This window comes from Cyprinus carpio, chromosome A3 (assembly GCF_018340385.1).
Source record: "Cyprinus carpio isolate SPL01 chromosome A3, ASM1834038v1, whole genome shotgun sequence".
NCBI lineage: Eukaryota > Metazoa > Chordata > Actinopteri > Cypriniformes > Cyprinidae > Cyprinus > Cyprinus carpio.
Window position 1 is genome coordinate 25,500,798 of NC_056574.1, and position 71,439 is coordinate 25,572,236.

Here is a 71,439-nt window from a genome sequence, read left to right on the forward strand (position 1 = left end):
ATTATAATTTAAGTGTATTAGTTTATTTTACATTTATATAAATATTTTAATTATTTTAAAATAGTTTAAAGCAAAATATTTGAATGATACTTTATATTAAATACATTATTAGCATCTGTTTGTGCTTTTACTGTGTGTATTGATACTGATGCATGTAAAAATAAACAGTACTGTTGTCTAGGTAGGGAACTCTCCACGATTGTAGTCGCTGTGTGTGTGTGTGTGTGTGTGTGTGTGTGTGTGTGTGTGTGTGTGTGTGTGTGTGTGTGTGTGTGTGTGTGTGTAGGGGGAGGTACTGGTACAGTCAGTCGGTGCGCAGCAGTACGCAGAGGTGAAAGCTCAGCGTGACAGTGTGTGTGTGATCTCTCTCTCCTGCGTGAGAGAACATGGGACATATTTGGATATCCGAGAGCATTTACAGCACAAGCAATAATATCCAGCGGCTCAGATTATCGTTTAATCCCTCACCCTCCGCGCCTCGTCCCAGAACCGCCTGATAACGCGCAGAGATCCCGAGCCGAATCTTTGCTGTTCAGAGGAGAACAGAAGAGGAGCCATGATTTGTGCCAGACGCGCTAGCATCGGCTGCTCAAGCTAACTGAAGCGCGACTGTGGAAATCTTCCCTTTGTCAGCCTAAAGTTTCTTTCTCACATTTCAACAGGAATATATTGTTACTGTGAGGAGTTTATGCTGGACTTGAGAGTTATGGTATAAAGTCGACGTTATGCGCCTGTTGTTGACTCGCTAGGCTCACAGCTAACTGTTAGTAGCGCTAGCCGATGCTGTGTTACTCCTTCTGAACAACGGTTAGTCTTTAATGCGTTTTAATTAGTTTTACAATAACAAATATACAGTAACATTGTCATAAACGTGCAGGTGGTTACTAGATAAAATTGTAATGAGATTATTTCTTTGTGTTGACAGCTTTGGAGGCTCATGCTAACAGTGCACTAGCTCGATATCTCAATTGCTTTTCTATTATAGCAATAACTTGCCGTGATGAAATACATGTTTTGGTAAATGTTGTTCAGAAAGTTACGTGTGTTATTTTCATTTTGTATCATTAACGATGATTTGAGCTTGTGTGAAGGCATGTAAGTTAAACAAACTACCTGTTCAGTTTGCCAGCCGTTGAAGCATTTGTACATTGATATTGTTTTAAGACTGGGGGAGTGAATACGGCTGGGCATTTTAAAGATTAAAAACTCCTAGATCTGGACTGGAAGGGTGGGGAATAGTTTGGTTTTGGTGTGTCTTTGGATTTGGCCTTACGCCTTTTCAAAGATAGACCTGACTCAAGAGACTCGTAGACCCCTGTGGCTCTGGAGGAATCCGGGTCCATCTTTGGTATCAGAGAGGGACACACAGTTGTCTCTATTCTTTGCTCTAACTCTGGCTCTGATGTGAGCAGTCATGGGCACCCAGGGCAGCCCTGTGAAGAGCTACGACTACCTGCTCAAGTTCCTTCTGGTGGGAGACAGTGATGTGGGGAAAGGAGAAATCCTGGACAGCCTTCAAGACGGATCTGCTGAGTCTCCATATGCCTACAGCAGCGGTGAGTTAGTCAACACTTCCCACACATCTTCACGCAGAACGCGAGTAACACATCCTTCAGTCAGAATAATCTTACATCAGGGCCTTTGCTCTTGTGAGCCGTTCATATAATTGTGATGTTAACAGGTTTAATAAATAACAAGGTCAATATTATTCTTTTGAATATGGTGAGTCATTCTGCGGGTGCCATATTGTTGCTGTCAGTGACTTACAGAAGGTGGAAACACAGCTGATAATAGTTTATTATTCTGTTGATCTTTTACAGGATTGTGTAAGGTTTCCTTTTGCCCATTTAGATTGTTATATAAAACTTGCACTTTTACTGCTCAGAGGTTGCATAACATACACTTTATGTTTGTTAGAAGAGATCCGATAATCGGTTTGAACAATATTTTTTATTTTTAATCAGTGTTATGTAGGGCTGGGCGATTTTGAAAAAAAAAATTAAATCTCGATTTTTCCAGAATGTTTGACGGATTCTCAAATTTTTTATTTTTTTTTTACTATTATTAACTAGTCAGCTTGAAAATGTAACTACAACATGATTCAAGTTACTTTTTTTTTATTAACCCTCTAGTTAAAAAATATATATATTCCAAGTGCAGCACACATGAAGTTGTCAACATGATGTTAAACAAATAACTTGCTAAATATCTTTGCAGAGAAGATGCAAAAAATAAAAGTACATATTGTAGACTTGTCTTATACATATTGTGTTCAGAAAAAATACGAGGAAAATCTCAAAAGTCAAGGTAATTCAAATTCAAAATGACTGAAGGTATAACACCAGTAGACTTTTATTAACTATGAATGTTCTTTAAAAACAACAGCAGCTTTCAGCCTGTCACCATGATGCAAACATGAAATATCAGACATACAGTAGTAGTTCTTGACAGGTTTTTTTATTCGATTGCGCTGTTTATGGATGTGTTTGATTTGTGCTCGCGTCTCTTGCAGTGTCTCATGCATGAAACGCCATTCTAAAAACACTGCGCTCAAGTTAAAAGAAGTTCACTCCCATCTTCTTGCATGATTTACCTTTTCCACTGCCCACGTCGCATCTTTGTCAAAACAAAAGCACTGTGTGAATGACGCCTAGCACTAACTTTATGGTCCTTCACAGAGCACGTGCGCAAACATGTGGTTGGATCATTCTTTTCTTTTTACTAATTATCACCGGCATATTCTCAGAGTGTCTAATTCTAACATTTGGTAATATTTCTATTCAAAATCGAGATTCCTCAAAAAAATAAAATCGTGGCAAAACAATAAATTCAAATTAATCGATAAAATCGGGAAAATCGCCCAGCCCTAGTATTATGCAACTTAGGTTTAATTGGTAGTCACTCTTTTATTTATTAGTCAAGATTGTGCAAGGTGTTTTTGGGGAGTGTTCCAGTACAGAGGTCTCCCTCAGGATACAAAACACACAAAGTAAATATAACTAAGAAGTGTGTTTGTATGTCTGTTTTCATTGAACAGGTCAGTGCAGCACACTACAACGTCAAGACTGCTTTTAAGCACAAGCTCTTTTGATTTGATTTATTTCACAGCTTTCCTTTTGCTGTAACGAGATCATCCACGCTCTGTCATTAGGCTGAAGCCAGTGAGGTGATAGACCAATTATAGACCGATATGCCTTTCATATCCAAATGAGCCTTGTGTGTGCAAGCGTATAGGAGCTGGGTTGCTCTTGTTGTGTCCCTTTTCATACATAAAGGCTGCCGTTTATCTTGTCGGTTGAAGCTATTATTGAACAGTGTGTTTTATGGGTGTGAGAGATCTCATAGTGATGGCTCTTCTCTGAGAGCTCCTAGAGGAGCTTGCTGGTGCAGCTTCAAATGAGTAGCCTTCAACAGTCACTCAAAATCAACACAGATGGCTCCACGAGCTGTCCGCACATTCAGCGATGGTGGATTACACTGCAGGCATATATATTTCCCAGAGGGAGATGCTGTCCTGACGTGCTCAGATGGTTTAAATGTTGAAAGGCGTTTTTTAAATGAATTATACATAGATTGTGTAGAGAAACTGGCAGTGTGCAAGGTGGAATATTAAAGCCTGATGGATAGAAAAGTGTCCTTTTTTAATTTAAACTTAATCTCATTATATAAAACTGCTTTTAGCTCATGGACATGTGGTTGGTGTTAAGGGTCTAGACTGGCAACCTGATAGGTGGATTCAAATCCCATAAGAGATGATGCCCTTGAGCAAGGCATTTAACCCCAGTTTGTCTCAAGGGACTGTCCCTATAATAAGTGTATACTGTAACTTGCTTCAGATAAACGCATCAACTAAATTACAAATTTCATTTTTGATTTCTTGAGTTCAGAGAAGCCTTGATAAACTGCCTAATGCTGTTAAGTGGTTTTAGATTGTGGAATCTGTATTCATATAAATTGGGTCTTTGGTGTTTACTCTGATTGATTTGTCTTTGTGCTGGCTTTGAGTGAACATATGTAAATATTTAGAGTCTAAAGTTGCAGATGCAGACGTCTTGGCTGCTAGTGATCGACAGATAGATTTGGCAAGGTGATCTCATTCGAAAGAGGGTCACTAGAAGCTTTGAAACCTTTCATTACACCATTTCAAGCATTTTATATGCATTATATGTTCTGTAAAAAAAAAAAAAAATTTCGGCTTCATATTTGCCTAGACTGATATATCGCGACAGTTTCATATTGGATGTTAATATCGGCAATGATATATCGATCGGGCTCTAGGCACGATACCATTTTTTTCAGAACCGATCCCGATCCAATACTAAAAGTTCTGAGTATCGGATGATCCGATACCAGCACAGTTTTTTTAAATCATTGTTGAATTTCTGTACCTCAGTGTCTGTTGACCTGATCACTCTTTTGTGTGTTACACTATCTACAGGGTGGAGAGAGAGAGAAAATGCAAGCTCGTGGACAGGAGTGTGTTCGACCAAAGTCCCTTTCTTGGTTCGAAGCAGCAATGCGCAGACCGATCGCTGTATGACATCAAAGCACCGCGAGAGCTACAGAGAGCAGATGGCTCCACATACTTCCGAATGACTCTTGTGGTACTTTGGTGTCTGATCGGTCTGCATGCTGCTGCTTCAAATCGAACGCACCTCATCTCATAGCCGGTCCATTTTGGCTAGGGATGGGCGATACCTCTTATTTTATTTTCGTTCCGATACCGATATTTTCAAATCCAGTGTTGTCGATACCGATACCTCTAAACTAAACTTTCTTGATCTTTTAAATTATTAAAATAGTATAATCAGTAATTATACTCACTTAATATTAGATTTTTAAGCCATGTATTTTAACATTTCATAGGCCTTTTTTGTTATCACTGTCTGAAATATAATTGTATTTTAGCCCTGTACTGGGACAGTAATGTCAAAGGTGCAACTATACCCCTAAAAGGGTGCATATTAGTGCCATACAACTTTAAGGGTAGATAAGTTACAAAGGTGCACCTTTGAGGGTACCTCATTAAAAATAAACAAGGTATTACACAAGTACTAAAATGTATTATTAGGGTTAGGCGATATGTTTATAAAATTATCACAATACTTTTTTTTTAATATCAGACGGTATCGATAATTATCACGATAAATGTCAAATCTTTTAACGTTTAAAGGGTTAGTGTTTTACTTACCCTTGAAGCATCCTAGGTGTATTTGACGTTCTTCTTTCAGATGAATGCAGTCGGAGTTATATAAAAAAATTAGGGATGCACCGTTCTGATATTCATATCGGCTATTGGCTCTAATACTGCCATTTTTGTGGCATCGGGAATCGGTCAAGAGGGCCGATCCATATCCGAGATTGTGCGTATTATTCTGTGTTACTTCTGAAGCCATAAGATAGCTTAAAGGGTTACATTTTGTCATTAATCACTTACCCCCTATGTCGTTCCAAACCCATAAAAGCTTTGTTCATCTTCGGAACACAATTTAAGATGTTTTGGATCAAAACCGGGAGGCTTGTGACTGTCCCATTGACTGCCAAGTAGGCCTAAATTACACTGTCAATGTCCAGAAAAGTATGAAAGACATCGTCAGATTAGTCCATTTGCCATCGGTGGTTCAACTTTCTCCACTGTGGCTGTCAGTCATTCGTTCAGCCTTTAAACCCTGGTCGCATTCGGTTCTGACAGTCAGCTCGGTAAAGCTCTCTCCAAGATCATTCTGTATTCCCATTATCATATTTGATTTATAAATACATTTCTATGATTCTAAATTCTAAGATCTGATGTGTCTCGCGAGAACGTGACAATATCCTTGTGCAGACCTTTTAGATATATTTGCATTACACTGGCTTGTTGATCAGTAGTGGTATGCAAGATATTTTATGTTCACATCAGGCAAGTGGACGCATGATAAGCGGGAAAATTACACAGTTTAGTCTTTATCCAGTCATAAAAACGGAAATCACAGTTTAATTTGTCAAATTTTGAATGAATTAATCAAAAGTAGATCATTACACTTAAAATCATGATATGGACTAGTATCTGTAAATATTAAGCCGCAAAAGTCGATTTAAATATGAATCCTGCCTGTCTCTGTTAATGAACCGTGCCTGATGCTCGCGGTGATTTCAGGATCTGCCATCTTGCTAAATGAGGACATAAACACATGAACTGTAAAGGTATTCACGGCAACCCGTCAAAATAAAAGTCTGGTTTGATTTGAAGACATTGTCCTGTTACTATTTTTCAGTAGAATGTACATAGACTGCTACTGCTACTAAAATTAAACAAACATTATTTTTTAAGGAATAATCACACAGAATTTCTTCCATGTTTTAATTTTAATAGTAAATCCCCTTTTGTTTGCCAAAAAATAAAGTTTGCTTAATTTTCAATAATTAAAAAATAAATATAAATTAAATGAATGTTTTATGCCTTCATTTGATAACCAGAAAAATGTAAATACACAACAAAGAATTTCTAAAGGGAAAAAAAATAAGGCTACTTTATAATTAGATATGCAAAAACACAAAATTTGGTAACAATAAAAAAATATAAATAAAAATAAAACATTTCATAGGGGCCTGAATGTAATTTTTGTTAAACTTTTAACAAATTGATGTGAAAATGTATGTTTCATGATTTTAATTAATTAGACATGCTTTTTAATCAATAAAATTTAATTTAACTATTAAAAAGGAGTCAAGAAAAATGAAAGGGGTCATATGATGCTTTTTTAAAGATCATTATTTTGTGTATTTGGTGTAACAGAATATGTTGACATGCTTTAATGTTCAAAAAACACATTATTTTTCAAATACTGTACATTATTGTAGGTCCTCTATGCCCCGACTCTCTTAAATGCATAGTTTTCTACAAAGTCCCTCCTTCTGACAATCACAGTCTGCTCTGATTGGCCAACTGACCAAGTGCATTGTGATTGGCCGAACATCGCAAGCACTCGTCAGAAATGTAACGCCCCTTTCCATAAAGCTAATGCGGGCAGCTGTGGCCTAATGGTTAGAGAGTTGGACTTTTAACCCCAAGGTTGTATGTTCGAGTCTCAGTGCTTGCAGGAGTTGTAGGTGGGAGGGATTGAATGAACAGCACTCTCTTCCACCCTCAATACCCATGGCTGAAGTGCACTTGAGCAAGGCACTGAACCCCCAGTTGCTCCCCGGGCGCTGGATATATAGCTGCCCACTGCTCCGGGTGTGTGTTTATGGTGTGTTCACTTCTCACTGCTGTGTGTGTGCACTTGGATGGGTTAAATGCAGAGCACCAATTCCGAGTATGGGTTACCATACTTGACAAATGTCACGACTTTCACTTTCATAATCGTGAGCTTCAACTTTCAAAATAAATGTAAAGACAGTTAATAATGTCCTTAGTTTTACCATCAGTTCAAGCCCGAAAGGGAAACAGAGTCGAGTGACAGATGTGTTTGCAGTACACAAGCCACGGACGGTTAAGACAGCTGACTCCACTGTGTGACCCTGTGTCTCTCTCTCTCTCTCTCTCTCTCTCTCTCACACACACACACACACACAACGCGCAAAACTCCGCATGTGAACAGTCAACAGCAAATACTTAAACTAATAACAAAACATACTTACAGTAGCTGATTCAGAAGCGCCAGATTGTCGTGGCAAAGTCTGAATTACCTCCTCTCCTAGGTTCACGAATTGGTCGTCCATAAAATGCGTTGCTGTTCTGTTGTAAGTAATCTTAAATATTCCTAAATGCATCTACTTTCAGAAGGCCAAATAAAGTGCTTTTGCTTTTGCCTAGAAACACACAGCATCTGCCTGACGATTGCTTCAACACTAACTGTGGTTACTGAAACCATGCCTTCTTTCTTTGCATAACATTTGGGCGGCATTACGCAAATATTTCCACATAGTGACATAGATATGTGGGGGCGTGTTAGAACGAGCCGTTTTAGGGGGGTGTGGCAGAGTCTTAACTTTGATAAAGTATATCTTTTAAGAATAGACTTTATGCTTTGCAACTATACAGATGTTCTTTATGCACCAAGAGCTTGTAACACTCCAAAGAGAAAGGAAAAATTGAAATCGCATCATATGAACCCTTTAAAACAGAAAAAAAAACGGAATCCAGAAAATATTAAAATGGAAAGAAATTTTGAAAATATTTGGAGAAAAATAAAATGGATTTCTAGGGCCCTAACTATACCTCAGCCTTGCTGCGCCCCCCAGTTTGTGAAGCACTGCTTTATTCCTTTAAAACAGATACATGAAGTGTGTTTATTATTTATATATATATATATATATATATATATATATATATATATATATATATATATATATATATATATATATATATATATATATATATATATATATATATATATAATATTTTTTTATCCAAGTGGAAATCAGTTTACTAAATAATTTAAAATTGACTGACTGCTTCACTTCATAAAGTACTATTTTTCCCTTTATATTTTATCACTGAGAATTTCTTTTAAAAAAAGTCAAATAATCTTGTCTCGTTCTCGTGAATCCAGTCTCGTGTCTTGTCTCGTGGGATAAGTGTCTCGTCACACCCCTAATAAGTGAGGTTGTCTAGTTTAGCTAACAGAAAATACACAAACAAAACCAAATGAAACCCTGCGGCTCGTGATGATACATTGATGTGTAAAGACACAAAATGATCATTCTGTGCAAGAAACTGAACAGTATTTATAACGTTTTTTTTTTTTTTTTTACCTCTGATTCACACCATGTCTGAACTGTTAGAACTCTCCTGAGCGCGTTCTTAGCAGCAGGTGCGTGAGGCGTCGTCGTCTTTTTGCTTTACGGCGGATCGTAGACTTATAAGTGCATTACCGCCACATATCTCTCAAGTGGACCATTGACACTCTATCTACAATCTCAATTAGGAGTGTCAATGGTCCACTTGAAAGATAGGTAGCGGTATCTTTTTGTGTCTTTACACATCAATGTATCGTCACGAGCAACAGGGTTTAATTTGGTTTTGTTTGAGAATGTTTTTTTTGTTTTATTGTATATTTTAGCCGTAATTCCCATCCACTTCCATTATAAGACTGACAGACTGCAACGGTTTGTGTTAAAAATCTTCGTTTATGTTCTACTGAAGAAACAAAGTCACCTACATCTTGGATGCCCTTGGGGTAAGCAGATAAACATCAAATGTTCATTTTTGGGTGAACTATCCCTTTAACTGAGAGAAATGTTAATGGATCGTCGGAGAGTGTTTGTTTTTGCTTTGTAATAAGAGTTCGGCACAAACGCAATTCATTCAGTAAGTGAGTGTAACTGTTTTTACAGCTCCTAGACACAACCCTTCAAAAGGCTTATATAAATGCTGCAGAATAAGCCTGAAGTTATCAGAGGTGCAACAGAGCGTTCATATATATGTTTTCGATGCAGAGTGCAAATGGCTGTGCATTTATTTATGTTTGATGGGAGTGAAATAGGGCTGAACGATATGGACAAAATTTCATATCTCGATTTTCATGCCAGATATCTCGATATCGATACAATACGGCCGCCCCCCTCCCCACTCCCCCTTTCCCCACCCCTCTCGGGGTCAGGCAGCTTGGGGGGGTGGGGGGTTGTTCCTTGTTTTTGTTTTCCGTTGTTTTTATATATATATATATATATATATATATATATATATATATAAATACAGAATCTGAATTAAAATGTGTTTGATTTAAGCCTACATTTCAAAATTTTGTGTCAGAAAATGTATTGTTTTTAAGCCTTTCGCACGTATGATCACACAGGTGTAATCAGTGTAGGCTGGTCCCTGGAGCGTACGATCAAGTGCATCACATGAACAACTGCTAAATTCAAATGTTGAATTTAGGCAGAGACAGGCGCGCTCAGAACTCTCATATATCACAACTTTTAAGTGTTTTCAACCACATACTGTTTATTTTAGGTTTCAAACATATAAATTCACATAAGTACTAAAAAAACAATACATTTAGAGTTTGTAAAATACACACTGATGTCTATGGAAGAGGTAATAATAATCCTTTCCATTATAATTCGACACGTTTTATTCATATCAGATACACATTGTGTAAGTAACTTCAGTGTTTACTCTATTCTATTCCCAGTTCACCACCCACTTACTTTTAAGTATTTCGGGAGAAGTGGATGAATTCACGTGTTGTAAACATAGAGGTTGTAAATCCAACAGATCCGATTCTCTGAACTGCGTATGCGGCACAAACTAACACGGCGGCGCCCATCGCGCATACAGCTCAACTAACGCGATCGTAATAAAGGTGTTTAAACAACAATATACTTCCACTTGCATGTATTTGACAATCGGAATATCAGATATTTCATGCCATAGCTAACACATTTGTGAATATTCTAAATAATAAAGGAAAAATTACATAAAAGCAAATCATCATTCATTCAGCGCTGTTCCTGCTGCTGCGGTGTGTCACGTGACAAGCAATGACGCGTCACCATGGAAACGCCCCCCCCCCCTCTCACAATATAGTTCCCACGTCCCTGGTAGTGTGTGCGCGCTGGCTTTAGCGGTGCATTCAAGGGCACTCGTAAAACTGATGTTTGTTGTGACTGCCAGAGTTGTATGCAGGGCGAGCGCGGAGAGGGGAAATCTATATCGTCTATATCGTTGCTTTTTTCGATAGTAATATCTTGAAAGTTCATATCTAGATATAGATACGATAACGATATATCGTTCAGCACTAGAGTGAAATGAAACTGTCTGAAACCGAAGCTGTCTCTGCTGTCTGTCTCACCTCTTCCCCCTCCACTCCGCAGCGCACCACGCCCACTTTTTTAGCATTTTTTAAAACTGTGGTGAGAACTAACCAGTGCTGAAACAGGGTTTCATGACCCTTTAACTAGGCCTGTCCGAATACCATTTTTTGAGCTTCGATGCTTCGGTTATAATCAACATCACATATTTGAAGCTTTGGAGGGAGGGGTCAAGATTCACGATTTTTATTTGTCACATACATGGTTATATGGAGAGCATATGACCAGCAGTGAAATGTAAGTAAGTGTCCTGAATCAGGTTAGTGAAGTGGTGTCCAATGTCCAAAAGTGTTCCTTTGTCGTAAGTGATCAGTGCAGATGATATGTGTGTAAAAAGAGAGAGCAAAAGAAAGTACAACAGTAAATAAAAACACAATCTAAGTGGAGCGACCTGGACGGCATCCGAACTCAACGGCGCCATCTTGGTTCATACGGGTCTGAACATATTCTTCTCTCAACACTGAGTCTACACCTGCGCGACAAATTCCCAACAGTAAACTGCTGCTGCTTTCTATTTATGACGTACTAACACAAATTTCAAATGATTTTCAACGGTAGCTTTGTTGCTTCCAGTGTAGACAGACTTTAGCTGTTGCGGTTCGACGCGACAACTGTCACGTCCGGTGTAGACATGGTATAATATAGGCAGGAATCTCTGTGTGTCTGTCTGTCTGTTTGCATTTTTATGTCATGTCGAGAACCGTTCATCCAATCAACTTCACGCATTGCGGGTGTGTTACTGCAGACCCAAGGGTGTGCAGTGTCGCATTTTGGTGCAATATGGACACGTGACATGTTCAGAATTAATAAACTTTTAATAAACTACAGAACACCGCGTTTCACGCGGGCAGGGCTTATATGCTCCAAAAACAGACACCTTGCACTAGTGATACACACACAGGTCTGTTAAGAGCAATACTTTTAATATAGACAAATTATTATTAGGCTGAGCTACTCTATATTTTTTTAAGCAAATTAAGTGCACGTTTTTATCATGTGTAAAATTACTGATTAACATGGCGGATAAAAGCAGCTCGTTTTTTACACCAACAATATACAGTAGGCGTACTACTTACAGAACTCGTGTGATTTTTCAAACTTGATGTGCTGTTGTGGTAGGCCAGTTTCAAATCGCATATGTGGCACGCTGCCTTTGTCTTGTCCTCACTCAATTTAAAGTGCTCCCACACAGCTGAGGTCTTTAGCATTTTTGTCTTCTCTTCCAGATGAAATGAATTATGATGTTCATGACAGTCACTCATGGGCGTTTCATATTCAAGCATGAATGAGAACCGTTTCGCAGGTGATGCCAGGTCAGGTGTTAGAGAAAAAAAGAAAAAATGAATATTCAAATCGCAAATCGAATGCCAACCCACCGAACGAATATTTGAATATTCTCGTCCAGCCCTACCTTTAACACACTGAACAGTGATGATCAGGTCAACATACAGAGATATTGAAATTCTTCATTGCTTTGAGAAAAAAAAAAAAAAAAAAAAAAAAAAAACTGTGCTGGTATCGGCCAATACTCTGAATTGTTGATATTGGATCAGTTTTGGAAAAAAAAAAAAATTGTATCGTTGCATCCCTACTTTAGATGTTTGACAAGATGTTTGACATTTTTGATGTAAGACCCTCTCAGAAATTAGCTTTTTTTTTTAAAATAAATTCCCTTTAATGCAACGCTGCAGTGATTTTTTTTCAAGACTGCACGTGAAGTTAAAATAGTCCAACTTTTAAAAATGTAAGTCGAGATTCAGTTTTGTTCTGTGCTTAAACATTTATGAATAGAATTACCTTGCGTGTCATATGTACATTAATGTTCAAAAGTTTTGGGTTAATATGTTTTTTTTTTTTATGTTTTAATGAGGGAGAATAAATTATGACAGAATTTAAATTTCTGGTTGAACTAAGATTTTAAGACCAGTTAGGTTACCAGTCTATTTTGAAAATATGTAGCACTGTAGTGCAAAACCACTGCTATAGACCTCCCCCCGTTATAGTTATAGTTATAGTCAGAGTTTCCATTATTTCTTTAACCAGAATGAGGCCTGAAATCAGCTAAACCTCAGACAGAGTTACTCTGAATGTGTTATTTTGAGCAAAACCTTCAAATCCTCAAAAAGAGTTCATTATGACACTGCTCTCATTGTGTTTAATTTTAAGTGGAAAGCGAATATCTATACTTCTCTCTCTGATGAATGATAAAGTGGTGATCAGATATGGAGGTCAGAGTCATGTTGCGTGCTGTTTAAACACACAAACACAAGCTCCTGTTAAAATGCAGGGTCTCAGTGAAACCAGCTTTTCTACCTTTCTCAGCCTCAGGCATGTTTGTTTCATTGCTCTCATGTGCTCCCAGTCTTTGAAATTACTCTCAAACTCAGACGCACCCTGTTCAAACACCTCAGCATAGCTGGGCATATTGCAACTCACAGCATTTAAATATGTTATGAATAAACCAAACAATGAAACATAAAGACATCATGCTCTGAAAGCAAAGGCCTCCTGCTATGAAAAAAATCCAACATTGCTACATTCTCCAATTGAAAACATTATTTGTTTCCTCTGTCCGTGGATAATAGGCTGTTGAAATCAAATTAAACATGCCCGCACATGTCACTGTCCACTTGATCCTTCTCCTGTGTCCTCAAGTCCTGCTGGATCTTTCACTTCCAGGCTCTTCCTCAATACTAGCCGCTTCAGGCTGTCTTTGCTCAATGTGGCTGGGAAGTCTTGGCCTGAGGCCTGAGCTGGAATCTGAGACGATAATTACTCCATACTGCCCTTGCCAGGCCGCGTAGCCAAGCCATCTGCCCATAAAATCACCCAGAATGAAGGAGGAGGGATGCTAGAGGAAGGAAATGCAATGCGCTTTTGCTTGATGTGCTGCCCTGCTTAAGTTTCAGAGCAGCAGAGAATCAGACCCAGTGGTTCTTTTTAAGTGCGTGTTATTTTCCCTTATTACATTCTCTTGTAGATGTTTAATAATGGAAGACTGAAGAAGCCTATGGGCTCAGAAGCAGCCGACATTCGCCTGTCAGAAGATCTTACGCTGCCTGTCTAACTGAGCATGAGAGCAGACCCTCCTTCAGACATGTTCTGTTTCAGAGTCATCAAAGATTTAAGAAGTATCTTAAAAAAAGATGACGTCCCATCTTTCCCCTTCCTTTTCTCTATTTAAGGCCTCTGCCGTAGGGATGCACGATTTATCAAAATAGTGAAAAACTGAAAACTGCATATTGACCTGCTGTTGCCAAAATAAAAATGCTGCACAATAAATTGAAATAAAATTGAAATTGTGACTTGACAAAAGAGGACTTTGTTTTGCCTCTAATCGGAGAGGAACAAAGTTGATTTCCTTTTTAGAACTGATGTACCAGAGAAAGCAATGGCCAATTATGATGAATAAACTCTCCCCGACTACTCCAGGCTGGCGATGAGTCCATGTCCATGTTGTCAGCATTACGGATAATCAGATTTTTCAAGTGTGCAAAAAGATGATCTACTGAGACAAGCGCTCATGGCATGGTGAATATTACAGACACAGGCCTGTATGAAAAGAGATGCAGTGAGCCTTTGTTAGAGACAGAGCTGTCTATTAAAATGCAAAACCGGTTTGAATGCTGACCTGCTGTAAAGCGCCAGAAATTGCAGATATTGCCATTCAGTTGATGGAGCCCGTACTGTGTTCAGTTTTTCATTTTATGAATGATAAATGTAGATAAGCAGTCAAGGTAATCGCCTTATGGGAAGCATCCTGGTCACATTTCAGATATTATAGCATTAAGTAACAGCAGATTGGTTGCAGCTGTCAAGCTTTCCACTGAATGTGCACAGTCACTATCAAGATGATCATTTCAGCTTTAGTGCCTTCTAATGAAAGGAAGAATTGGCTAAGAATTAAATTAGCTAGTACACCAAATGCAATCATGGTGACGGCCGAAGCTTTTCGAGTTCCTGATCTTGTTTAGAGTGTTTTCTTTTTAGTAGACAAGCTTGTGTGATATCTGATGGCAGACAGACAGGTATGTGTCTTATCTAAGTGTTCTCTGTCTCTCATTCTGCAGGAATCGACTATAAGACCACCACAATCCTGTTGGATGGGCGGAGAGTGAAACTAGAGCTTTGGTAAGTGGATCACAACTCCTGTCTTGTTCTCAAGACTGAACAATGCATCACTCGCTACAAGCAAATGTAGTCGCTTGAATAAGGCTTCATTCCACAGACAGCAGGCTTTCCTTCTCATTGCAATGAAAATAAACAATGAAAATCTCATGGTGCAATAAAAAAGATATTGTAATATTTATAATGGTATTGTTATTAGTAGTATTGTTTTTATTAATACAAATATTTTATAATATTAACTAAATTATTTAAGACATTATTTGTAAAGGCTCAAATAAATTTTAGATTTATGTTCTGAAACTTTTCTAAATGTAAATCTTATAAAATTATGTTTCCGCTCTAGTTTGTTGAAATATAATAATTTAAAGAGTGGCTGTTATAACCTTACATGAGAGTTGTAAATAAACACACATTAAGACATTAACTCGTTAAGCAAAATATAATGAATGTACATTCCAATAACTTCTTTAAACATACTTTCTGATGTTCAGTCATATGTATTTTGTGCTATGAGTAGTAGTAAGGGATGGGATGGTCGCGTTCACTCGAACTCTGCGCTGCCAGTTGAACTGAACTTCCTGATAAAATGGACAGAATTTGAAAGTTTTGAAACTTGTTTCTTTTAAAAGAATCAAAAATTGTTCAGTATGAATATGTGTACCATTACACACAGCGCACACACACACACACACACACACACACACACACACACACACACACACACACACACACACACACACACATATATATATATATATATATATATATATATATATATATATATATATATATATGTGTGTGTGTGTGTGTGTGTAGATATATAAATTATTAAAATATTACATGCATATGTATAACTATATAAAATACAAAATTGCAAGAGCTCACAAATCATCAAGTAAACATTCCATTAACTGAAGGAGGCTAAGAAATCTCGAGCCCACTCTCTGTTATACAGCCATAAAAGCATTTAGCCACTTCCCCAGAGAGAAAGTAAAGTTTCCTAATCAGGAAGGCATTGGAGTATAAGACAGCAGAATTACACATTATGAAGACAAACAACAAGCTCATTAGCATTAACACACAGAGTGGTAAATGCCTGAGGAGCAATTCTCAAAACCCTTGAGGAAATTCCCATTGTCTACTGTAATGTGTTTGGCTATATAATGTAATGCTTTATAGTAATTGGGCTTCTTACTGCATATTCCTTGTAGAGTTTCTCCACAGGGCTTTAATCTCAGCCTACATCTATCTTTGCTAATGCACGTTTCAGAGATCCCAGGTATATCTGATGAGCTCTCTGATGTGATTCTGGAAGTACAGCACTAAACACCTTTCCCTTAGAGTGGGTTCAGTCCCACTTCTTCAGAAATGCAGCTGGCACTTTGGACTTTTTTATGCAGATTTATTTAACACTTTCCACCTCATTATGGCTAGCTTAGCTGTGTGAGAAAGTTCTCACAGATAGAGAGTGTAGGCAGCTGGAAAGGTTATTTGGGTGCGGACGTGTCACAGTGGAAAACTCGTTTTTCTAGCCTGTGGCACCAACACAAGTGCCTGAGTCATCTTGTATTTGGGTTAACTCTAAACTCAGTGTCCAAAACAGTGTCGATTTCAAGCTCCAAAATGTAGTGAGCCCCCTTTCTATTTACTGCCTACATAGGCAGCTGCCTTTTAAGGGAGCATTGTAACTGAAATAGAACCTCTTAAGTGACCGATTTGGAACGCTTTTCCATAGCCATTAACTCTCAGTGATACACACATAGTGCCGAAGCATGGAGCATTAGTTTGATGTTAGCATGTTGTAAATTTAATGCAATGCTCTTGCATAGGAAATGGATAGCACACAAATAACATATTTTTAAGTTTTTTTTGTTTTTTTTCATAATCATCTGCCATACTGGATGAATTTTTCACAGAGCTTGTCTCAGTGCATTCTGGTTTTTCCTTCTTTGCTAAGAAATTAATTGTGTCCAAAAGAAGGTAACCTAAAAGGCTGCATAATTTTGATGCCTGCCTTTTAGAAGGGCTTTCACATTATAAATGCTCTAATGATGCCTTAAAATATCATCTATGAAGAAAGCTCACAGTGTTTTGAAACAGAGCTCATGTGTCAAGCTTAACAGGGTGTTTGTCCTGACTTGTCTCTGTTTGCTTTTAGGGACACCTCGGGACAAGGCAGGTTCTGCACCATTTTCAGGTCGTACTCCAGGGGAGCGCAGGTAAAAGCTTCACCGTTTGTTCTTGCTTGGAGGATTAATGTTGTACTAAGTGCTTTGCTAAAGGGAAAAATAGACATGCATGACATATAGTTCACATAATCTACAAGGATGGACCAATATGTTTATATACAGTTGGGTTCAAACGTCTGAATCCAACAAGACAAAAAATGCACTAGTGGGCTTGGAGTGTGTTGAAATGATTTTGCAGAGTGCAGTTCATGTGGAAGTGTTGTTAACATCCCTCTTCACTGCATGAACAGGATACTGGCTAACAATACATGTTTGTTTGTCCTTTACAGGGGATCCTGTTGGTGTACGACATCACCAACCGCTGGTCTTTTGATGGGATAGACCGCTGGATCAGGGAGATTGATGAGGTAAAATGAATCCTCTCCTTATGATAACAGGAAGTGAGATCACTAATATACCCCTAGTCCTGTGTGCTTTAAGCTTAAGACTGATAGATAGAAGTCCTCGCTTACTGCACATGTGTGTATTCGTAAAAGAAGATTGTTCAATGTTACAGCAAGTTGAAGCCAGACTCCAAACATACAGTGTCACAGTGACTCTCCTTTCCTTTCCTCCACTTCTTCCTGTTGTTTGATATCCAGAAAGGATGTCCTCTCTTACTACAGCCTCCTTCCTTTTAGGCTACTCTGTTACGCTCTCTTCCTTCCTTCCTTGTTTGAGAATTGTATGTTCTTCGTATATTTAACTGGATATGTGTGGATATCTGTGCTTAGGGAGTGTGTTTGTTGCATGGCTGAAGATTTCTTCACATAAAGAGCTGCAGAAAGCACAAACCACACATATGACAGAAAGAGAGAGCGTGTTGTATTAGTTGGCATCAGAGACTAAAACTTGGGGACTTTTGACCTTTAGGAAATATTAGAATACTTGAGGCTTTGATTTGACTTTGCAGCATTTACTTGAGTCAGACTTAAGCTGATGATTCACAGTGAGTCATTTCATTACAGAATGAGCTTTGACCTCGCTGAGCTTCAGAAGGGTGCATGGTGCAGTGCTTTGCTCAGGAAGCTTCAAATTAGTATAGGGAGGAAACTTTTAAGGTCTCTAGCAGTCAGCTGATAGACATTTTGTAATTTAAGGTTAAGATATTTTTGCTAATTATTTACACTAACGGTCAAAAGTTTGAGGTTGGTAAGATATTTTTTTTGTTCTTGAAAGTCTATGTTCACCAAGACTGCATTTGTTTGATCAGAAATACTGGTAATATTGTGAAATAATATCACATTTTAAAATATCTGTTTCCTATTTTAATTTATTTGAACATGTAATTTATTGATGTGAGTCTTCATTGTCACATGATGCTTCAGAAATCATTCTAATTTGCTGCTCAAGAAACATTTCTTATCAATGTTGAAAACAGCTGTGCTGTTTAATGTTTTTTTGTGGAAACTGGTACTTTTTCAGGAAAGATCAAAAGAACAGCATTTATATGAAATGGAAATAATTTGTGACATTATACATGTCTTTACTGTCTCTTTTGATGCGTCCTAGCTAATAAATAAAGATATTAATCTATTAAAAAAAACTTACTGATCCCGAACATTTGAAAGGTAGTGTAGATATATTTATATATATATATATCACTAGTGTAAACAATTTTATGTTTTATTTGTTTATTGCTCCCAATAAAACATTATTAATGGTAACATTATTATTATTCATCTGTAAGACGTAATGGAAAAATTGACTGAAACCTTGTGATTTGACTCCTGTCTTTCCAAGCGTCCTCTCAAAGAGTCAAAGTTTTGACTTTCAGCATAATTTCTGGTCCACTTTGCAGCTGATTCTGCCCAAGCAACATCCACTTACACCAGATGAAACTGAACTACATTTAATGTAACCATTTTTTATATGTCATTTAGTCCTGTGAGTAATGATGAACTGATATTAATATTCTGCCCAATAACGATAAGCTGATAACAGGCCAATAACCATGTACTTCTAACACACACAATACAATAATACAGTTACTTAAAATCCTAAAAAGTAAAATCAATCATTTTATTTTAAATGTAAAAGTAAATTTAGGAAACATTATAATGCACAGTATGAAAAATGTATATTCTTTTTTTGAGATTTCTTTTAAAATTTGAAAACAGTGTTAGTAAATTATTAGTATTTTTAATGATTAAAAGAATGAGCATAATTATTGAAAATATCCAGTATCCACTAATAACTGATATACGTCTTTCGGAGCATTATTTGAAATTCAAGATTCAAAGAATAAGATTTGAGACTTGACTGTGATTTTATTTGAAGAACCCACTTGTGACTGCTCAGCACATCCCCTACAGATGAGTGAGTGGACTAGAGAAAAGCACAGATATGACAGGCCTCATTGAATAAATAAATGAGACAGGCCAGCTGTGACTATGTTTGTGATTCACTCAGCCTGACAGTGACAGGACTGTGGATCTCTCTGGTCCTCCCATCCTCCCATTTTTAACCCACTTTCTTGTCTCTTTGTTGTTCCTCAGCATGCACCTGGTGTACCCCGTATTCTTGTGGGTAACCGGTTGCACCTGGCATTCAAGCGTCAGGTCCCCACAGAACAGGCACGGGCGTACGCAGAAAAGAACGGCATGACGTTTTTCGAAGTGAGTCCCCTCTGCAACTTCAACGTCATCGAGTCGTTTACAGAGCTGTCGCGTATCGTGCTGATGAGGCATGGCATGGAGAAGTTCTGGAGGCCCAACAGAGGTGAGTCTTCCTCAAGCATGTGTTCTTTAATACACCAACATCTCTTCACTTTGAAATCAATAAAAAAAAGGGACAAAAAGGTCCATTCTTTCTGCTATTTTAGAATGTAATCCCACAAATACAGTGGAAATCTTTGGTTTCGACCTTCTGGGTGACGCAGGAAAACTGGCATGATCGGCATAGCTTTCCATTAGCATAGAAAACCACACTCTATGTCGTCCAGAGCCGTGTAATTAGAGGCAGAAGGCTTTCAGCGAAGCACTTCTTTCTCTGTCTGTTTTCACTATTATGTGGGATTTTCCCATGAGACCTCACAGTGCCTCAGATGAGCAGTTTAGCAGAAGCAGCATCCTGCAGTTCTGAGAACGGGAAGCGCTTTCAACATGCCTTTCAAAATGGCAGCGATTTACACTCCTTATTGCTCTCCTTGGCTGCTCATGCAGAAGCAGAATAAGGTTCTATTTTATTCTATTCTATTCTATTATCATTCAAAGGTCTGGGGTCTGTAAGATTTGTTTTTGGAAGAAATGTATACTTTTGTTCAACAAGGGCGCTTTAAATTGATCAGAAGTTTTAGACATTTATAATGTTAACATTTTTTGTAATGTTACAGAAGATTTCCCACAAAGATATTAAGCAGCACAACTGTTTTTATAATTGATAATAATGTTAAATGTTTCTTGAGCACCAAATCAGCATATTATAATTATTACATTTAAATATATTGTTGGGGCTTGTCATTCCCCACATAAAAAGCCATGTTGTTGGTTTTTGATAAACAAATCAAACATCCTTCCCAGGGGTTTTTCCGTGTATGTCACATTCTAACACCGTTAACTTATATTCCAGTGTCAGGCTTCCCATGTGAACCTCATTTGAATTCGACTCCATTTGAGAAGAAATGCAGGCAGCGTGTTAACATCTGCTGAGGGAATGCTGAATAATTTAAAACATTCTCATGACTTTTGTAAAGAGAATAAAAAATGATCTCAGCATGCGGATGCATCGCAGCTACTGTTGAATCCCTGGAGTGTCACATGTTTTTTATTTGATTTTTTATGGCTTCATTATGTAACTGTTCAGGATCGTTCTGATTGACTTTGTGTTGTAACTCAAGTGTGTGTGTTTTGTCTTTGTGTCATTGCAGTGTTCAGTCTGCAGGACTTGTGCTGTCGTGCCATTGTGTCCTGCACCCCTGTGCACCTAATCGATAAGCTGCCGCTTCCTGTGGCCATCAAGAGCCATCTGAAGTCATTCTCCATGGCTAACGGCATGAACGCCGTTATGATGCACGGACGATCCTACTCTACTGCTGCTGGAGGCAGCAAAGGCAACAGCCTCAAACGCTCGAAATCCATCCGGCCGCCTCAAAGTCCGCCACAAAACTGCACCAGGAACAACTGTAAGATCTCCTAGCCTCTGGGCACAGGGGCGGGTCCACCCCCCCTTCGCTTATATAACACTCAGGTGCACACGGACAAACACACAAGGAAATCAACACGGGGCTGGGCCGATGGTGCAACAGAGGTGTGGCACCTCCCGGTGTGGGGAGAGCAGGATGTGAACAAACACTTCCTGTCGCTACAGACGGCTATATTTCTCCCCTCACATTGCTGCAGTACAGTTGGTTCCTCACTCACAGATCGTGAATAATAACAAACCTTCAACCCTTCCCTTTCTGATTCTGTTGCAGTGAGCACAGGCAGCATGTTTCCTACTGTGTTAGCGCCCTCTGCTGGAGAATCCATGCAGGTCAAACCCTGCATTGGCTGAGAGTTGTTTTATGGGCTTATATTCTGCTTTGGTTGTGTTCTCATTTGCTCCTGCTCATTATCCTCAGTGCTCTGCATATGATGTTCCTCTTTTTTGCTATTTGTAAGGGCCTGTTCTTCCTGCAGAAACTGAAGTACCTCGGTCACATGGTCTTGCATGCTTACCAACAATGAGAGGGGGCTGATGCGAAATGACTTGTAGTGCTTACGTATGAACCGATATATTAAAAATGTGATTTGCACTGCAAATTGGTGGTCTCTGAATTTGCTGGTCATTTGCACAATGACTTAATCAACAGAGTGACTGCGTTATTGAATGTGGACTGTGGGACCGCTAGGCTGAGAGTGACGGCACAAGCATTTCCAGGCTCCTTCTGTTCGCCATCTTTCCTCGCTGAAGTTTCTGACCAATTTTAAATGATGTTTGATCAAATATTCGTCATTGGGTCAGAACTGTCTTCTCCTTAAACATGGATTACAGAAAAATTTCTCCTCAGGGGACAGTATTGGCAAAGGGTTTGTTTTTGTTTTGTTTTTTTGTTCTTTGTATACTCTCAGCTTCTCCTCACTTCCTCTGATTCGTTTTTTTCTGCATGTCTTGTGGGATTGTCATAGTTACAATAGTTTAACCTTATACTGTAATAATTACCTCTCTTCTCATGTCTAGAGTTCAATACCACAACCGGCTTGCGGCCTGTTTTTCTCACTCAAACCCTGCATTTGCCACACATTTCAGTACTTTCCCGTTATACAGTCTGTGCAGTTACAACTTTTCTGCCTTTTCCGTCTACAATGCTCAATGATTTCAAAGTCCATGTGTTCTACCAATTTTCAGTGTTGTAGCATGAGTTCAAAAGTCAGGTCTTTGCTCGAAGCCCTTTTAATCTGCACATACAGCATGGTTTCTCTATAGATATATGTCAGAATGGAGGATAATAAATCCATTCATGCTTGCTTCTGAATATCAAGCACAAATCAACCAGTGATGTCACAAGTGGAATCTTCAGCACTTCCTTTCGCGTCCAGGTCTGATGAGCCGTAGCTGTTGAATAATGGATGCTCTTGATTTCGTCAAACCTCCCAGCAGTGTTTTTCCTCTCTCTCCTCCACCCCTTCATCTCAGGGACGAGCCCCGGCCTCCAGCGGCAGACCTGCCCAATGAAGCCAGTTTAAAGTGTGCTGAGCGACAGGCTGCCAGCAGGGGGCCTTTAAACTTCTTCAGAGGGCTGTGAGCTCTCGGTGTTTGACCTATAAGCTATTTGCTTCCGGCCTTTTGCAGTCACTATAGCTGATAGAATGAACCTGGCACACGTTTGTGTTTAGAGCAGTTGTGTGTATTGGTGTCCATCTGTTGGGTGACGAAAATACTAAAGGGTCCACAGAAGGTGTTATTGCCCCCCACCCTCACCTTAAGCTTTGAATCCCGAAAGGTTGTGGTAATACAAATACTACAAAGAAGTGTTGTTTTATTCCTTTTTGGGCATCTTCAGAATCTGTAGGTATTAGTTTAACCCTCTCACCTGAGAGCAATGTTGTTGTTCTCTAATATGCACCTCATACAGTGCAAAGGAATTCTGTGACTTAGTTAGAACGTTCCATTTTAACCTTTTTTTTTTTTTGTATTGTAAAGTGTTTTTCCTATTTGTAACGGAAGCATCTGATTATATTTTAAAACAAAAATGCTTGTGTTTTTTTTTTTAGTCGGGCAGTATGGTCAGACCCTCCTGGTGTTGCCAAAGGGGCGGTTTCTTCTGTGTGAACGGGATAAAGGGAAATGTGATTTGGTGGAGCAGTAGGAACACATTTGTAAACACTATTTTCCTTTGGTTGAAGCTAAAAGCTGCTGAATAACTTGCGTAATTATTATCAGAAGTTCTTGCAACCAACAACAATGAAAAACAGTTTGTTTGTTTTTTTAAATTATTGATTGTACAGTTCTTAGTGTATGAACAGCAACAACTTTTTCACAATAAAATTGATAATGTTGTCAGTAAAACAAAGCTTTGAGGTTCCTTGATTCCAGCTTGCTCGTCACAGATAACACATATTTCCATATTAAAATATTTATTTGTTGATATTTACATGGATACCACTTTTATCAGAATAAATTATAAAGGATGTATATGTGTAAAGCATCAGAATATGTGTTGAGGAAGAAAATGGTCAAATCTCTATGGGTCAAATTTCTCACCTGGTACAGTGTTTTTCCTACTTGTGAGGAAATTATGGAGCCTTGCACATGACATGATGGGTGAAGAAAAATTCACTTATTAATATTTGTTCTCTTGTTTCAGTCTGCCATTATTTAACAATTAAAAAAATAAATGAAAATTGCTCTACTTGGCCATGAACAAGGGAACAAATGAATACGGTGTGGGAGTGACTTAACTAAAACAATGGAATTAATTAATTAAAACATGGCCACTAATAAATCTTGGGAACACATTCTTAATTTGTGACCACACTTTTTTATTTTTTCCAAACACACCATGTGCGAGGCTCCACAGTAAACACACTGTCACCTACTAGACAAGCACAAAATGCCATTACTGCTGATGTTCCAAATCATTCCTCTTTGCATCCAGTAGAGATATGATCGTTGGAATTTTCAAAATAAGTTACAGATTAAAACAATATTTAAAAAGAAAAAAAAGGCATGTACAGTATGAAAATGATTGAAGAATGTATTTCACATATCCAAGGGCAGCGTATTCATCCAGTTTGGGTTGAAATGTGGTGTCTGGTCAAAGTCCTACATGACAGAAATTAAGATGAGAATGTTTAAAATTGCTTTCAAATGAGCAAATAACAACTTAAGCAGAACTGATCAAATGCGCAAGTTCAGTTTCAGCTTTACTCAATATGTGATCTAAAAATAAATGCTGTTGGTACTTTTTTTTCCAGATTTTATTGGCCATCATAACACATGAGATGCATAAATCTAGCTCCCTGTCTATTTAGTGGTTGTTTCTCTTTCTGTTGACTACAGCATTTTACTAACGATAACTAGATGCAAAGAGGAAGTAGGTGATGCCAGACAGAACATGAGAAACACGCACCTGAGGTCTGTAAGATGCCATTTCCCTTCTCTCCTTCTGCAGATTTTGCAGTTTATTCAAGAGAAATGCTTTGTCCTTTCCTTCCTGACAGGCAGATGGAAGAATGGAGGTTAAAACTATTATCTCTATATGTAGTAGTTTCTGATGACACTGAAGTGCGGTGGATGCTAAAGTGTGGTGCGTATGATCTCAGCACTCACATTCACGATCTGCTCTCGCAGAGTCTTGATGAGCTGTTTCCGTCCCTGAGTGATTTGCCAGAGAAAATAAGTGATGACTCTGAAAGAAGATAGAAAGGAATGAGAAAAGATCAGAAAGTCTCAGATCTGCACAGAAAAATATGAGTGTAAAAATGGACCTTTCCTATGTGAGTAGTTCACAAAACATCCAGCTTGTGGACTTACAGGACGATGAGACTAATCAGGTAGTAGAAGAGTTCACTTCTCAGGATGTTTTCAAATATCCACCAGACCCAGTTACTTTCAGGAAAGTTCTGAATAGAAGCAGTCCAATTGAAAATGGTGTGGAAGGGGGTTTTGAGACCCTGGAAGGGCCCACACTGATTTGAGGGCTCCAGACTGCAAGACAACATATAGGAGTCAGTTCACATTTTATGACCAACTACACTGCTTTTGAATTGTTTTTCTATGTAAACAATGCACTAGTCCAGCGGTTCTCAACATTTTTGATGGCAAAGGCCCCGTGACCAAATGTTCATGATTCCCATTGTGTATTTGGAAGTTTGTCATAACTAATTTATATAATTACATTTTATAATCCATTATATATTTTTTTTTATTAATTTGAATTTATTTGAGTAATTTGTCTTTACTGGGTTCAGAAATCTTTGCACTTTTAAAATAGGCTTTGTCGTTTTGGCTTATTTTAATGCTTGTTTCATATTATTCTAAATAGTTTTAAATAATCTTGAAGTGCACTTGGAAGTTGAAGTGCTGAGGCCCCCGGCTAAGGAGCAACTGATCTAAATGGATGTCTTTGACCTTTATGCACCTCTCACTTTTTTTTTTTTTTTTTTTTTTTGGGGGGGGGGGGGTGGCTCATCCACAACTGTCTTTCCTAAACCGCGGTAAGTTCAGCTTTTAAAAAAACGCATCTCAAGAGCTTGCATTTTTTCATTCCTCTGCACTGCATCTCATGTTTTTAAAAGCAAGAATGCAAATGGTCTTGTTTACACAATACAACCTATGTTTTAAAACACAAGGTGTAGCGGACAGTCTTGAGACATGTTTCTTTTTAACTTGGCAAAGTTGCCTATTTTTATGTTTTTGTATTCTTTTCATGAACATACCGTCAAAACAACAAAATAAATTTGACATGTTATTTTAAAAATGTGCCACCTGCAGAACAAAGCGTCCATCTAGCGCATGTTTACATAGACAAATGATTAAAAAAGCAGCACGGTGGAACGCAAGAACACTTTGCATTTATTATATTAACTGGTGCCGCTTTCTAGTCTGTCATCTGAAAAGCAGCTTATTAAGAGCTCAGTTTGAAAGTGTTCACACAGTACACAAAACAAATTGTAGCACTGAAGATATGTAACTTGGTATAAAGACAATGATGAACCAGAATTGAATATGTAAAATGAAAGGGTCACACCTCCACACTGTGAATGCTACCATGGACAGCACGCCCACAAACGAAGGGAAGAAGAGCAGGGCAATGAAGACTGTTTGTATCTGAGCGGCTCTGCCAGTGTGTTTGGGAGGCTGACAGTTCAGACTCAGACTGATCTGAAACAGGAACCATGAGACTAACAACATGCAATATAATCTTGACTGCAAGGACAAAGTCATGCTATAATGGTGTTTACCTTTTTCAAGTAAAAGAGGATAAACAATTTTAGGACTTGCATTACAGGAAGTAGGGGGGAGAAGTAAATTCCAATCCTGGGCAGACAGGAAGAGAGATAAAAGAGTGCAATCAGCTGGAAGGAATATCAAAGTATAGAGCTGTAAGAGATGCAGATATTGACTTACCAAGCCAGAGTCTGGGCATAGATCAGATCAAGTACATTCCTAGCAATGTCAAACTCTGGGACGCCGAGACTCTGGATGCACATGGTTCCGATTACACTGTAGCAATTTTGAAAAAGTGAAATGAAAGTGAATCTATTGATTCTGTGTCATGTGTAATCGTTAATTACTCTTCATATGGAAGAACCCACAGTATGCACATGAATAGAACTGTAATATAAACCATTTCCTTACATTATTTATAAGTCTGTAAAAACACAATTTATAGTACAAACTATAAGGCAAATATATTATTTACAGTGTATGCCATCACTGAAAAGTTTGGGGTCAGTATTTAATATATATATTAAAAATATATATTAATAACATTTTAAACAAATAAATTTCATTCAGTAAGGATGCATTAAACTCCATTAAGCTGACATATAGATATTTATGTTACAATTTTTTTTTTTTCAAATCAGTGCTGTTTTTTTAAAATAAAGAATTCTGTGGAGAAAAACAAAACTATTAAGGTGCACAGCTGTTTTAAACATAGATAATAACAAGACATATTTTTGGAGCACCAGGTCAGCATATTAAAATGATTTCTGAAAGATCATGTGAAGCTGAAGATTGGCGTAATGGCTACAAACAATTCATCGTTGCCATCACAATAATAAATTACATTTTAAAATATATTTAAACAAAACACAAAATTATAAAAGTTCTTTTAAATTGTAAAAATATTTCACAACAGTACCGTCTTACTCTATTTTTGGTCAAATAAATGCAACCTAAGAGCATTAGAGAATTAAAATTTTACAATTTTACCAACCCCAAACCGAACAGTAGTGTATTTATTATTTGGAATCTGTAAAACAACACTAAAGCTGCAAAATATTTGTAACTTTTGCAGCAGATGGGTTTATACTATTGGTTTAAGGTGGAAATAGTTGCTTTTAGTAGCTGCCATTTTCCAGCTGTGATCAACTTGTTTTTGCAGACCTACTTCAACAGCCAAAATGTACTTGACTTCCTGTATTTGACTCACTTGCGTAGGAATTCCCCAAAGAAAATGCCAAGTAGACAGAATATGAAGTCAATTATCAGCAGTCGATACACGCTCTGCCCCACAAAGGACTCCCAACATGAATAAAAAGATTACAATCGAGTAAAGAGACACATAATCAAGCTTTGCTAGTAAGCCATGATAAAATGAACTCTTGGTGCACCTACTGAGATACTGTTAGGAACGAAATTCAGCCAGTAAAAGCAAAGGATTCCAAGAATGGACATCTTTAAAATAACATTTCTAGGAACAAATCAGACAATAAAGGCGAGGTCACCTGATATTATTAGCAATGGAAATCTGATGCTTCTGGTAATGTATTGTTACCAGACAATGATCACACCTAATGATGCTGATGTAGATCTTTGCGCGTGGGTTGGAGTAGCTCTCTATTTTGCTGATGAGAGAGTAGAGAAGAGGCACTATCAGGTTGATGAGCGACACGACCACAGGCAGAAGCAGAGTAGATGCCTCTGCCCTTAAATTATTTGGATTGTGACTGAAACTGAAGGCCTGCAGCCAAAAAAAAAAAAGCACAAGAGTGTGAAATGCATGCAAAATATGAATTCTTATGATGATATCACACTGTGAATGAACTTACCAATTCTGGATCTGTCCCCAGGAAGTAGATGCCTGCGCCAGAACCTATGGCAAGTCCTAAAGAGAGCAGCCAGGCTAGTAGGTGGAGAGACAGATGCTTTATTCTGTCAGACAGAGACATTTTGTTTTTCTCCTGCAACCTTTCTGATAAGGACTCCTAGAGGACATGTGCAAAATGAGCCAATGGAAACAGAAAAGGGATGACATCTACAAGATAAACAGGTATGAACCTTCAGCTGAATGGCGAGGTTGTTCTTGTTGTACTGTATGGCTTTTTCATTGACAACACTGAAATCCCAGCTGCACAGGAGACGCCATGCTCCTCCAGAGACAGGTCCTGTCTCTAACACAAAGTTCTTTTGAAAGGATCTGGACATGCTGAGGAGGAGCAAAAAGAAAACCAGATCTTTCTGCATTGCCTTCTGCCATTGAAATGGTAGCTTGTTGTATCATTCTTTACTTTTATGAAATGTGGTGACCTTTGAGTCCCAATATGCAAATTTTCAAACATCTACACATTTTAAGGGAAACAAATTCAGCCATTGACTTGAACATTCAATATTTCAATGTGGCTTTCAAATGGCATATATTCCGTATGTAAATTCTGGGAAATGTGCAAATGCTAAATGGTGAACAAGAAGTGATCTAGCTACCAAAAACAAGCTTTGTATTGCTTCCATGCTGTAAAAGCCATAGTAACCTACCATACTGTCGAATATCTTACCTGTAGATAAGAGACACCCAACACAGCACCAGATATGCAGCTATGGTGAAAAAATAGGCCAGCTGCATGTTGTAAACTGGTTTGGATACAATCTCTTCACCATTATAACCACCATAGAACAAGACCGTCTGGTTGAAATAACCCTGTCGACAGAAATACTGGCATATTCTCCATATTCTAAAGCTTTGTATAATGAACACTTGACAATTAGGATGATTTAATTAAATGAATACTTCACCCAAAAATGAAAATTGACTTGCTCTCAACCCATCCAAGATGAGTTTGATGAGTTTGTTTCTTCTTTGTAAGGTATTTAGCATAACATCAGTTGCTCACCAATGGCTCCTCTGCAGTGAACGGGTGCCGTCAGAACGAGATTCCAAACAGCTGATAAATACATCACAATAATCCGCACGACTCCAGTCCATCAATTAACATCTTGTGAAGTGAAAAGCTGCTTGTTGCAAAAAACAAATCTACCAAGACATTTTCAACTTCAAATGTTGTTTCCAGCTAAAATACGAGTCATCTCGTCTGATTCAGGAGACAAATATCCACAGATCAATCTCTGTTTACAAGCAAAAAAGTCCTAAACTGTTCTAAACAAATATGTTGGTGGATGTGAGAGGACAACAGGTGATGGACTTTTTCACTGGAGAAAGCATTATTATGGATTATGGACTTGTATTTTGGCCAGAAGTGACGGTTTAAAGGTAAAATGCCTTAATGGTGTATTTGTTTCATACAAACACACAGCTTTTCACATTACATTAATTGTTGGACTGGAGTTGTGTGGATTATTGTGATGTTTTTATCAGCTGTTTGGACTCTCCTTCTGACGGCACCCATTCACTGCAAATGATCCAGTGGGGAGCTAGTGATGCAATGGTTAATTTCTCCAAATCTGTTCCCACAACGACACAATAAAATCTAAATCTTGGATTGCCTGAGGGTGAGTAAATGTTCAGCATATATTTAGATTTTTGGGTGAACCATTCCTTTAAGTTTAGCTAATGCATTAATTAACATGCTATTAACAATATTTTTGCTGCATTTAATATAGGTTAAGGAAAATACATACATGCTAATATATTTTTAACATTTACAGCTGCATAAATTAAGATTATTATGAGCAAGCATGAATTAACAATGAATATTTATACAATCATTTAGATTAATGAATGCAGTAAATGGTTATTGTTAGTGCATGCTACTTAATGCACAGCCTAATGTAAAGAAATCAAAGCTTATAGTTAAGTGTTAATTAGTATATTTGGACTCAATATTAGAACTCACCACCCCAGTGAGGAGCTCAAGTCCCCTGAACCCTGTGGTGCTGCTGATATTGGGTGCATGCACAATTTGGGGGATTGTGATGAAGCAGAAGTTGATGATGAAGGAGAAGAGGTTGAACTGCAACAGCCATTTAAGGAACAAGAAGTAGGAGAGGACAGAAGTGCCAAACCTGCCGCCGATCTCCTTCAGAGTGTCCTGCCATATAATCAAATGCTGCCTAGCTGATGCCAAGCTGGCACGGAATCTGCGGAAAGACTGAATTGGGGCCTTATTAGACTTGAAATATCACGCAGCACTTTTAGGAACGTGAAACTTAATAAAAATTGCAAATAGCTTTGTACCCGAGACACCTGTTGACGACAGTCTGCAGCGAGGACGGTCTTTGAGAGTTTGACAGAGTTCACTCTGTTCCTGTTGAGACAAGTACAAATTCAAGTTTAGATAAAAGGTATCATTGTCGGAAATGTTGCATAAATGTATAATTATAAAAGACGTTAACCTGACTGTTTTCCTCTCATTGAATGACATAGGTAACGATCGTATGGCTTGAAATCTGGCTCCGGCTGACAGGTTAACCAGATCAGATACCAGTTCAGATTTACCTGGGATCACAAGTATGTCTTTAGTTAGTTCACATCGAAAACTTCTTACTCAAAATTCAAAATATTTCTACCTATTTGTACCATTGTTTATTATATTATATTATATTATATTATATTATATTATATTATATTATATTATATTATATTATATTATATTATATTATATTATATCATATTATATTATATTTTTTTTTCTTTTCTGTAAAAATTCATTTATATACTACAACTATGATTCTTTTTTAAAAGACATAAATACATTACTTCAACAAGGATGCATATAATACTAATAATCACTGATACTAATAAGAAATTTTTTATGAACACCAAATCAGTATATTAGAATGATTTCTGTAGGATCATGTGACACTGTAGACTGGAGTAATGATGCTGAAAATTCAGTTTTACCGTCACAGGAATAAATTACATTTTAAAGTATATTGTTATAATATTTTACAATTGATCTTTTTTTAACTTTTTAATTTTAGAACAAATAAATGAAACCTTGGTGAGCATTCATAGACTCAATGTTTTAGACTTTCAAAAGCATAAAACCTTACCAGCACCACTTTGCACTAAAGCTATACACATTCTGTAAAACCTGACTTACTGTGTTCAGCTTCCTGTCGGATTTCGTTCGCAGTTCGTCCCAGGTTTCCCAGAGCTGTGCCATGCTGTGGGAAGACACTCATCCTTCTCATCCTGCTGTTTTGATCATAGATTTGTCTTGCCAGAGAAGAAATAAATTCCTTTTAAATCTTACGTGTGTGTGTGTATGTATATTCCAGGAATTACAGACTGCTTGGTTTGCTGACCTCACTGGAGGAACAAGGAAGTTGTGGTATAATTGTAGGATACAAGGTACAAGTGGGCTGTATCTCCTTTTATCTTTGTGTCCTGTTGTCCGGGTGACAGGTTTCACCAACCAATACCAAGCAGGAGGAACTCTGTGGCCGGGTGTTGTATTACATTTAAAAAGGTAGTCATTAGTTATTTATTAACTGTCTTCCAACTTGTCAGCAGCAATATAATGACGGTATATCCTGAACAACTACTCTTGTTTATTTTTGATAGGATGAAAAAGACAAAAATCCATTATCCTTGGCAGAAAGTCGTAATTGTTGGGGTACAATTACAACTACATAATAAAAATTGGTCTTGATTGTTAAATCTCTCACATTGGGACTTACGGCTTTACCAATGATCTGTTGGTATTTCTGCTCCTCCATTACAGGGTTGATTTGTCGTCCCTTTGTTTCCTTTTTGGGAATTTTACAGTTTGATTGGGTTGTTCTGTTGAAGTGCACAAAGTGTAATTTAAGTCCCATATATTAGGCCCGTATATTTAAAAGAAGAGTGGCTAGGCCTTGTTTGTCTTATTTGTATTTGGTTCCTTAGGCAATCAATTTTTAAGTAATCTTTTTTAAAAGTCATGTGACGTCCAAAATGGAACACAAAAATATTATATATATATAAATTACATTTACAAAAATCCCTCTAACAAAATCTTTAACAAAAAAAAAAAAACAAATGAGGAAAATGGAAGCAATCAACATCAACAAGAGAGCAAAGATATGCAAGTGCTATAACAAGTCTCAGTTAGCTTAACACAGTTAATTAACGCAGTTATTAATTATATAATAAATAAAAAGAAAACAGTTGGAATAAAAAAAGAATAGAATAAGCTAGTGTTAGAGGCCTTTTTTGCTTTTGTTAATTGTATAATAAATAAAAAGAAAATATTTGATATATATATATATATATATATATATATATATATATATATATATATATATATATATATATATATATATATATATGACAAGCAGTTAGTAAATGAATGGAGAGCAAATCTAAAAGGGGCAAGGGTTTTTTTTTTTTTTTGACTAATTAGAATAGAGGGTGCTAGAGTTAGAGGATCAACTAAATATTTAAATATTTGCCTTGTTTTCATGTGTAAGACGCTTATGAATGCTTAAACTCTTGATTCTTCTGGTAGACATTACCTAAATTTTAACATTAATGATTCAATGACTAACAAAACATAAAGTCTGTCCTACATACCAACTAGAGTCAGGATGTGGCCTGCAGAGAGCATCAATGAACGAAGCTTTTTGAAGGAAGCATTTCAAATTATCGAGTCACTGGATGAATCAAAATCCCCACCATTTCGGGGTTTTTTTTTTTTTGTTCGTTTGTTACGAAGTCTAGTAGTACACTTTTAATAATTTACGGATATTCTCGGGGATGATATGGTATGACAACAGCAAGGTAGGCTAAACGACATCCTGATACTTTTATTATTGTTCTTTGGCGTTCTGTTGTTTTTGTTGCTGCTGTCAAACACATTGAGGAAAAAGGCCAGTTTACTTAAATGATGTGTTAGTTACATTAATTAACACATAATAAATTGTCGAACACTCATCACCATAATAATAATAATAATAATAATAAACGTAGATTTCTCTCAACGGTTTTTACCTCAGTCACTGCTACTGCATAAGCGTCACGTCAGTCTGAATTCTGAAAGCATCTTACGTTTGTTTGAATGATATCACATGTGGACATTATTTTAATGTGCTAAAAATAAACATAGTAGGTCTATGATAATAAGCAGCAAAACCTCACAAAAGCATCACCTGTTTTTTGATAGTAGGCTAAATGAGGTTTTGCTGTTGGTACGTACTTCAAAAATAGGCTACAGATTGATTTTACAATGATCACACATCTGCTCATGCAGCTACTACATCAGGCAGCAGATGGCACTATTGGAATATTCATCTTTTTTCTTTTTTTTTTCCACCCAAAAGTTATTTGTCAGTCCTCTGCTGCTGCGAAAGAATTATAAAAGCAGACATTTATAAAAGTGAAATACTTTTATTATTATTAATGCCTCAAGAAGTTTAAATGTAGGCTAGTCATGTACAAGAGCTGAACGTGAAAAACTCAAAGTGTATGAATGCTTTTAGTTGGGGTCACACCTAATGGCAGTTTTTGACACAGGCAGAGCAATTATACTGTTGAAAATGAAAATGGGATCAAAATTAAAACGTTCACTCTAGATTTCATAAAGATAGCCAGAATAATCTATGCCATTTCTTCCTTTCAGCATGGCTGAACATGCAAAGAATAAAATGACAGGAGTACTGATAATTGTGGTTAACAATATGCCTTGCATAATTCATGCAAATATGTGAAGGCTTCATTGAGGCTGTTTTAAAATATACTTGGGATTTTGTATGGTTAATGACATATTATTATCACAGCCCTATTCTGAGTTGTCTTTAAAGTACAATGTGCATTCATTGATTTTGATTCACATATTGGATAGTGTTCATTACTTTTAATGCTTTTTGTTCAAATTAAACATACACAGAAATCCTATAATGTAACATCAGATCTAGCCTATGATTCTGAGAATCATGTTATTATAATTGTATCATTACTTTTGCCCAGAAAACTCCAATATATTCATTCCACACCCATCCGACCCTCCTTATCTCTTTGATGGTGGCTGTGTATAGTTGCAGCTGACAGTATTAGTCCGACATGTGATTCGTAGGCTTGAGCAAGGGCCAATTAACTGTTGTGAACCTTTCTGTTGCAAACCCTGGCTCTGCCAGAATCTGTGTGAACCACAGCTGTGTGGTGTGTCTGACCTGAGTAACGTGCCTGTCCAAGGGCAAGCCATTCACACCAACACACAATAGCTTCTCACACTAATCAACATGCCCTGAAGGATGTGCCACTCGACGTGCCACACAGCATCATGTGCAAGGTGTATAGTATATCCAGGCTGGTAGATCCATGGCAAAGGCCAGGGCAAAGCAACAAATCTTGCAGACCCAGAGATTCCCTTCAGCTAAATGTAAGTTGAGTTAGTTTTGTATCATTAGGACTGAATCACGCTGACCCTGCTGCACACAGACGTATTTGTAGAAATAGCTGCATGGGTTTGAGCCAACTCCACTGTGCTCCTTCAACAGGCTTTCAAGTCGATCGTTGCGGCAAGGGGTCATTGCCATGACAAATGTCATTTGCTTCTGGGAGGCGGCTGAAATGTGCCAGTGCAATGACCATTCGGGGCAGAGGTGACGCTGGGGGCAGACCAGGCCACGGGCCATGTGCCACTTAGCAACCGGTCACATTTTGTTGATGAAGACGTAAATAATGTTAGACAGTGGCAGGAACTGATAAGAATGGTAGTCGTTATGGTGACAGGATTGGAGGATGAAAACCTCTTAAACAAAAAAAAAAACATCATGGGATTTATATGAGGCCTCAGTGACTCCTTTATTCTGTCAAAATGATTCATGAAATATTTATGGCAGTAATGGGGAAGATTATTCTAGTGCAGTGAAACCCGATCAGAATGGGTAATTGTATCCACTGGCTCTGTGCTGGCTAGCAGAGGGTGCGGCGAGAGAGGAGGGTCGTGCCTCTAAATCTGAACCAAACAGTACTCTGTGTCAGTCAGAATGAAGGCGAGGGAAAACACTCTGTCACTGCAATGAGATGCAAGTCAAGGATGAATATCTTGGTGTAGTTAAATGATGTCGTGGCCTCTTCCTTTTTTTTGTTGTTTATTGTGCATCAGTGTCAATACATAGCACTGCTATTATTGTTAAATAAAACTAAAATTAAATTCATAAATTGAAGTAAAATATAAATATTAGATGAAAAGTGAATGAAACTGAATGAAAATTGATTAAAAATATTGTCTATAAAGGAAATTAAAACAACTTAAAGCTAAAAAGAAATATTTAAACGCAACTGATAAAAATGACAAAAGCACATAACAAAATTACTAAAACTTACAAAAAATCTAAAATATAATGTCATTTTTATAACTACTATAATAGTATATAAATAATAGTAAATTAATACTGATTTGTGGGTCAATACTTGCCAAGAGCGAAAAATAAATTATATATTATATTATTAAATTATTTTTATTATACTTATTATTTTACATACATATATATTAATGCTGTCAATCAATTAGAAATAATACATTTCACATTTTTCTGTAATTAATTGAAATTAATCGCATATTAATATATTAATGTTGTCATGATTTCACATTGAATCTCCATATTTTAAATATGTTTAATGGCATCTTTTCACTATTATTAATGAAGTTTAGTATCATTGATACCAATATTGCTACTGATGTCTCTATTAAATGCATTTTCCCCTCAATTTTAGCCATTAATTGTAGCCATTCAACATTACAGTATAATTGAAAGCCATTATTTTTTAAATTTAATAGGCTTTTGAAAATATATAACAACATTTAATTTAAGTGAACTTAAAACAATCTTCACATACATTGGATAAACTATAAATTGAATATAGATTAATCTTTATTCAAGCTACAAAAGTTAATCAGAGCAGTGAGTGATTTCTCTTTTTTACATCAATGACACAGACTGCTGTCTCTTTAAAGCTTTATACACATGATGCGGATATTGCTATCTAGATATAGCTCTTTATAGTCATCTAGGACTTTTTAACTCATTTGCCAAAAACGGACATTTTGACATAATTTTTTGTATAATACAGTGTAATACAGTTTTAAATTTTGTCCCCCCCCCATACATTAGAATGTATCCTGTTTAATTTGATGTTTTTCTAAGCAAAAAATAATTACTATCATACATTTTTACGATGATTTACAGAAGACACCCACTAAAATATAATTCAGTGTAACAACATTTATACCATTAAATCTTAAGCATCTTTTAAACAAGATTCATATGATGACAAATTAAAACACTGTATTTAAGGATCACTTTGCAGCCCTCAAATACCAATTCAATTAAATTTTTAAATCTTTATACTTTGTAATAGTGTTTAGTATGATCACATATTATTTTATCACATATTATTAAGTACAGGTCAGAAAAAGTATATTGTTTTATTTTTTACATAAATATATCTGTTACGCTGAATGACCATGATTTTTCACTCTGAATGATGTTTTGCTAAAGAGGGAAATAATATTGCAATGTGCCCATAATTGCAATGTTGAAATGTAAAAAGTATTTTATATTACTGTACTGATGGTCTGCCATGCTTGCTAACTTGTCACTTTGTTTCTGACTTGCTCGGCCTCAAAAATTGCTGCTTGCAGGTACATTTATGAATACTTTCTGTATACCAACATACTGTAAAAGACATTATCAGGAACAGTATTTTGGGTGGAGAATCCCCTGAGTGGCCTGCCAGAATGTCCCATAGCTTCTGCTGGTTACAAACCACTGCCTGTGCTATAAAGAAAAATCCTTTCTCTGTCTTTAAAGGTTGAATATTTTACATTTATCAGTGCAGACAAGATTTCAGTGACATAATTTATTTTCTCCTCCAACTGATTGAAATGCTCGGTTTCAAGTTATAAACCTTCTGTATGAACATGTGGCAAAGTGAGGTCCGTATATCTGTGTTCACATGAATTTGCATTTGTTCTGCATTGCAGAACATTAAGTCCATGTCTCAGCATATGGAGTTTCGGACTGCCTCCCAGCTGCACGTTGTCACCATAAATATGTGTTTTCAGGGAAAGCTTATAAGCGTCAGATGCATCCGCAAGATGTGCCAGTTTTCTTAGCCATGAGTCTGTTTTATCTCAGAGTGGAGGAACCTCTTTTGCTCCCCTGGTCCTCCACATTGCATAATCAGAGCGAACACGATTTCGCAAGCTAATGACATGGTTCATGGGAGGGGGGTCTTTCTCGCCCAGCCAACATCTGTCCCAGAAACGGCATCGAAAATGTGTAATTTGAAATTCTTGGGCAGCATAATTTGTCAGGCTGGGTGCTCTATCATTACTCACTGTGTCAGGTCAGGCAAATATTTATTGGGTGCCTTCAATAATAAATGGAACATTGGAGCATCTGTCACTTTGGGTTTGGGAGATGAGTAGTAAGTCCATGTTAAAGGGGCCGTACGGAAGATGTCCTCAGCGCACGGTAAAGCTCCACTGATACGAGACCCCCAACAGTCCATCAGCTAACTGCCGCCATGGGGCATTAGTCATGAATGAGCTCCAAAATAATATCAAAGCTCGTAATGAGGTGAATTAATAAGGTTACAGTATAAGGAATGTGCCTCGGTATTTAAAATGCATCAGTGTTCAATGTACCCTGAATTCCCTCGTCCCATCTTTGCACATTTATATTTGCCTGGTTTTTCAAGAGGAACTAATGGCTGCATACGAAGCCCGGGAAAGTCGCACAGTTTACGGCAGCCAAATCTTCCGCTTCCAAATCTCAGTAATATGGCAGGATGGGTCGTTATGATAATATTTCTGCCAGCAGTACAACAGTCGGTTTTGCTTTAAGACCCGCCTGTCACACATGCCCCACAAGTGTTTGTTTGCCTGCCCAGGCCGCTGAGTGAAATCCTACAAAATATATCTGGCGGCATCTCCGCAATTTTAAAATTCAGGGTTTTTCCAGGACCGCTAATACACCAAATGTTCAGATTCATGCACACCATGTGAATAAGTGCATAAATGTCAAAGAGATTGTAAACAGCCTCCTGTATTATTATATGGTGGGAGTTCAACCTAGATATGGTTCATTTAATTCTGACCAGGTGGTACCTGACTCTACAGGGCTTCAAAACAAACATTCATCATGTGAGCTAGAGTGCTCAACCATTCAACCGCTGGCTTAATATCTGTCCCGCCATGCACACATGACCACACACAAAGCCTGGGGTTGCTCTCCTGAGTGGAGAGTCCACAGGCCAATCACGTTCCTACTTCATCATATTTATCTTTTTCAGAATCCGTTGAAGCAGAGCACCTTTGAAAAACCATCCCCGCTGGTACAGTTTTATGCTGCCGATGCCCCATTTGTCATACACGTCAGGAAATATTTCCCTTCCACTAATACAAATACCAGCATTATGTATATGCAAGTTAATTCATCTTCATCCATTATGCCATCATTACTGTGATTAATTCTCATAACAAGCACTCTTGCCTGCAGAAGTGAAGCCTTTCCCTGCAGTTTTGTGCCATTGGTGAGAATTGCTCAAATGCTGTGGAAGGATGCATGTTTTTCAAGCAGTCACCTCATTATCATCTGCGCAGGGCATGTTATGCTCACAGCAAGCGGTGTTGAGTACAAAGTAGCAGACGGAGGGATAGTTAGGGCTGCTTGATTAGATCAGTGTCTAAGATCATTTCATGAACTTGAGTGTGGTTGGGTTGTTAAAGTAAAAGCCTGTTGAGGATAGGATTGGTGACATTGATGTCTGTGATCACACAACAATCGAGAACAAAACAGGTCTTGTTCCTGTGTTGTGTTGACTTTAGCACTGTCTAATGGGTAGAATGTGCTTTAATTGAATCCAGCTAATTTATACCATGCAGATGGTGTCTGGCGACGGCATAACCTAAACTGCGCTGGCAGTTTTATGGCTAATTTGTATTTATATTGTTCTCCAGAAACAAATAGATGTGGTGTTGATGTTCCATGGGATTACAAGCTCATTTAGCAGGCAGAATTGATCTCCTCGGCAGCAGGGACATGGAAGGGGCTCCTCCTAGGAAGGGGTGAAGAGGAGCCAGAGATGTTTTACTTAATTGAGACTTAAACTGGCTGCCTCTTTTGCCCTGTTCATACAATAAAGGCACCTCTGAGCATTGCTGGGAAAATGTAGGCTATTTGTTTGGGGGGGATATTCAGATTCTTCCAGGCCATTAATCTAATTTCTTTTCCAATCCAGATCCCTATTAACGATAACCTTCTTGGCACATGGCTGAATCAAATTTGCACATCATTTGCAAATTGAAGATTAAATAAAGCAGAAGTCACTCTCTTGACACGTAGATACACACTGCGCTTTTGCACGTTATAGCTCTTGGTCAGCAGTGTGTGATATTGGTTGAGTCATGTATTATTCATTCACCTAATTATAGAGATATGCATATCTGATTCTGTCTGTTTTATGTCTTGTGGCACCAAGACAAACCTTGCTCATGTGTGTAGGCTATGATATATAAAGACCCCCTTGCCTTTTCTCCAGCTAATATCATGCCTTTTGACAGATAACATGCAGGTTGCTAAGGTTGGTGATGGGGGAGGGGGGTTCAGTTTCAGTAAAACCTTGACGGCTTTTATTTACATGAATATTGTCTGTTAGAAGTGTCAGCCAGTAATATGTTTGGGATGTTTCTTTATTATAGATGGATGGATGGATGCATAGGTGGATAGATAGACAGATAGATGAATGAATAGATGAATATGTCGACAGATATTAAACACTTAGACAGACTGGTGTATAGATACATACTGTAGATGAATGGATGATGGATAATTGATAGAGGAATAGATAGATATACTGAAAGATGGGTGAATAGTCAAATGGATGGGTAGACCGATAGATAGATGGATAGAAAGACAGATGATAGATAGGTTGATGGCATCCCGAATGAATAGATATAAAAGGATAGATAGATAGATACATAAGCTGATGACTTGATTAATACAGGTATAAAGATAGACAGATAGTTGATGTTTTTATGTATAATGCTGTTTTCATTCCATGTCCTCTAATAAAAAAAGCACATTCTGTGCTCCTCTCAGCCAGTCAGATAAAAAAGTAACGATTAGCAGTGGGAGCCTGCATTGACCTGACCTTTAGACTTATCTTTCCTTAAATTTCCTTTATAATCATGTGTTCTGGTTTCCTCCGGGAACGTTTGATATCTTTTTTCTTTCCTCTTACAGGAAACAACTTCTGCTTTAAAACTAAAGCCCCTGCTGTTCTCTTGTATTTGTGAGAGAGCATGCAGGCTGTAATGGATGATAAACTTTATACTAGCTGTTGCTAATGTGGGTGCAGCTCCCATTGTTCACCATTATGTGAATATCAGTGTAGGAGTTTGTTCAGAGCTTCACAACACGCCACATCGTGCATGCATTAAACTAAGCCAACCTGATCCCCAGCAGCACTGAACTCAGTTAATATGAGCTGCAAAAATGGGGAAATTTGTCAATACTCACATGCTCGATCTGTCTCCATTTCCCATTTGTGGGAAATGTTTGCCTCAATGAACATAATGGCTGCTGATTTATCCACATCAAACGGGTAATGGAAGGTTTTCCTTTTAGCTAATGGGAACGTAAACATCATCCATTTGAGTTTATATAAATACACAGTTAAATTGTAAGAAACTCAAATTGAATTTTCCGCTAATAATAGTTATTTGTTTACAGGTACACAAAAATCTCATTTCCTGTGAGTGTGTGGGGGGCAGATTTTGCCTTCATTTTTGGGAACAAACGTCCCCACAAGGATGGTAAAACCTAGAATCATTTACACTGTAAGAGGAAAATGTCTCCCCAAAACCGCTCAAAGTGGTATAAAAATATTAAAGTCAGTTGATTTATCTGGCCAGGGCAGATGTTGAAGTTAATCTTGGTCGCTGAACTGTCCAGGTTTTAAGATCATGGCACCAAATTTTAATTTTTTAAGTGCCTTTCCAAAACCTAAGGTTGCTTAATTAGCATTGGTGTCTGTGATTAAAGTTTTAGCAGTTTTAGCTCTTTCATGGATGTTGGCTTTATGAAGTTCTCTCTGGTCAGATTTTGTGGAATCAGGGCATGCCAGGTAAATATTGAGGTTTGTTGTCACTTTGCTACAGTAGTTCTGTGTTGCTTGGACACAATCCATCTTGGTGTTTGACGGTCCCTATTATTCACTTTAATTTTTTTGCCCACTGTTGTTCTTCATTAATGAAGCCTTGCCATGCTCTATGCATGCAATCATAATTCTAAAGACAGTTGTTCTTAAAACACTGAAAAATTGGGCTGTTAAGATTACAAACGCTTCTGCTAAATGGGCTTCCTTGATTTGCCCTTTTTGAAAGTATGACAAGGACAAGTCACAGAACACTTGCACTAAACACTGCTGAACACAGCTTAAACTATGCAATATGTGTGTGTACAGTACATGCATGAATGCATGGGTTAATCTATGTTTCTATTCGTCTGAATGTCATATGTCTATTTCTGCTCATTTTCATATATATTTACTGTATGCGTGTGTTCACAGTGAGCAGGGGGCTGCACAGGTGGCACCGCAGGACTTCCTGTCAGGGCTATCTGACAGCTGTTCAATAAGGCCTGATGTGCTGGCCTGCCAGTGCCACATTTATCTTCTTCCCGCATCTTATCTGCAGTGTCTCAGCACTGAGAAAGTGTCAGCCATTAATCAGTTTCATCAGTAGTTAATGCTGCCCTCTGCACCTCTTCCAAACACACACACTCAACACTGCTCACCTGGCCTTGTGTTCTTCCTGTGTCTGGCAGTCTGCGAAGAGGTGGGAGTTTTCATTAGCTCCTTGTCAAGGTTTAGTCTAATGCAGGCAGTGGGTTTGAAGCTGCACTCCAGTTCTGTCTGTCAATCAAAGCAGCTTCACAATTTTGGGGGGAATATAAATGTTTAAGTCTCGGAGTCGTAAATAAAGCAGCTCTTTTAATTGATCATGCAGTCTAGTGCTGCCCTAGAGAACTAATCAATACTTATAAATTTCCATTAAAAATCATTTTAATAATGCAGTGATGTGTCGTTTCTGCTTGTACTCAAATCGTAAATGATTAATTGAGTAGCGAATTGCAGATTTTTCTCAGTATCAGTGCATTTGAAAGTTTGAAATGTTTAGAATGCTTATTTTAGTTCATCTGTCAAATGCCTCTCACAAAGTTCAGACGTAGCTCAAAGGGCTAAGTTTGCATACTAAGGCTGCAGACACTTCTAGCTACGTAAGCTCAATTTTTTGTGTCACTGAATTCCGAAATATGTCCGATCGAAATTTATCATGCAGTGCAAGTACAGGTTGCATTCTTAGTGCTCTTGATGGTGTCATGGTGGAGCAACAGTTTATAGAGAGCCAAGGAAGTTAGCAAAAGTCAATATGTTTTGAGCAACTTACCTGAATAACAAATTTATTTTAATGGCACAGATTTTTGAAGGATTAAACTCTCTCACACTCTAGATTATGTGAAAGTTTTGCTTACTGGCATTGTAAACAATTCTGCCTGCCTTGAATCAGTTCTCTGTTTAGTTAAAATTCGTCTCTCATACTCACCAAAGCTGTATTTATTTGATTAAAAAAAAGAAGTAATATTGTTACAATTTACAATTAACTGTTTTCTATTTGAATATATGTTATGAAGTTATTTATTCCTATGATGGCAAAGCTGAATTTTCAGCATCATTATTCCAGTCTTCATTCTAATATACTGATTTGAGGCTTAAGAAACCTTTCTTATTATTATTAATGTTTAAAACAGTGCTGCTTAATATTTTTGTGGAAATACATAATACTACCTTATTTTTTCAGTATTCTTTGCTGAATAGAAAGTTTAAAGAAAAGAATTTATTTGAAATATAAGTTTTTGTACCAATGTAAATGTCATTACTGTCACTTTTGATCAATTTAATGCATTCTTATTCTTATTATTGCATTATATATACCTTATTAGCTTAGCATACACATAGCCAAATAGCCTATACGCAAATGTACATTAATGTGTTTTATATGTTTTTGTTTGATCAGGCATTACAAACAGCTTCACCCTGGGGTCCTAGGGAGACTCAAACAGGCAGATGGAATTATTCATAACACGGACTGATCAATGCAAGAGTGTTGTGTTGGCTTTGTGCTTGTGCCTGTGTGTGCATACTTGTGTGAATATGTTTCTGGGCTAAAGCGTTGAAACACTCTTATAGATCCATGTAAATTCTTTTCAGGGACAGCACATACCTTTCACCTACCTTTGGTTATTGTTGAGTTGATCTTTTAATTTCGTTCCTCTCTTGATTTTAATCACAGATACAATTTTAGAATTTTACTGCACCATTTTGATCTCAGCTGCAGCATATTGTAACAGTGATTGAAAGCTTAAAATGTTTTAAACAGGGTGGAAGGCCTCCAGTGCGGCTCAGATTAATGTCGCCACCCAGCTATGAAAAATATTTGCCTGAATGATTCATCGCACTTCCTTCCTTTCTCCTCATCATTCATTTATTCCTTCATTTTATTCTGGAGCAATTACTGTAGCCCATGTCCTGTTCATCAGTCCAGGGACTATTATTAAATCCTCTCCTCTTGTTTTTCCCCTTTTGTAACACAGGTACAGAGCCGGCCAGAGGTTGCACCCACCTGCTTGATTTAAGAGTCCTCTGAACAATTAATGACCATGTCACATTATCACAAACAGGGAGAACAGAAGCTGGAGGATTTGTTGAGTGTTTTTTCAGCATTCGAAAATGGGCACCGCAGAATAAATTAGCTCAGTATTGACTTGGATCATGCTATTTCCTGCCAAATGCTAGAAAACATAAAACCCTCCCTGCAGTTAAACAGGCTCAGATCCAGGGAGAAAAAGCCGCCCTGGAGGGACTGGTTTCCTAATGCTTCATGTGCTTACAGCATGCATGTTTAAAAAGACAGTCAGTGCCACAGGTAGCAAATATGAGCTTTTTGGCTATTTTTGGATGTACAGCAAAGATGTGGTATCTGAGCTCTATGAGTTAAAGAATAGGTTTGTGCCTTGTGACTAACCACAGTAGATGATTTAGGACAAACATAGAGTTGGGATTTACATTGGCAGGCTTGTACAGCATATGTGTCTTTGCTTTATGATTTTTGATTTGCCCCGGCTTGATATTTCTGCCTCTTTCATGTTTATGAATTAATTTTGAAGTGCTAGGCAACAGAAGCAATTCAGAGAAGAGAGAAACAGTGTTAATCCTCAATGACTTTAAAGCTGCATGCTGTTCCATCTTTATAAATTGAGCCGCTCACCTATGCTTTCTTTTAAAATGCTGTGTGCTACAATTTGTGCAGCCTTGTCTCAATTTTCATACATGTTTATCATTTATCTTGAGCTCAGTGCGACAGCAACAATAATTGGCAAGAAAGCACAGCTGTTATTCAGTTTTTATTTAGATGATTTTTCTTGTTAGAGAGAAGTTATTTGATATTTTTTGCTCCAATCACCTGTTTGTATCAAAGCAGTGTGCCTGAGGATAAAAATATTAAGGGAAATTGATGAACTTTCTGTCAAATTAAGGGGGTTGCATGTACTGGGTATTTGGAATGGTTTTTAGTGCATTGGGCTTTAAAAATGCTTGAGTATTGTGGGCGGTTTTGATGTTCTGGGTGTTTGCTAAGTGCCTAGCAAGAAGTTAGGGTGTTCAGTGTGATTATTTACTGGAATAAGTCCAAAGAAACTGTCTTCAAGCTTTTATACTCTTTTTTTTTTCTTATGGCTTAGGTCCTTCCATCAGTGTTAGTGTATGTTTTTCCACCAATCTTAGCCAAACTTGTAAGTCTGATTGCTTACAGAAGTAATTGTTCACCCCTTGTTCTCAAGCTGTGCAGTCTGAGATCTCATTCATGTCTGTAACGCAACTGGTGCGTGCCTAGTTGTGCTCTGAAGTTTCATTCCCAATAAGTTACGTAAGGGATAATGTACATCCAGCCGGTTGTTATCTCAGAATAAACCCTCACAGGGTGATCAGGACCCCGACGCGAAGCGGAGCCTGAAGGGGTTTATTCTGAGACAACAACCGGCTGGATGTACATTATCCTGCTTATTACACGGCTACTTGCCACATAAGTAAATAATTAGACGTGAAATATTGATTTGAGTTGAAATATTTGAATGCTTCCGTGAAGACAGCAGTTGTGAGAAAACAGCAGATTCAAACTAAATGTACATTTAAGGGAAACGGTGCAGTCAAACCACTTATTACACAACATTTCACCACAAAAATAATTAAGGCAATAAAAGAATTAAGACGAAATTTTTTTAAAACCTTACCAGTTTGATAATTCTCTTATAATCCATTACAGCATACAAAACAATCGTAATGGCAGCAGCTGCGTTTGTATGAAACGAGAGAGAGTCTGCGATACCAGGATGACATAATTAAACAATTGTACACCATTTTGAATCGAGTTTTAATATTTGATTAGCTAAACAAACGCAAAGCTTTCACCAAAAAGAAAATTAAAAATAGTTCAAGCAAGAGTACAGTGCCGTCTGCTTCTACCCAGATGAGCCTGTGTTATTAGCATTTACTGGTTGTTAACGAGGGATAACATACCTCGGAATGTCGCGACTGACCAATCAGAATCAAGTATTCCATAGAGCTAGTAATAATGTTCGATAAAATGTGCTGTCACTTGCATTACATATAGAACATCAATTTATTATTGTGAGATAAATGGAAATTTACCATACGAATAATACTGTTATGAGCATAATGATTGCATAATGTGTTCCGTTTATTGGGATGAGTAATTGAAATACGGAAGTGACACAATCAAATCGCTAATGAAATGTAAGGATGGTGGAATAAGAGTGGGTGTTTTGAAAAGTGTTAACAGTCACATTATGCTTGATGTATATAATGGAAAACTATAAAAATCACCCTAGGCTCATTGGGAAAATCTGCCTGTGCTGACTTTTCTGATGATATGTTTCTTTTTGCACATTTTGCAACACTTTCAAGGTGAAATGTCCAGTGATTGCGTAAACATGAATCTGGGAACATTTTAATACACTGTATACACTATACGGTATTTACTACATCAGAAAAGCCATGCATATGGAGCTGCTAATGTAATGTCAAAATGTATTAGTTTACTTTTACATTTTTTTTTTTTTTTTATTGATAATCTGCCCCTGTAACCATCATTGTGTTGAAATTAATAAAAGTTGTTGGTGTACATTTCAGCATGGAGACACATTTTTCCAGTGAGCCTAGCTTGGGCAAAATATTAGGTCAAAATATTCCCCTCTGAAATATAAGTAATCCTATCATGAAAAGCACCTCCCATGATTATTTTTTTGTTGTTATTATTATGAATACTTTTGCTGCATTAAGCACTAAAAAGATGATATTATGGTGTCCATCATTGTTTTTTTTTTCATCTGCTGAAAGCTGATATGGGTTTCAAAGGAGTGAGTAATACAAATACTGTTCAGAGAGAATAATTAGTAAAGTAACACACATTATAATTTAGAGAATGTAACTGAAGCAACTTCTGACTCTTAAACATACAGAATTTAAACATAATTCAAATATGGATTTTAATTGCTTACGTAGCTGTGAAGTGATATGAACTGAAGCTTTCTAGGAACAAAACTTTTTTTGTCACCTCTTAGATCAACAACACGCTCAAAAGACATAAACACTTCGCTTCTTACTGAGGTCTGACACATCTTCTCACCTTCCAGTGTGAGAAAGTGTGTCGGGACTGTGTTCCATCTGTGTGCTTCTCTCTCTCTGGTTCTGTTAAAGAGCAGCAGGCCCATTACCCTCTTATTTGTCTGACATTGTTGTTCATGTTGGCCTAATGATTGGAAACAGCACGACTCTTCATTGGCAGGCTTGTCATTGTGTCACAATTAATGAGGTTCTGTAATTAATGCTGTGGAATTAGACAAGCTCTGTGGAACATGGTCCCCAGAGGTTAAAGCCGCAATGCTCACCTCGCAAAAAGCTGGCCAATCCTTGAGTTTAGGGTGGGCCCGTCTCGACTCGCTGGCTCCAATATGTGTTATGATTCAGGATGCCAGTATTTTTAATGAAGTCTGTGCAAATGATTTTCTCGTTTGCGCTGCTGTCGTCCTTGTGGTGGTCATTTAAAGCCACACTGGTGACTGTTGTAAAGTAATCAAGGAGGGCAGATGTCATGATCGATTGACACTTTAAATATATATACTTTTAGTCTCCCTGGATATTATCCAGCCTGGGTTCAAACTAAGCCAAAAACATTGATGATATTGAACCCAAAACCAGACAACGAGGATAGGAAGTGTTTAGGCTATTCTTAGTCAATGTAGCGAAGTGGCGGCGTTTAGGTCACATTTGGTTTGACACTAAAAAGTGTGCATTTGTGTAGGGCATATTGTCCTGTCTAGATGAGGCATGGTTTGTTCATTTCCTTTGTTATGAATGTTGCCCGTGGCTGACGAGAGGCTCCTGTCTCTGACAATCCGTGGTGAGGTCATTTCCTCTGGCCCCTGGCTGGACTCGCTGTGCTCTGTTCTGATGGGCGCTGAATCTAAACAGCTCTGCCTGTTAGCCAAACTGTTTATCTCTCTGTTTCTCTCTCTCTTTCTCCACTTTCAATTTGTCAGTTGTCTCCCAAGCCATTCAGCCCGTGTATGCAGCTACCAAACCAAATCTTTTTGTTCCCCTCTGGTTAGAATTCACGTCACTCTGTTAATTGGCTATATTAACTGTGTCTGATTGAAGCACATTTGCCAAGGCAAAAAGAGCGAAAAACGCACAAATAGCCAACTCGGGGGACAATTATCTTTTAAAATTGAAGGGACGTCTCCATTACCAGTCAGATCCTTTGTAGTTTAAATGATTTGCTGTAACACAGGGATCTGTGGTGTTTTTTATTTTATTTAAATAACACAATGAATTCCACTACCATGTGTTCAGCAAGCTAGTAAAGCTTTATGCAGCACAGCCCTCCCTAATTTGAAGTACAACTAGTTGATGCTTATTTTAATTAGAAGCTCATTCAAACATTAATGAGAATAATGTTTTGGGACTAGGACTCTATGTGTTGACTCTTTGTTTGGAATGCACACTTTAGAAATGTTTCTTGAGCATCAAATCAGCATATCAGAATGATTTCTGAAGGATCTTGTGAAACTGAAGATTGGAGTAATGGCTGCTGAGAATTCAGCTTTGCCATCACAGGAAGAAAATTTTGAAGTATATTCAAATAGAGAACCGCTATTTAAAATTGTAATAATATTTCACAGTATTTGTGTTTTTACTGTATTTTTGATCAATGAATGCAGCCTTAGTGAGACTTCTTTCAAAAACATAAAATAAATAAATAAATAAAAACATACCAACCACAAACTGGTTGCTGAAGCACCTGCTGTCGAAGTGTGACACAGTGTGAAACAGAGAGGCTTAAACAACTGATTTAATATTAAAGTAAAAATTACATTTTATTTTATACAAAAGAGTGGGCAAGACGATATTCTTTAAAATCTCACCTTTTGTGTTCAGAAAAAACACAACACTGAAAAAACACTGATTTGGAATGACGTGTGTGTGTGTGTGTGTGTGTGTGTGTGTGTACTGTATATATATATATATATATATATATATATATATATATCATGACAACTCTCGGAAGATTTTAGTATGGTAATGGGTATGACAATGTTAATGTACAATATTTGGTCATTGGCGGAATAGATCTGCTACGCTGCTGCTGCTGCAAGCAAGTACAGGAACTTGCTACTGCCAATGAATATGGCGATAAGGTGCCATGAGTATTTAAGACATACTAATGCTGCACAAATAGCATATAAAATAGCCCGTATTTTATCTATACAGGTGGAGCTGGGGAAGGTGGAGGGTTTCAGAGAAACTCTTAAAAGGGCACTGCAGGAATCTCTAGTGAATGCTAGCCAGCCATATAAATGCAAGGCAATACGCTCATTGGCTGCATATGCAGCATGAACCAATCAGCATGTGCCAAGTCGTTTAACTCTCTGAATATCATCGGTTAAGGTAACAACCCATCGCCTGCGCCATCTAGAGTTTCATGACTGAACTATATATTTATATTGATCATTTGAGAATTTTCACTCCCATTTATTTCGTACAAATTAGAATAAATTGATGCAAACCATTGTTTCACCAGAAAGATAAGTGTGTGTGTGTGTGTGTGTGTGTGTCAGTCAGGTGTGATGCACCATCAAAGTTTTCTGCGTCTTGCTGCATGAAGGAAGAGGTGTTGGAGTGTCGGTGCGTCGGGAGCTTTCAGGCCTGCTGCTATAACTGTGGGTTGTATAACACTTGTCGTTGTTTAATTGCCTGCGCCTCTGTGGTGCCAAACTCCTGCAAACTTTTCTTAATTAGGACCACTGCCAGCTCTAACGAGCACACAGGAGCTGGAGAGGATGAGCGAAGATATTTTGGCAATTAAGAAGCATGATGAATGATCTTCTTTAGGAGGGAAAAGGAAACTCTTTATCTCTGCATGAACCTCTTTTTTAAGATCATGAATGTCTTGTAAAGATGAAAAACACGGTGGAGACAGCTGATGCATGAAGGATCAGTCAATGACAAGTATTTGATAACAACGATTAATGAATTTAATTAACTGGTTATATGGTGAAGTACAGGAAATGGTAAGGTGATATATGTCATAAATGACAGATGTCTCATCAGCAAAAGAGCGGAGCCAAAAATGTAAAACATTAGGGAGGAATTCAGTAATGTGATGATTTGTGCCTGCTGATAGCGTTGATGTTCAAATGTTGTCTGTGTTTGTGTCTGTGTTTACTAAAGCAATTATGCAAAACAGTTAATTATCACAGAAAATTATTGTTCTTATTGAAAATCATTTGAATTCATTCTAGACAGAAAAAAATTCTTCTTCTGAAAAACGTGGGATCGCTGGAATATAGCTTGAAAGTAATGTCTGATGAAACCGTCTTTTTCAAGTCTAGACAAGCATGAAACATGACAGATTTTTATAGAAAATCCATATGGCCATGATTTTTTTTTTTTCTCTCTTGCTCCAAGACCATTGTGACACCGATTAGTCATGAGCAGAGCACACATGCAGATGGACCAAGGACTTCTTAACATAGCGCCCCCAGTCCGTCAGGATGGGGTTCCATCATTCCTCAGAACTGGCACTTACTGTAGCACTGGGGTTCCCCAGGGCTGCGTTTTAAGCCCCCTGCTGTACACCTTATACACCAATGACTGCACACCAATCCATGACAGCAACATTATTATTAAATTTGCGGATGATACTACTGTGTTGGGACTGATACATAACAACGACAAGTCTGCTTACAGAGATGAGATCCAAAAACTCACTGTCTGGTGCTCAGATAACAACTTGATACTCAACTCCTCAAAAAGTTGGTGATAGATTTTATAAGGAAAAGAGAAGAGCATTCCCCTATTTATATCAAAGGGGAAACTGTGGAGAAGGTCAGTGACTTTAAATTCTTGGGAACATACATCTCTCAGGATCTCACATGGTCTGCCAACACCAATGCCCTTGTAAAAAAAAGCACAGCAGAGACTGTACTTCTTGAGGTCACTGAGGAGAGTCAACTTGTCACAGGAATTGCTGCTGTCTTTTAACAAATGCTTACAACATCCTGGTGTGGTTTAAAAGCTGAACTATGATTGATAAGAATGCTCTGGAGAGAGTGAGGAAGTCAGCACAGAACATTATAAAAACACAGCTTCCCTCACTGACAGACATAGTATATAGAGCCAGAAGCTTGTGTCGCGTGGCACGCATAATTCAAGATTGTTCCCATCCAGGAAACACCCTGTTCACATTGCTACCTTTGGGGAGTCGTTACAGGGTTATTCAGGCTCGCACCTCCAGGCTTAAGAACAGTTTTTATCCAAGTGCAATTAGAGAACTAAATGCATAAATTTCACAAAGGATTTCTTTTCTAACACAATGGAACTGTGCAATATTTACATACGTGCAATACATATATACACATAGTTTTTTCCCGTGGTGTATTGTTGATGTATTTATCTTTCTTGTATGTATTTTTTACCACAAGGAGCAAATTGAATCTTATTGTACAAACGTGCAATGACAAGAAAGTATTCATTCATTCAGTAATATTCTATTAGCTGTTGTAATGAAGATAAATGAATTTGTGGAATGTTATTGGAGAGATAATCAAAAGTACAAAATGTTTATATAAATTAATAATTGATGGATTGTGAGTGTGGTAGTGACAAGTTTTGTTGTGGAATTTGAAAAGACAACTGTTTCTGTGAAAAGAAACACAGTCTAAAGGTTGGTAATCAGTGTTATTTTAGTATTGTTTGTATACGATTATAGTATCATAGTAATATCTTGAAAATATTAATTTATTTTAGATTTTCAGTTTTCATCTTAATTTTAGGTCACGGTTTTATAATTTTATTATGTTCTTTTGTCATTTTTATTAATTTTTTAAGTTTACGTTTTTCGTTTAATTCGAATTAACAAAAATGATTTTAATCGTTTCAGTTAACAGGATTGTTGATAATACTGCACATTCTGAATCTGATCCAGAACAGCACTTATTACCACTAAAGCAGAAGGAAATCTTAAACATCATGGTACAAAACACAAATCATCTGACACTGATAATTCAGCTGCAGTCATATTATTTTGTAGCTAATGCATTCTGAAAAAACCTGGAATATAAAGACACAGAGGCTGAAGTTCTTTCATTAACAGCCGCTCAGTAATGTGAGGAGCTGTAAACATAATACATGGCTGTTGTCATGACAACTGACTTAGCAAAAAGCACATCATTTGAGTTAAAACATTTTTGTTTTGTGCTCTTCGGCAAACTACTTTTGTGACACAAAATGCTAGTTATTTGTGACTGGTTAGCATGGAAACAATAGTCAAAAGATATGATTGTCACTGTGGGTTGATAGTGTGCATAGTGACATACAAACTACCAGGACAAAGTTAAAATCCTTATATTGTGACCAATAAGCCTGTTTCTGATTCTAAATTGGCATAATGTGATAGAAATTATTACTTTGTACTGACACCAGCATGTTTATGAAGTTAAAAATGAATGTTAAGGCAAAGTAGGAACCGAATCACACTTGGATGTTCATTGCATTTATCCACTGACCTTAAAAATCCCAGGACCAACAGTGGCAGATGTAGGGGATGAAATGAATGTGTCTCAAGTTCATTTGAGTACTTCATGGAAGCTTGTTTCTGCCATGGAGTAAAAATAATCAAAAGACATTTGTGACTTTCTTCTATAAAACTGCAAATTTGTCACAATTCTGACTTTATAACTCACAATTGCAAGTCTATTTCTCAGAATTGTGAGTTTATATCTCACAAGTCTGAATTGCAAGATGTAAACCTGCAATTATGAGAAAAAAGTATGAATTGTGAGATAAAAGGTCAAAATTACTTTTTTTTCAGTGGTGGAAACCACTTTATACTTAATTTTATGTCAAAAACATACAGTGATTATTGAAGTTTAAATGATTTTTAGTTTTTTACACTTCAAACCTTAATATTGTCATTTACATTTCAGATTTGACTTGGAAATGAGCAAATATTCATCTACAGGCCTGATCTCTCGATCAACAGTAAAAGAAAAAGCTAAATTATTTGTGCACATCATCATAGCCAGCAAGTTTGTGCACCTAAACACTGTATAATAAAATGATCCCAATGTTTAATATGATCTCAGATGAGTAAAACGTAATTTTTTGGAATCCCACAACTGGCACGAGAGCCGCCACCATCTGTGATGCATTCACTTGCTGTTCACACGCTTTTTCCCAGCTCTCAACAGCTCATCAGACCTGTGTTGTTCCTTCATGTCACCTCTGTCTGTATGCAGAACGTTGGAGCGAGGAGGAGGAGAGTCTGATGTGTTTTGACTAAATCCTAGGAGGCAGAAAGGGTGATTGGGGGGTGTGCAAGCAGATGCCCAGCACTCTGAGACTGGGTGGGTGTATCGCATAATTGGATTTGTCAGACATGGGCTGTGTGGTGTGGAAAGTGACAGAACGAAACCTTTGATTAAGCTCGTCGCCCTCTCTTCACTATAATGCTTATGGGCAGAGCAGATATCCCAAATGCCATCACACAGAGTCAGTGCCCAGCTCATTTATACACTCATTCTCCTGAGGTTAAAACACACACACACACACACATACATATACACACTCCTCTAGAAAACACAAATATATGAAGAGATTCTATGTGTGGCGAACAGTTTGATTAAAAATAATAATGGAATATCATTCTGAGCCACATACAGTTGCCCCAAACAAATTTGGATGATAAAACCACACTTAAAATTTATGAATGCAATTGAATTTGATCAAATTAGACCTTAGACATTTTATATAATCTATTAGAACTTTTATCAGAATTAATTTCCCTTTTCTTTGTCATTTTTGCCCAAATAATTGTTTATCCTGTCTAAATTTTCCTACGTCTCTGACATATGGAATGTGAAATAGTGTGAGAATAATTTATTTTATTCTTGATCAATATATTCACTTTATGTAAAAACTTTGTTCTGCAAATAATATTTAATATTTTAAATATATATTATACACACACACGTATATATACACAGTACTGTGCAAAAGTCTTAGGCCATTACTATTTTCACCAACAAAAATATCAGTAGGAAATATCAGTTTACATTTCCAAACATTCCTTTTGCCGATAATTGTTATAATCCAGTGAGATTTTTGTTTGCACAAGGAGTATGACAACAGACAGTGCTCCATATATATTAGCTAACTATTTTGCGACAAAAATTGTTTAATATTAAATTGACTAATGTCGCAATACATTTAGACACTTTGTATTATACTGTAAATATATAAATACTTGTGTGTGTGGGTGTGTGTGTGTTTATGTAGTTGTTTATATATTTATAATAATCCGATGAAATTGTTTTATATATCCAAATACTTTTTGGAAGTGACAGTACTTGTGTACAACAAAGGAGTGAAAACCACTTCATCTTTTAGCAGCTTGATTAAAGCTTAGCTAAGTTAGATCTTAGCTAAGACCTTTATTTCCTCATCAAAATTGCATTATTAGTGCCAATATTCTGACAAATGCTGACTAATTAATGTCCTGTGCCCATGGAATGACAATGGCTGAACAAAAATTTGGCTTCAGAGATTGTCAAGCTGTAACAAAGCAGCGCAGCAGACAGCAGGACAGGTGGGGAAGTGTCCCCAACAATTAAACCACATTGGCCCTGTAATGTTTTCCTCTCTAAATTGCCCTTGATCTCGTGACTTTTTTTTTTTAAATGATGTTATGGACAGTGACTGCCAGCCATGCAGGGTTAATGCGGCCCATCTGTTCGAATCTGTGGAAAGCGGGCTAGTCTAATGGCAGGGGACACATACAATTGGCCAGTGCCCTGCCTTAATTGCCTTCAATAAAGAGCTCACCGTTGCACCTTGATGAGGGTATTTCACAGGAACGACATCTCTCTTGTGTGTCAGGACTGTTCTACTTCTCTACATTACCCTTGATTGTCAAAGTTAAATGCCTTTGTGTGTATATGTAGAGAGACTCATCCATAGAAGTAAACGACATCAGATGCACTGGAGGAGTTTGGTGCCTGTTTGACAAACAGCACATGAACATTTATATGGGCCTGGAGGCATTTGCATGAAGATGGAAATCAATACAGCTATGTTTAATGCTCAGTCTAGACTGGGGTGCATAATTCAATGTAGCTCTGCTCGTGTATAAATCAGACTCTCTGTAGCTCCTCTGGTAAATTAAAGACAGGGATAATGAAGGGAAAACCCGAGCTGTGCATACCGCTGACTCTAGGAGACAAAAGAGAAAAGAGAGATAAAGTTGTGGCCTGTGGATGGAGGGGATTTGAGGTGGAGGTAATTTGTGGGATGTGAGGTGAAGCCAATGCAAAAATCCCAACCTGATTAAACTGCATTTCTATACTTTCAACCGTGCATGATGTCTTTATGCATAGAAAAGCAAAGTTGTTCAAGTCTTCCTTTTTCTCACACTGCACTTTGGGCCATATTTTAATGATCTAAGCGCATGGTCTAAAGCTCACGGTGAAGGTGCACTCACAGTGTGTCTGAGTCCACTTTTGCTAGTTTAATGATGGGAAAACGGGCGGCACGCCCAGGTGCATGGTCTAAATGGGTTGTCACTATTCTCTTAATGAGTAATGGGTGTTTTTGGGCGTAACGTGCAATAAACCAATCAGAATGTCATCTCCCATTCCCTTTAAGAGGCAGTTGCGCTCGTGTCATGGCAGAATTGGCAAGCACAAAGACAAAACCACATCTCTAGAGATGAAATGGAGCTGATCATGTGTGAGCAAATAGGTAGCCTAATAATAAAATATGAATAAAATATGGCACTACCCTGACTAATATCTATATGCACTGCTGTTGTTTGCTGATAGGATGACAAAAAGGCTGGTCCATAAAGGTTGAACAATGCTAATCAATATCAAAATGATTTGGATGGCCAAACAAATCAAACAAAGTAGACTTTACTGTTCACACAATCCAAAGCTTCAGTTTAGATTCAGTTTCAACAGTGAACAAGCATCTAGGTAATAATATATAAGCAACATTTAATATCTGACAACCGTTTTAAGATATAAATTTTAAATGACCAACAGTAATACCCAGTAACTGCTCAACTTTTTTCCCCTGAAATTTAGCTGTTTGGACTTCTTCACATTCACAATATATAAGTTAATTGCTAGTTTTCTTTTTAATTAAAGAAACTGTATGTACAATATAATATGTCTTTTCTGGGAGTGTGTAAGTTTGGTGAGGGGGTAATTCTGCAAATTCTGCAAAAAAACACTTTTTTTATCCCCCATTACATGTTTATGCCCTTCTGCTTGTGTTCAGGTGTCTGATCACAAACAGGATTTCTTGATGGTACAAATAAGATGACAGTCTACACTGACAAGGAATTCGTTTTCTTGCCACTAAAAACTAACAACATTCTGGAGCACAAAGTTTTTGTATATAAATAGCTGCAGTGCATGATACATCATATGTGATGTGCGATTATCAGCACACCAGTCAAACTTGGAATGCTGACAATTTCTGCCACCCATCCTTTTATAAAATCAGTGTTGACTTCCAGTGTTGCGCAAGTTCTTTTTCTTCCAATTCTATTGGCTGAGATCACTTTACCATATTTGGTGCCTGTTTAGAAATGATAGAAATAATTAGAAAATCTCTGTTGTATATTCAGTCTGACTACATTCTAAAATATGCAAAGTTGTAAATTACAAATTATATTACTGAAGCTAAAATGGTAAAATAAAATGGTTATCTTTTTTTTCCTTTAAGCTACCATTATTAGCATAGCAAAAACTGGTCAAGAAAGCTTTTTTTATTACCTCAAACAAAATGAAACACTACGCTTTTGATCTTTTAGGTTTCTGCAAGCAATCTTGCATGCAGAATCACTTGGTGAACGTCCCTCAAGATGGTCTTTTTTATCAGTGCAGCATGATTGCATTTGTGTGTTAGAGCCATGTGATTGCCTAAAACGGTCACAGTTCTTCTCTAAAAGTGCAGTTTTCCTCAAATCAGTTCCGGCTACACTAGGCTTATGCGGTTATAAATTTACGGTGGGAGCACATTACTATTCACGCTTGTATTTCTCCTCAGTGCTGAACTCACCTCAGGATCCCGTCATTGATATTGATGCCTGCTTTGTGTGCTTCCCTCCCTGAGCTGTTTGTTTCTAAAGTCTCTTTATCTTCATCTGGCTCATCCACACACACACATGCTGTCTGTTCGTCTGACCGTCCTTTAGATACACGCCACCACCACAGCGTTCATCAGGGGCTGTAATGTGTGAGATATATTCTGAACTACAGGTGTGTGTGACTGTTAGACGTGGGAGTTATAAATGCTACAGTATGAGACTAAATGTTGATTTGATTACATTAGCATTTGAGAAGGGCATATTTGAAGCTCTGTAGTGGTTTACTAGCTTATATGCTCATTTCAGTGTTGAACTTATGTTTAATGCATACAGAAAGACCTAGCTACTTAGTTCAACCAGGACATTAATTATCTTCAGATAATTAACAGTGTTCAGCTGAGTTCTTTAACAGCAACCTTGTGGTCAGCATCTCAATCCGAGCCTAGTTGTCAGTGGCAAAGCATATAGTCTGAAGCAAAGATATAATTGGATAAAACAAGTCTCTTGCTGTTGTCCGTGGCAACCCGTCTTAAAAGTGAGCTGCATGTTGATTACTATAAACTTACTTTTACAGGGCTGGCCAAATATGACTGTAGTCACTCATTTGTTTTGATGATGTCTGTGGATATGTTTTTTTTTTTTTTTACTTCTTAAAGGGATAGTTCATCCAAAAAATATCTGTCATTTACTCACACTTGACATTAGCCATTTACTTTATGGAAACAAATACTATAGAAGTCAACTCTATAGTACCGGTCACTCTTTGATTACCCACATTCTTCAGAATATCTTCTTTTGTGTTCAACAGAAGAAAGTAACTCATACAGGTCTGGAACATCTTGAGGGTGAGTAAATGGTGACCGATTTTTTATTTTTGGGTGAACTATCCGTTTAAGTCCATCAGATAAGCTGCCTCAGATTGAATCGAACGTAATACATATGGATAAATTCAATTATGTGGGGCACAAACCCACCCCTTCAACTGGATCAAGCTGGGACTGCAGTGAAATTGATTGAAAAGAAATTGTATTCATTCATCTCATTATAATATGATCACCGCCTGAAATTCACTGCCTAGTCTTTCAGCGGCAGGCACTTGTGAGTTTGTGAACGCTGTGCACACTTCCTCTGAATCTCTTAAGACTGATGTGTAGTGCGCACAGTGGGACACTGTAATTTCAGAGGCCATGGAAACTTGTATTGTGATTCGCTCATAGCAAATCTATAAAATCTTTAAAAGGGAAAAGTCTTCTCTGGGTGGATTTACTTGAACATTCTTTTAAAGATTCTTCATGGTTCGGATGTGATTAAAGAAGTCTAGAAAACCAAAGCTGGGCAGATCGTCGAAAACAAAGCTGTGAGCATTAAGATTGGGGGTGTGAAATATACATTTTGAATTGATGGGTGGGGAAGACGTTGAAATGTTTTCACCACATTTTCCATGAATTTATAAACTTACATCCTGCTTTTGACTTTAAAACTATTTTACAGTACTTACAGTAACCTCTCCAAGTTTGTTGGGGTTCATGTCTTAAAATGGTTTCCACCTCAAAGTAGAATTGACTTATCGGTAAGCCCCTCCCCTCGAACGCAGATTCGCCAATGGCAGTTGAGTATCAGCTGCACGGGGTCTTGAACTCGGACATCTTTAGGTTTCAGCACCATAGAAAAATACTGGAAGATCCGAAACTTTCATCAGTTTGATGGTGTTTATGCTACAAAAATGGAAAAACAATGTGCCTGGGGTACTTGTAACACTGATTCCATGTATCCTGAGAGGATGGTCAATGGAATTTATTTTATTCCATTTCCTAAATTCAAACAAAACAGAGCAAAATGTCCCTAAACATTTAACCCCAATCCTGATGAAGATGAAAGCATTTATTTTCCTGGTTTGCTCAAGCAGAACATTAATGTCATTTAGTGCTTCAGCAAAGTGTCTCTGGCTAAAACTAGCCAACTTTAAAGTTAGTGAGTGCTAACGTACAAACCTAAATAGCTAACTGTTCTCACATCTTCTCCTGCTTGCATTGTGATCTGTAAACCCTCGCTTCCAAATTAATCATGTAACCCACCATATTTATTTTAAAATCTTTTATATATCCCTCCATGCCATATTTAAGTCCCACTTGAATGGTGCTTCTTCTGTGTCTAAAATGTATCAAAAACATCTTGGGACAAGGTTTTCACACTGACAGCTGTTATTGTAAGACAGTTAGCAACTCTGTTTGTTTGTCCGAGTTCACAACAGTAATTAAGGGGGGCAGGGCTTACCGATAGGTCAATTGTGATGGATAATATGCTGAAATATAAAGTCAAAATTAAGCAGTACAACCATTTTCAAAATTGATAATAATAAAAGCAGCAAATCAGCATATTAGAATGATGTCTAAAGGAAATTAATGGCTGACTGGAGTAATGGCTACTGAAAATTGGGAATTTTCGCAACATTGCTGATTGTACTTTTTTCATAAAACTTTAAACAACTTTGTTTTGCTGTGGTGCTAAGAAAAAAACAACAACTTTAAGAACAAGCAAGTTTCTTCCAACTGATTGCATCAGCCAAAGGCTGCAACAAGTGTGTAAGCGGTAAGATCTAATACTAATATAGCTAACATCCACCTACCTGCCTCTCAGCAAATCAGATGGACAAATAGTGACAGCTAATTAATATTCATAAGCCAAGCAGATAAGGTTATGATATATCTGCCCACTTTCAGATCATTCCTACACCCTCACTATTATGAACCATGTCTGAATATTGGTGGATTAAATCACATTTAAATTTAGCTGTTCTGGTTGGCACTCTAGTTCAGTTAATTAAAAAAGTATTTACAAAGTGTGTTTGAGTGGAAAATGATTAATGAATTCCATACTCTCCTCACTACTTTCTTGATACCACTATAGGTGTCACTTTATTTTTATTTTAACAAAACTTTTTTCTGCATTTCATCTATCATGTCCTTGACTGAAACACAGGCCTCTTTTCTCACATCCAATGATTACTTTTCTGTTTTGCTTTTTCTCTGAATGGTAACAGACATGTGGCTGTCCTTTCATCCTGTGCTGGTGATAAACTCTTATATGTTTGCAGACATCATTTCTCTTGTAGCGAGGTTTGCCTGGGAAGAAGAACACAGACGGTTGAATCTGGAGGAACATGGAGAGGGTGCTTCAAAGACTATAGTGTGTAGGCTTTTATTCTTGTTTTTTTTTCAGTGACTTTTGGAGACTATAATTGATCTCTGAGATGAAATTGGCAAATTTAAGAGGAACAAACGTAGAGAATACTCGCATCTATTCTCGACATCTCCACTCAGTCACCTCATACATTTTAAAGCTAATTTGTTTTAAAGATTGGACTGCGATTTTCACGTTTCCTTTTCCCTCCCGTCCCCTCACCTCATCCTCTTACATTTAGCCTGTAAGCTGAGAACATTTCGCCAGCTGTCATGGAAACTGGAACACTATGTAGTCTGCAACAAACACGTTTTGATTTACTTTTGATTTATTTTATTTCCTGCAGAATGGCATCTTAATTGCTGGGCCAAATGTCCTTGTATGTCTTTGCAATATCACTTAGATGTTCCATCTTTTTGCTTCTGAGAAATTCTTCAAAAGAAAATCAGGTTTGCGCAATAAAGCATACAGGCAGAAGGCATTTTGAAGAATGTGTTTTATTCAGGCAGTTAACTGAAGTGTATTATTGTTTCTGTAAAGACTTTGTACAGTGTATTCTCTCGCAAGGATCATGTATTTTTAGACGTGCATTTGAAGTACCTTTCACTCCCATGAATATACCATGCAATACAGCATGGTAATCATTTAAAACCATATCTATTTTCAAACCACTATTTTGCAATTTTTCAAATGGAATCTTTTTATTACTGACCCCAAACGTTTGAACAGTAGTGTAATTTGTAGGCTTGTCATTTTAGTGTGTTAATTTAATTAATTATTTATGGAAAAATAACACAATAAAAATATTTTAGGCATCTGTACCATACAGTATCATCTGTTTTTGCTCAATTTTGCCAATGAAAATATTACCTATAAAGCCTGCAGAACTGTTGTGCAACACAGCAGTGATCCATTTCTGAATGAATCTGAATTTGTTAGAACTGTAAATCTTTTGATTTATTTCCAGATTTAAAATTGATATTGAATCCCAGATTTTCAATGTGATCTCAGACCTTTGTACCCAACTTCAGTACATATCAAAGTACCATAGTCTTACCATCAGATACCATCACTGTACCATAGTAGCACAACGGCAGATTGTGCCTCTTACTGATGATTTAAGCCTGCCATTGAAAATCCTGTTTTCTCATTATTCTCTTTGGCTCAGTCAGACCATGGTATTTTTAAGACTGGCAATCACATTTTAATGCCGTGCCATTAATCCACTCCCAATTCTCACCTATGTCAGTGCTATGTGTCTTCAGTATGTTGGAAATAAACAGAAATAACATGACCCAAAAATTATCCTAGCATGCAATTACCATAATGGCATCAACGGTCTACTACAGCCAGTGTTGCGGGCTTTGAAAGAGCTGTGTTTTTCCTGATTGCAGACTCTTTGGAGAGCGACGGCCACCCACACAGGCCTTTGTTTCTGCAGCAGCACAGCAGGTCAAGGGGCTGACGGATGCTGACAGGTCTCTGGGGCTCAGGTGATTGCTGAATCTTACGGCCCTTTTCATCGCTGGTACAGAGTGCCTTTGCCGCTGACTCAGAATACTGGTGAGTCTGCTTGATATGTAGTTGATGGAAAGATTATAAACTTAGCTTTTACTCTTAGACTCACAAATATAGTCATATGCATTCAAAACACACTCCTCTGCTTTTTAAGTGGACTGGCTGGCTTGGATTTCATCCGTCAGTCTGTCAGTGTAATTGAGGCAACAGCCTTCAATCATCGTCTCAGAAATGACACAGCTCGTGCGGTCATAATTAAGGTGGTACTGATTTCCATGAATAATGTCTAATTCCGATTGCAGTTATGGGGGCTCATCTTTACCGTGTGGTTGCAAATAGCTTCATGTTAATTAGACCATGTGAGCCTAGCATAGGCAGAGGAGGAGTGTGTTTCTGCACTTTGATTGTCGGTTGGCTTGATTGTGGATGCTTTTGCTAAATTTAGTGCCGCTTTTTTTCTTTAAACAGCTACATGCAAAATTAGCATCACCACCTACACTTCACAGTGAAGCTCAGGTATTTTGTTCCAAGTGCAGAAGTTCCTCTCAGTAATGTTGGCAGGTATTAGTGTCTGTGTCATAGGCACTCAGAGACTAATTCTTGGGCTGAACTTAATTTAATTGTTAACATTAAACTTAAGTGTAACTCAGAGACCTTGTGTTGTGTACACAGAACTGAACCAAATCAAAGCACAATCACACACTAGCATGCTGGATGTTTATTTGGACAACATGAAATTAAGAAACAGCCCTGTGAAGTGTATAGTGTTATGTGCAGAGAATAAGCATAAGTTACAGTCAACATTTCAACTGCTGCTAAATTACAGTACTGAGATTAACATTAACTGAGATTAATAAATGCTGTATAGAAGTATTGTTCATTGTCAGTTCATGTTAACTAATGTAATTTACAAATAAAACATTATTGTAAAGTGTTGCTAATATATTATTAACGTTCAAACTGATTTGATAATTTTGCTGAATGAAACCGAAAGAGTCCGATAGAAATAGGCTAGAAATTTTCTGTGAACAGCAGAATTTTCTGTGAAATTTGCTCATAAAGGGGTAAAACTGTTGGATATTATTCTTAAGTGAGAACAGAGGTAGAGCAAAGCAGTTTAATTTACTGTTTTTCAGTAATGAAATGTTTCAAATATGCAGTAATGTGATTTAAAAACTGTGAAGACACTGTGAAACAGCATCAAGACAAGAACTGTGAAACAAAATTGAGACAAACACATAGTCAGTTAATGAATTAGAAAAGCTTATTTTGAAACAGATTACAAATGGAAACAGTGTAAAGAAAACAGAATGTTTCTACAACATTTGCACAATGGTACTTGTGGTACTAATGGTAATTACTTATTTAATGAACTTTTGAAGCTATTTACTATTGACTCAACAATGACCTGAATCATTAAGTAAATTAATCGAAATTACCCTTCATGCAGTTCCAAAGCAAACTCATAAAGTATTTGCATTTTATTATTTAAAGTGCAAAAAATCAAGAATTGTGTTGCATTACCTCATTTTAATTAAGTAAATTGAGCAGAAATCAAGTTTTGAAAGCATGCTCATAGAGGATTTTCATTTATTTGCAGTAGTTTCAGGTTGGATTGTCCCGCGGTCCTCTGTGCAGCAAGTGATTTGTCTATTACTGTAAGGGTCATCCAGTCAGACACCCAGAGGTCACCGATGACATCCAGGTTCCCAGGCAGTGATTGAATCAGTACTGAGGCACTCCAGCTCCCTAACCGCTCTCAGACACGTCTGGCCGTGGGCTCCACTCGTTTATGATGGATGAATGTTTATGGGCTAGTTTGGCTCTGGTATCTTAATGGATGTGCTCCTCTTGGGGTAGCAGGAGTGCTTTCTGTTGGACAAGTGGATGGATTTATCATCCGTCACGCTGGAGAGGCTGCAGCACGCTGCGTACCGTGCTCACGCTGCCCTGCTGTAACCCACTATGGTAGAAGATAGAAAGCAAGCTACTATTAGGTCTGTCAGAGACATTTATGTAAGAGCAGCACTGTAATGCCATTACAAATGTCAAGAAATTCAAAGGATACAGCCAGAAAAGCTGCTCTGATTTCTTAAATGAAAGTTTAATGGGTGGTCCGACAGGGAGGGGCGTGTTTGACTCATGTCCCGATGGCAGACCCCCTTCAGGAGTACATTCTGCCACACGTCAGTCGCGTTATGTTTTTGCGTCCTCAGCTGCTTGCGTGCAGGGACATCTGTTCCACCGATGCTTCAAGGTGCCTCCGACATTCCCCAAAGGCCTGAAATGGAGAACCCGGCACTCTGGAAACAAATGAGTTCTTGGATCCATGTTGTCCCCGCTGACCCTCCTGTCACTGTAACTGACGTTTGCCTGGGAAATATAGTACCGCTTGCACAAGACACAGTCATATCACAATGGGATGAAAATAGAACAAGCCGTTTGAGATGTGGTTACTGTGCAACACAAGCTCTGATCGTTTTGACATGTTTTGTCACTCACAATGGTTTTGTCATCAAACAGTCTTGGGTGAAATGACATACATTATGGTGAGAAATAGTTCACCCAAAAATGAAAATCTGATATTGTTTACTCACCCTCATGCCATTCCAAACCTTTATGACTTACACTGCTTTCTTCCGTGGAGCATAAATTATTTTGAAAATTGCTGTTCTTTTAAACTTTCTACTTTCAAAGAAAAGAAAAACAAAAATGTATCACTGTTTCCACAAAAATATTAAGCAGCACAACTGTTCCAACACTGATAATATTAAGAAATGTTTCTTGAGCACCAAATCAGCATATTAGAATGATTTCTGAAGAATCATGTGACACTCAATACTGGAGTAATGAAGCTGAAAATTCAGCTTTTTCATCACAGGAATAAATTGCATTTTATAATATAATAAAATAGAAAGCAGATATTTTAAATTGTAAAAATATTTCACAATATTACTGTTTTACTGTATTTTTGATCAAATAAATGCAGCCTTGGTGAGTATAACAGACTTTTTTTCAAAAACATAAAGTACCCAAATATTTAAACCATAGTGATCAATGACTTTCATCATATAACAAAAAAATAGGTTTATTATAGTTAACTAAAACTGAAACTAAAACCATAAAAAAGAGTTTTGTTACTTACAATAAAATAAACACAACTAAAATAAAATACAATAACTTAAAATATGTTCTTTTTTATATTTTCACTATTTCCCAAGGCAACATATCTCATTTTGATTTAGCCTAACTTGATGTAGTAAAATAACCAAAACAAAAACTGAAATAAAATGTATAAAAAATATATACACATAATAACCCCCCCCCCCCCCAAAAAAAAAAAAACAATTATTATAACTTTAACCAAATTGAAAATTAAAACTAAATATAACAATAACTAATTTAAAATCAATTTAAAATATAATAGCACCTCAATGATACCAATAATACTGAAACAAATTTCAAACATTTTCCACAATATTTTCTAAAGAAAGTCATTTGTAACGATATGAGGATGTGTAAACAATAACTGAATTAAAATTTTTGGCTGTGCTATCTCTTTTAAATGTCCACCGATGCTTATCTAGCCACAGTGAGGCTGTTGATGTGCTGAGATATGGATTTCTCCCAAAAAAAGAGTGTTTTATTTCACACTCTCTCAGGCAGTACGAGTGCCGTGTCGACGCGGTCCCACTGCATCAATTAAAAATGTGTTGCTTGAGGTTAGGCTGGATATGAGCAAGCACTTATTAATACTAGCCGCATAAAACTTGCACTCTTTGTAATTAATGTTGACCCTGGCTGCCTTATATATACCATTCTCAAGAAGTTGCTGTTTTGTGCAAAGACTCTCTGTGGTAAACTTTCACCTTACGCTTGTTTTACATTTATGCATTTAGCAGCCGCTTTTATCCAAAGTGACTTACAGTGCATTCAGGCTAACATTTTTTGACCTAACATGTGTTCCCTGGGAATTGAACCCACAACCTTTTGCACTGCTAATGCAATGCTCTACCACTGAGCCACAGGAACACACTCGTGCTTATATGTTCAGAGATGAATTGATTTTAACATGTAATGAAGTGGGGGAAAAACCCAGGGAGGAAACGGGAGCTGTTTGCTGCTCTGCATGAAGGTCATGAATGACAGTGGCATCATTGAGCTATACATATGCATATTAACATGTGAATGATCATTTCAGGAGAGAAGAGCGCTGGTGCAGTGCTTTGTGAAGAATGACATTAAGGGCTTGATTTATTGTACGTGAACGAGCCTCACAGCAGCTGTTAGTCAATGGAGAATTCATAATGATGCCCTGCACTTCATCACTGCTTTAACTGAATGAGAGGATGGCTGGAACTAAAAAGATCCGCTTTCTGTTTCATCTAGAGAGCTGTACATTGGCCAGTTGTGCATGCTTTACATGATGGAGAGCTTCTTTAGACATTCATTTAATTATTTATGATTTGTGATTTTTTTTAATCAACATGAAATCAAAATTGTTTATCTGTATTTATTAATGCATGTGGCTTTTACATGATTTATTGTTCCGAGTGAAAAATGGGAAAGAAGTACGAGGTGAGCAAAATCTTTACTCATTTTGCGTGCTCCCTGAGAACATCATCCTCACAGCTGCTCTTTCATCCCAGATTCATGTTTTTCCCTCTGCACTCATTCTTCTTCAGGAACAGACAGATGATCATGGAGGCCTCACTGTTCTGTCTTGGGATCAGCACAGTGGTGTGTGTGATTGATACCCGGGGCAGAATCCCAAGTGAGGGTGAGTTATTTTACACACACCTACACACTCCTTCACACTGAGATATCTACTCGCTCATACACAAAGAAATGTGCGCAAATGCATCGATCAAACATTTTGATGTCAGTGTACACATGTATATACAGTATGCCCATAAGCTCTTATAGGGACATAACTATAAAGCAAGCAATATTTACTCATATATTCTTGTTACTTTAAGTGTCGGATTGCAGAAGACAGGAAGATCAGGAGACGTAAATAAGCATGCAGACTGGATATTAATTCAGTTTGTGGGAGATGTTTGAGTGAACAAGTGAAGGGAAAGAGAGTGCTTAACGTGATTTACACAAGTAGGACATTCTTGTTGGTCCTGATACAACATTTGTATCAACCAATCCAATTTTCAAGATAAGATTACAGTTATGGATAGGGTTAAGGTCACATCTGATGTCTACTTCATTCTATCAACCACTTACAGTTTATCTGATTTTTGGGGGTGGTTCAGGCTTAAATGCATAGTTCACCCCAAAATATAAATTTTGTCATCATTTACTCACCCTCAAGTTGTTCCAAACCTGTTTGAGTTTTTTTACTTCTTTTATTGTACATAAACAAAGATATTTTGAAGAATATTTATTACCAAACACTTGAGCCATTGACTTCCATAGTATTTCATAAATGATGACAGAATTTTCATTTTTGGGTGAACTATACATTTAAGGTGTAGTCACAGATTTCTGTTCAAAGTGAATGACGTGATGTGTCACCAAGTATGGTGTCCCATACTTGGAATTTGTTCTCTGCCATTTAACCCATCCGAGTGCAAACACACATAGCAGTGAGTAGTGCAAACACACACACACACACACACACCGTGGACACACACCCAGAGTAGTGGCCAGCCATTTTTGATCCAGGATCATGTTCTACTTTAAAACACATAATGCGGTAGAGAGTTTAAGGATATAAAATAGTAAAAACTGTAGGTTTGTGTAAAGATGTTCTGTACGTCCACCACAGAGACTTGGGTCAGCATTGTTTTACCTGCACTCTTTGTTTGGCTCTGTGTGATCCAGTGGCCCACTAATTAAACTGACATTGGCTTCAGTCTCTTGCCCAAGGGCCGTCATGGCAGTTGATAAGGCCTTATGGGGGAGGGTGTTGTGATATGTGGTGTCCATGGTCCTCTTGCCAGCATCGGATGTGCAGAGATCAGAGTGTGAGCGTCTGCAATTCCTGTTCCCAGAACAGAAGGGTTCACCAGGCTCTACTGCCCCAGTAGTACTGAGATAACAGCAGACAGATGCACCCCAATGCGCCTGACACTGTTGATAATGAACACGCACACGCTGGCCTAACACTGTGCAAGCAACAAGCAATTTGTCTGAGGACAGTGAACGTGAAACTGCTACACAATATGACACAGTTAAAGCTGGGGTTTGGTGTTCTCTCTTGGTGGTTATGGTGTAGGAATCACAGTCTAGAGAAGGGGGACCCCCCTTTTTAAAAAAATCTGTCCGAGGGGTGGGGGGTGGTGGGGGATTATAAATCACATAAAAGGGAGGGGGTCCCCCTCAATAGAAATTGCTTTCCCCTCTACACAGTCCCCTTTCTATTTATTTTGAGTTTTTAAAAAATTAGCAAATGTTAATATTTGCATGTAAAGCTGGTACCGTTACATTTAGTTGACTATATCTTTGCAATTTAACATGATTTTTTCTTGCAGGATTTCACACAAATTATTTTATGGTAGAACGGGGGTGTCTAACACGGCTTCTGAGGGCTACCATTCTGCAGTGTTTAGCTCCAACCCTGATCAAACACATCTGAAAAATCTAAGCTAAGTCTTCAGGATTAAATAAAACATTAAATGTTGTTACATAAATTTACATTACATGATTGAGTAACACTTTATAATAACTGCACACTATTAATCATTAATTAAGCATTGGTAAACAGATAATTAATCATTTATAAAGCATTAATAGACATTAATAAGCAGTTTATAAATACAGATATAAATGCTTTATTCTTGATTTAAAAGCATATCTATAATGTGTTTAATAATTTTATTGTCATACTTTATTCATGATCAATTTATCATTTCTCAATGAAGTATAGCATTATTTACAAACCAGTTATTTAGGAGTTGCCAGTGATTCATAAGATCACAGGAAATTGTAAGTAAATGTAGTAAATTCAGGTAGTTATAAAGCATTTAGTAGTGGACAGTTAACTATTTATGTGAGCTCATCTAAAGTGAGGACTAGTTATGCCTTGTAAAGCATTTATAAAGGATATTTAAAGTCTCAATTATCTTCTAAACAGGAAAAGGAAACAAACACAACACAGTGATACAGAACATAGAAATATTAACAGCCTTTAAATCTCATTTGTAAAAGCTTTACAAGGCATAAATAGTCCTCACTTTAGATGAGCTCACATAAATAGTTAACTAACAACTACATATGTTTTACAACTACCTGAATTAACCCTGAATTACAGTAGAAATAGATGCTAATAAACCATTTATTAACACTCTAAGTAACTATTACTATATGTCTGAATAATAAGATGTATGAATGCACATTTAATTAGTTTATTAATCATTTACTTACAATTTTTAAGTGATCTTATGAACCACTGAAAACTCCTTAATAACTGGTGTGTAAATAATGCTATACTTAATTTAGAAATGATAAATTGATCATTAATAAAGTATGAAAAAACAATTATTAAATACATTATAGATATGCTTTTAAATCAAGTATAAAGCATTTATATCTGTATTTATAAACTGCCTTATTAATGTCTATTAATGCTTTATAAATTATGAATTAACTCCTCACCAAAACATAACAAAATATTAAAAGCAATCACTTAATACAAAATGTAAACCATGATGGATTAGATATGGAGCTAAACCCTGCAGGACAGTGGACCTCAAGGGGTGGAATTGCCCCTTGAGACAGTTCAGCAATGTAGAAATACAAGAAATGTCTATGCCTCAGTTTTAGGACACTTAGACATGTCATACATGCAGCATACTTTGAATATTACATATTTGTTTTCATCAAATAAATCATAGAATCATAGGCTTTTTTTTATACCCTAATAGGACCATTTATCCTGGAAGATACAACTCATAAAATCCTAAATATAACAAATATTTCAGAAATTCCTTTGAATATGTTTTACTTAAGTCCGGATGAAATAAAAAGGAAAGTTTTTTTTTTTTTTTTTTTGTCGATCATTTTCCAATCTTGCCTTTTTAGGCTTAACTAATTCTATTTCAGCCAGTTGCCAAGGCACCATTTCTCATTTTATTTTAGTTTAACTTGAGGTACATAAATAAATAAAAAGAAGAAAAGAAGAAGAAGTACACAGACATTAAAAAATAATAATAAAATTACTAACAAAAAATTACTCAAATTTTAACTAAAATGCAAATGGAAAATATATATATCTATAAAAAAAAACAATTTAAATTATTAACAAAAACTATAATTGTATATTAATGATACTAAAATAACACTGACTGAAGTTGAAAGTGACATGAATTACCAATTTGAACCCATTTTCTTTTGTAATATTCAGTGAGAAAAAATAGGGTGGAAAATTTGATGTAGTACTTAAATCGATAGTTGATTCCTTGATAAATGCAAAATAATAATAATAATAATAATAATAATATTTAAAACTGCCTTTTTAAATTTATTTAAAATGCATTATTATATAGAATTTAACCATTGCTTTTCTTTATCCTGTTGTTAAATGTATTTCTTTATCTATAATAACTTCATAATTTTTCCATTGAGAATTATTGATTAGACCATGAAAAGTAGCTACAAGTATCTAATATTTGACTGTTTGTAGCATCCTAAGTGATGTCAGCAGAAAAGGAAAGTCATTTCAGAGGAAGAGCAGGTTCAAACAGTATTGAATCAATCAATCACTGTAAGACTAGGAACAAGTTTTAAGGAAAGTAAATACGGTTAGTTGCCATTTTATGTTGACTTTTATGTTGATTTATATACTGCAGATTATGGACCAATGAGGGCGGGGGTTCCAACCAATACTAAAATAAAATGTCATGGCTGGTTAGGACACAGTTAGAACTCAGATTTAACTGGAAGCAAATCACCTGTTTTATCATGCCATGTCTGGTGTAAGAAGAACAGCTCCCGTACCAGCTATGCTTACATTTCACTCATAGTGAGATCAAAACAACATTAAGGTTTTCAAAAGAGCATGTTCGGGTTGTCGCGCACACACATACACTCCCACACACACGTTCAGTCAGCATCAAACCAGTCAGACGAGGCCAGGAGGAAGCGACTGATGAGAGGACACCCGCTGTCTTCTGCTCTCGTGTGAAAAAGCTGTCAGGTTGCATTTGTAAGATGTCAATTAAAACAGACTCCATGAATATCAGCCACCACTGCTGTTGTTCTAGCACTTTGGCCTCCATAGAAAAACACTACAGAGGACCAGCCAAATGTTTTGCCGCTGCCAATCAATAGATCCCCCTCCAGAGCAGTAAAGGTCACTTCAGGATGAAGAAGATAAAACCCTGCTCCCCCATTCTGTACAACAGTGGCATGTGTTGGGCTTCTGAAATGAGAAGGCAAAGCGTGGAAGTACATTGCCATTAGGGATACACTGATATTTCAGGGATAATTCACCCAAAAATTAAAATTCTGTCATTAATTGCTCACCG

General features: G+C 37.3%; 2 protein-coding genes across 6 annotated transcripts; one reads left to right on the forward strand and one right to left on the reverse strand.

Moving 5' to 3' along the window:
* The first annotated feature begins 289 nt into the window (after nt 1–289).
* LOC122134099 (ras-related protein Rab-40C) lies at nt 290–21,896 on the forward strand. 3 transcript variants are annotated; one of them, XM_042726085.1, is made up of 7 exons: nt 290–807; nt 1,413–1,556; nt 14,868–14,928; nt 17,084–17,144; nt 17,444–17,521; nt 19,652–19,874; nt 21,022–21,896. In XM_042726085.1, the coding sequence occupies exons 2-7, from the start codon at nt 1,415–1,417 to the stop codon at nt 21,288–21,290; spliced, it is 834 nt and encodes a 277-aa protein (XP_042582019.1). In that variant the 5' UTR covers nt 290–807; nt 1,413–1,414; the 3' UTR covers nt 21,291–21,896. The 3 variants fall into 3 exon arrangements, with proteins under 3 accessions (XP_042582019.1, XP_042582026.1, XP_042582012.1); XM_042726092.1 differs by having other exon boundaries at nt 291–807; nt 926–1,556; XM_042726078.1 differs by having other exon boundaries at nt 291–1,556.
* A 1,797-nt stretch (nt 21,897–23,693) lies between these two features.
* tmc5 (transmembrane channel like 5) lies at nt 23,694–33,517 on the reverse strand. Of its 3 annotated transcripts, none has more exons than XM_042726053.1 (20): nt 33,454–33,517; nt 32,171–32,265; nt 31,788–31,917; nt 31,583–31,698; nt 30,873–30,975; nt 30,715–30,784; nt 30,374–30,628; nt 29,078–29,220; nt 28,584–28,731; nt 28,355–28,510; nt 28,097–28,266; nt 27,924–27,996; nt 27,736–27,836; nt 26,706–26,801; nt 26,540–26,615; nt 26,326–26,459; nt 25,110–25,283; nt 24,906–24,984; nt 24,706–24,789; nt 23,694–24,398 (listed from the first exon to the last, which is right to left on the reverse strand). In XM_042726053.1, exons 2-20 carry the CDS (start codon nt 32,199–32,201, stop codon nt 24,336–24,338), a joined length of 2,202 nt encoding a protein of 733 aa, XP_042581987.1. In that variant the 5' UTR covers nt 32,202–32,265; nt 33,454–33,517; the 3' UTR covers nt 23,694–24,335. The 3 variants fall into 3 exon arrangements, with proteins under 3 accessions (XP_042581987.1, XP_042581994.1, XP_042582000.1); XM_042726060.1 differs by having other exon boundaries at nt 27,736–27,833; nt 27,921–27,996; XM_042726066.1 differs by having other exon boundaries at nt 31,583–31,919; nt 33,454–33,516.
* Nucleotides 33,518–71,439: the final 37,922 nt, after the last annotated feature.

Coding starts and splice junctions, on each gene's coding strand:
- LOC122134099 (XM_042726085.1), top strand. CDS start 1,415: ATGGGCACCCAGGGCAGCCCTGTGAAGAGCTACGACTACCTGCTCAAG. Junction 17,145..17,443: donor CGTACTCCAGGGGAGCGCAG/GTAAAAGCTTCA, acceptor TGTCCTTTACAG/GGGATCCTGTTGGTGTACGA. Junction 19,875..21,021: donor GTTCTGGAGGCCCAACAGAG/GTGAGTCTTCCT, acceptor GTGTCATTGCAG/TGTTCAGTCTGCAGGACTTG.
- tmc5 (XM_042726053.1), bottom strand. CDS start 32,201: ATGGAGGAGCAGAAATACCAACAGATCATTG. Junction 25,284..26,325: donor GTAGCATTCACAGTGTGGAG/GTGTGACCCTTT, acceptor GTTGTCTTGCAG/TCTGGAGCCCTCAAATCAGT. Junction 24,985..25,109: donor CTGATTAGTCTCATCGTCCT/GTAAGTCCACAA, acceptor ATCTTCTTTCAG/AGTCATCACTTATTTTCTCT.